This window comes from Parus major, chromosome 3 (genome assembly GCF_001522545.3).
Source record: "Parus major isolate Abel chromosome 3, Parus_major1.1, whole genome shotgun sequence".
NCBI lineage: Eukaryota > Metazoa > Chordata > Aves > Passeriformes > Paridae > Parus > Parus major.
The window spans coordinates 56297607-56369695 of NC_031770.1; the positions used below are offsets into that span (position 1 = coordinate 56297607).

Here is a 72089-nt window from a genome sequence, read left to right on the forward strand (position 1 = left end):
CCAAACAAAACCTGTTAGCTGCACCTTCAAAACAATTTTCAGTCTTATATACATTGTAAAACAATTTTAAAAATAGCTCAGTTTCTTTAAACAACTACTGTCAGTTTTTGTTGGAAAACAGAGAAGTCTGTAAACAGTGTAAGTTCATAGAATTTGGTAATTAGTTCCACCAAAAAGCCCACAAAACAAATAGAACTCCATCAGCACTAGGTTAGATTACCCTAAACAGCAATCTCAAAACTTCAGAAACACTATTTACCACTGATGACCAAATCCTCCAGTGGCAAAAATAAAATTTACGGCACTAAGCACTTTCTGGTCACGTTTTCTCTTCTTGACATCAACTTCTCTCTAGCTTTCAATAGCAACTTTAATTACATTCACAATTACTATTTGCTTACTTCCAGAAAAATTAAAAGTAGTAACATGAAAGTCAAATAGAAAGTACCAAAGTTTTATATAAAATCCGTAGCTAGTAATCTGATTTGACCACTACATGAGCATGTAGCTAAATTGCCATAATACAAAGAAATCAGTTTCCTATTAGTTTCCTCTGCTTTAACAGAAATCTAAAACCAACCAACCAAAAAATAAAACAAACAAAAAAACCCAGCCCAAAACAAAACCAAAACAATCACAGAAAAAGTAACACCAAACAAACAAAACCCGATGAAGCAGAAGTATAGAGTTTTAAGGCCTTTGATTACCTTGACTGAAACTCTATATGTGAATATATGAAATGTCCAATGACAACTTATCTAGAAAAGTATCCAATTTCAATTTGGAGATACTAATAGATGCCAATCTCACCTATTCCCACAATAGCAAGTTTAAGGGGCTCATCACCATCAGGATGCTCTATTTTCTTCAACTGTTCAAGTTCCCTTCCTTTACCTTCCAGGCATTCCTCCTTTTCATGCTTTTCTCCAATACATAAAAGCATTGACATATCTCATTTTCTTTCCATACATAAATACATGCAGTAACAAAAGACTTCTGTTTTTCTAACAGGTAATTTTCTTTGTGATGTTTTTTTCCTGGACTTCCCAACATATTTTCATATTTTTTTTTAGATTCTGTTCTGCCTTAGTGTGTGACACTGAATTTCATATAAAGTTCTAGCAAGTTCTCTTCACAGTGTGGTTACACAAAACAATCCTTTTCCAGCCCAAGAACCAAGGACACCATTGCAGCTTCAGGCCCAAAATGTACAAACAGCAAATTGAGAAGAACAATCTGGGAGGATGGGACTTCATAACTTGAAGCTGTAAGTGAACAATTAGTCCCAATGTGTAAATGGGTCAAAACTTATAAAAGTCTGAAAACTCGTGACCAATTGTCCATATTGCATCCATCCTGGGTTGAGCCATGGCTGGGCTCTTGTACTGCCCAAGGTGTATCCTTTAGAGGTCTTTTAATAAATACCTACTTTATTCCTTCAACTCTGTCTAACCTCTGTTCTAGCTCAGCCTCTCTAGGCATCATTCCCTAAATCTCAACACCTTCTAAAAAGTATTGCACACAGTTACTCAGTACCTGTACACAATCTGAGCATGAGGACGGCAGTGACAAATCTTATGCAGTCAAGATGCAATTTTTCCTTTTGCTACAGCACTTCACCAGAGTTTTCAGTTCAGCTGTTTGTTCAGAATAAGACCATAGAGTGGCTGGCAATTCTTTTACCCTGGAGCTCCATGTTTATATTAAGACTGTCCTGAATTTGAAAAAATTGTTGAGTAATTTCAATTTCACTTACACTATTATACCTATCAGCATAAAGTACTAAGAATTCTTACTAAGACTGTCAAAGAGTTTCATGTGCACAAATGGAGCAGATATTTTGCTCCTGCTTTTCATGGTCATATTCTCTGAGAATAGAGAAACTCCCACATTCCACCCTTACGTTCCCTGCATGAATAGCAACTTCATAACTAATCTCCATCCTTGGGGGGAAGGATGAGATTATTATATTAAAAATGAGGCTGGCAGACAAATGGCTCATGTCCTTTCTTCTGTGCCACAGGAGTATACCACCCTGTCACTGCAGCCTCATGAGGCACAGTAAGTATGATTACACAAGCACTTTGCTTTTCCTTCTAAGCCAACTGTAAGGTCCTGCTGTAAAACATGCAAAAGCTAATTATGTCATGAAGCAGACTCCAGAAACACATGCTCTTGCAGGCAATTTTTTTATACTGGAGAGGCACTTCAATTCCAAAACAAAAACCTCAGCTTCACTATGTATTTTAGAAGTTTCTTTCATTAACCACTTAAAAAAGCCCAGAGGAAGCTCTCATTGCAGCAACTTGGCCCTTCTCATGAAAGCTGTCCAGCCAAGACAGTGAAGAGACTGGGCTGCAAGATTTAATTTCAAGTTGTTGCAGTAATAGTGTGCTATTTATATCCCCCTTGAATATTGCCACAGAGCCAAGAACACCCACACAGTATAAAGGCATAAAGCACAATTAAATCTTTAGTGAATGGGTCAATTCTCCCCTCACTAACACCAAGGCCAAGAGTAGCTCCATTAAGTAAAAATTAGCAAGACTGAGACCCTGTAAATCCTCAGGAAAATCAGGCCAGCTGTGAAAAAAAGCTATTTAGAGCTTGGCTTTGTTCACTGACGCTTCTAAGACAGCAAAACCTGTGAAGCTGGAGAAGAAACCCTTCTCAGAAGTGACTTATTCCATTCCATAAGGCAAGAAAACACAAGGACCATCCCCATCTTCACCATTTCTAAGTGCACCACCAAGCCTACTAGCTTTAGAAGGTGTACACTGCTACCTTCCACAGCTACTTCAGTGCAAGATGAATAGGATAAAAGACACAAACATGTCATGTGTACAGTTGGGTGGGCAGCTTTTAGTCAAACAACAAAGAAAAAATATTGGTGGTTATAATTTTTTTTCTCTAAATGGTAATGAGAGAATTGGTACAGTTGCCATTAATTGACATCTGATTTGGTACACCATTATAAAGGAAAAAAAGTGGTATTTGAAATTGTCAGTGAAGTCACAAAATGCATCTGTGAATGTGAAAATTACTAGAATCCTTATTGTTGAAACTGAAAAATAAGGTGGGTTATTTCAGACTCCAGCTCGAAACTCTGAACATGAGAACTGCCAGCAAGTCAAAACCAGAGCTAAATTGCAACTTTAGCAAGACATAAGACTTAAATTTAAAATGCTGCACGTGATTCTTTTCTCAGGGGTGCTGGAATTTCTTGATGATCCAAAAAGGTGCCTAAAGGAAGAAAGGAAGAGTATCTCCTGGAAGATCCCCTTCAGCCACACCTTCACTAGGAAACAGAGACACCCAGTGTAAGCCTTCCCCTACAGTCCCTCCCTCGTGGACAAAAAACATTATCTGAATTTTCCAGTAGTTACCTGAAAGAATTTCCAAGCTTTTTTTTCCCCACCCCTTTTTAAATTCCCAGGACACAAGGAAGGAAGGCCTTATCTGGAGGAGACCTTCAAAAGTGAAGCTGTGCACCAGGTTGCAGGAGTGTGAGCGATACTGGGCAAGGGCTGAGTGATATTAAGTATGTTAAAAGCCAGTTAGGATCAATACACCTGGGTTCCCATGTACTTACCACCTCACAGGCTTCTCTTTTTGACCAGCAATTCCATTTACAAACCTACTCAGCAACAGTAGTCTTGTAAAGTGTACATGTAACAAGTCACAAGTTGTTCCATTTATTTGAGTAAATATCTGGTAAATAAAATCATCAGTAAACATTACAAAATTAAATACATTAAAAAAGCTTGCCAGTATACATAAAATTCACAAACATGTACTTCTTTTGAAAAATAAAATATGTTCAGAGCACCCTTGATATAAAATGCCTGACTAATGTCACCTACCAGTAAATGGTAGCTTATCAAACATTCTAGTTAGGACATTTTCCAGAAGGGAGCGGGCATCTCTGTTCTTGCTCTTACAAGTAAGAGAGCCCAGGTTAAGAAGTCTCCCCACTTCTCAGGGCAGAGCCATAAACAAAGGCTGTATTACTCTTTGCCTACCTTTATAGGAGAGGAATCTGCATTTGATTAAGACCACATCATTAAATGCAATACAGTACTTGCAATTCGTTTTCATATCACTGCCTTTCCTCCAGCATGAACCAACTTTTAAATGGTGATGGACATTTCTCTAGATATCACTCCAGGCCCATATTCAGTATAGGTTAGCACAGCTCCCAAGACACCATGGGTTGGAGAGGAAGTGATCTGGCAAAGCATCAAAGTCAATCAAATAACTTTTAAGTCTACAAATTAAGCCCTTAAAATTCCCAATTTTCATATGCTGCAGTCTAAACAAGGAGATATGATGAGATTCTTCACTGGGCTGCTTTAAGGGTGTTTAGAAAAATGGCAGCGTTCATTTTAGTAATCTAAATTGGTACCTTCTGGTAGCAAATTTGCAATAACCACCATTTAAATAATTTACTATAACAAACTTCTCCTTCCATCCATGTGAAACAGTATTCACAACCCACTTTAAAATTTATGTACAGACAAGCACAAGAAACTTGACATCCATGAGTTAAATGTACAACCAACTTAAGAAACGTTATCCAACTAGTTGCAAGGAGAGATCTCCTAGCTCTGTAAATTTACAAGATCTTCTGGTTCACCACATAGGCCTGCTGCCCCTCATCACTAACTCTTGGATTCTTCACTTGCTTCAGTAATCCTCAGGTGAAAGTTGAGCAGCATCCAAATTGTTGATATTTTTGATAAAAAATAATTGACACTTAAAAAAAGAACCCTTAAAACACACAAAAAAAATTCTTGAGTCAAAACTGAATAAAATCAAAAAAGTTGTGGAGAAAGACAATTATTTTAATAAAGGTCTTGTATTCAAAGTCCCATTTCCCTTGCCATGTCTTTTACAGAGTGCTATTACTTTGAGTTATTTATATACTCTTCTTTTGAGGGGGACTGAGTTTCCTCATTCCTCTTATCCGAGCTAGCAGCTCTTTGATAAATTCCTAGGAAAAAAAAAAGAAAATATGAGTCATTTTAATGATCCCATAATACCATAATCAATTTAAAAAAAAAAAAAAGTCATCGATATATTTTTATTTAAGCTTTTACTACTAAGCTGGAATTTCTCTGGCCTGATAGCTGGGAACCTTAGACACATCCTTCCCTATCCAGCAAAAGTGTGAACAGTGAGCTTTTCCTTGTGATTGTCCCGGCTCAGTTATAACCCATTTTTCAGGCTTTTACTGCACAGGACCTTATACCAGCTATTGAATAAAGCAAAACCTATGGCTGGATACAATGCAAACAGTCAAAGCAGACTTCCACAGCTTAAGACTACACAGAAATCAGCACTCTTGCCAAAAGAGGTTCTTCTCTTCCCACTCTCCATGCTGGAACTAGTATTTTGGCTGGCTATATGCTGAGCTGTACAGGAAAGCTGATCTGGCTAAAAATCTCAGCTGTTTTTTCTCTTGCCCTGCTACTTTCTAAGCTGGCTCAGCCCTCTGACCAGGCCCACCACTCAGCCTGGTCTGACTAACACTTGTGTCAGTCCAAGGCAAGGCAGGAAAAAGGAGCCAGATGTAGCGCTACTGATTTCTGATGGGTGAAACTGGTTGCAGAGCTAAGTGAATGACACTACTTTGAAAATAAATGAACAAACAAAAATCAACCCCCCTCCAAAAAAACCCACAAAAAAACCAAACCACCCCAAAAAAACCCAGCCTAGAACACAACAAAACAATTAATGGACCAGGCCTTTATTCATGGTGATATTTTCCCCAGTTTCAGCAGATTTCCTCTTTTTAAACTGTGTGAGAACAGAAGCTTACAGACATGCACCATTCCCTGAAATTCTTTTGGTATACTATTTATTGTAGGTGCATTAAAAGCTGAATGACCTCCTTAATATCACATTGGGAAAATTATGTTTATCCACAGTACTATATATACACTTACAAAAAGGTTCTTATGAAATCAGCTAGCTGTAAACATAGACTGTAATTATTCTGTTAGATGGATGTGAAAAGCCAGGCTGGACAGGGCTTTGAGCCTAGTGGATGGTATCCCAGGCCTTGGCAGTCAAACCAGATGATCTTTAAGGTCCCTTCTAACCCAAACCAATCTATGATTCTATAGAACAACTAAAAGCATGATTTCCTGGATGAATGCTTGAAGTTAAATTTCCAGTGAACAAAGTCTCCACTTAAATGACAACACAATACCTTTCAAAGAAGGTCACACTGAAACATGTATTATAAGGCGCTACACTTCACACAAGGAAGATCTGTGTAAATGTGTATTTTAACTTGAGAAATATACCAGTTTTTTTCTGGGAAACCATATTCCCAACAAACCAATTTCCTTCCCTGACAGATTATGCACATCTATAGTGAACTGCATGTACTGCTGCATCACACTTATTGTTGCATCCACACTACCTGTGGCTGCAATCAACAGCAGCAAAGGCAGAGCAGCTACACAACAGTGGGGTCTCCACTCTGAACTAAGTGAAAGCCACTTCAGGAATACATCTATGCATATCAGTATCATGTTTCCCATCTGGACAGACACCCTAATAAAATGATCAGAAAAACAGGTTTCTTAAGAAAACCCCAAATCCTCCATCCTCTTGAAGCAGTCTTATTTCACAAAGGCACAAGCCACTGCAACAATACCAGCTCTAAACTTGTGACAGTCCAGTACTCCTCCACTAAAAAAATCAGAAGAAGGAGGAAGACATGCTTACTCTAAAAATTCACAGCTTTCAACACACATTGCATTAGTTCTGTATCATATCATCACTGTAAGGACCTGTTAGATAATGCAAAACTATATGGTATGGTGCTGCTTGAAGCACATAAACACACTTCAGAATTTTTTCCTATCAAACTTATAAAGAGCCTTGCAGTACAATCATTAAAGAAATAAACTCCTAAAGTTATCTTAGAAGATTTTTACTTGGGAATAATGTCATTTATATTGCCTCTCAGTAAGTCTTTCTATTTAAAAAAAAAACAAAAAACAAAACCTATAGTTCCATCAGATTAAGACAGCTTTGGCGAAGAATGGGCTGAAGTGCAGTTCTACCCTTAGAAAAACTTTTTAAATTGTTTGTTCAAGCCACAAATACTCTACAAGAAAACACTACATCTGGAAACTCTCCAGCAGCTTCACAAGAGTAAGAGCCTTATGGGAAGGGACATCTATGGCACTCTGCAGTCATTTGGGATATCTCACCCTGCCATTCCTCTGCCCATTCCACAACTCTGCAGAGTCTGGAGCAAGTTTTGCTTAGATATGAAATGTAGCCTGGGGTCAATTGCTTTTTAATATGACATTATAGCAAGAGAGAGAAATTCTTCCCCTTATACTTTGAACAGCGTTATGACAAGTGCCTTCTTTTGGAAAACAAGATATTTGCTTGAAGTTTTCAAGCAATTTTACCACCAACTGGAAACTTCTTAATGCTGCTGAAATAAACCAAACCATAGAGTTAACCCCTTAAAGGAGATCTGAGGTAACTGCAACTATTCTTAAGGCAGAGAAAGCATTCATTTGAAGAAGTACATATAATAATTTAAAATGCTTTATGCCTCAGGAGTTACTTTTTTCCTTGAAATAAAGGTCTGAAGTACCAAAGAGTAAAACCCAGCAGGAGCATTTTGCACGTGGCAGACATTTTGCATAGTGCAGTAGCGCTGTTGTGCACTTCCCATGGACACTGAAACTGCAACACTGGTTCAGCACATTTCTGATTTAAATATCACTCTGCATCTGACACTTGCATGGGGTTGGTTGTCATTAACACAGTTGTGCTCCAGTGCTTGTGCCTTTCTTGCTTAGCAGTTCCCCAGGAAGGAAAAGAAAAAGTTCTAGAAAAGATGCACATTTTCCCTCGTGCAAGCAGAAAAGGTGACTTCATAGCATTTCAGTAAACCTTTACTTTATAACTAACCAACTCAGGTTTATGTCAGCAAAATCAATTTGGTTTTCTTAAGCCATCACTCAAAAATTGTAGTGTTGTTCCTTGTGGCCATTTGAGTCAAGACTTAATATCCACATCTGTCTCCACCTGGTACACTAAAAACATTTTACACAGAGCATTTTACTGAAATCCCCTCTAACAAGATATGCTGAAATTTAGCATCAGACAATTGAAAGCTGATCATGTACTAATCTCTGTTAAAAGCACTTCTGTAATACAGGTTGAATTATCTACCTATATATACTGATTTAATTTATGGAGTTAAAAACCAAGAATAATTCAGCTAAGGATTCAAGAACTTATTTATTATTTCTTGAAGGGCTATAACCAGGAATACACAGGCTACATGGACTTCTAATACAATAAAAATTTCATACCAACACTTTGTGCCTTAGTAAACAAAATAAATAATAAATTTCTTAAAAAGTGAAAAAATGTATGCAAACTTAGTTAAAATTCTTTTTTACAGATTTTCTGCAAGGAGGCACCTTTGTTACAAACACTGAGAATCTTGTTAATTTGTAATTCTAAATCATTGTTTCTAGAAGACACCTTTCTCATTCTAAAGGCAAATTTTAATGAGAGACCAAATCTACAGTTCATTTGTACTCATCTATATTCAGCCTTAGGCAAAAAAGTAATAAAGGCAAAAAACAAAGGTGAAATGATTATTCAGGAAAGGGGAGAAAATCACCTCTCTGCTTTGGTGGTGTGACTCATTGTTTTAATGAGGTCATTTGACAGACAGTGAATTCCAGGCTTCCTATTCAAGTCTTCCAATTAATTCTGGAGACTAATTAGACTCTGCCTCTCCAGATTTCTCTTCCTGAAACAGTACACAATGTAGTAGGACTAGTTTTTAAACTAAAATTTAGAGTTTCTAGTCCTCCTGCTTCACTAAAGCATGAAATGAGTCCTAAGTCAGCTTTCCTTCACAGCTTTACTTCCCTGTAGCCAGGTCAAAAACCAAGATTTCCTTAACTGTTTGCCCAAGGCTATTTCCTGGAGATGGCTTCAATAGTTGGATGTAAGAACTGAATTCAGCCTGAAGAACAATCCCACAGGTACTTGGGAAACAATTTAAATAACAACCTATCTTACTGCCAAACACCTTCTCTTCCACACAGGCTCAAACCCCCACAAAGCCAATTGTACAAAAAGAAGCGAACTGCTTTGGGAGAACAGGGCCAGAAGATGCCTTCTATTAGCAAGAACCAGTGCAGCATCTCTGTAGCCCCACTGAACTATGCCCTCAACATGCTCTTTCCAGTGATGACACAGCACCATCAGTGTCCAGAGCAGGAAATTTTTGCAGCAATTTCGCTTCTTGGTGAGCTCTGTATAAGGCACTACTACATACCACAAAGCTTAGTTATGGCAAAGACTTGCAGTCTAATTATTCTCCAATTCAGCAGCATTTAAACAAGCACAGCTTATTCTTGTCAAATCACCGCTTGCTCATCCATTCTGATATTGCTATGGGTATTTATAAGTTGTATTCATGAGTACTTGCAGAAATGAAAACATGCAAGCTTAATTCCCCCTCCAACACTGTAGTACAATATAGGGCAGATCTCAGCAGGCACGTAAAAAGTTTTAGTTCACTGAATTCAGTAGTCAAATGGATGAACAAGAAATCATGTTTTAGTGGAAATGCATCTGCCTGTATTGCTTTTAAACAAGCATGTTTTCCAATCTTTTTTCTCTACAGATTCTCCTATTTCACTTCACGTAATATGGACACAAAATATATTTGCTATGACTTAATAATTTACCATCCATCAGCTGCCCTGGCTTGTCCAGATGTAAGCACACAGCACTGAAGCTTTAGGACACATCTGCAGTGACTATTGCTTCTTGTGGGTATCCTATATATTGCTGCCTTGCAATTACATGGAAACAACAAATAGTAACACTAACTTGAAATAATTCATAACATATTAGGACCAAAATAAACATATGGTCCTTTAAAAGTTATGGGGTTCTGTTTCAGAAGCATAGAGCTTTCTATTCATACCTGCATAGTAAAAACATACATTGTGTCAATACATACACAAAACAGCTGTTACCTTTAAAAACCACAGCGCCTAAACCACTCTAAAAAGTTGCATCACAAGCCTTTAATTTACTCCAACTAGGAATTAAATTTAGAGATACATACAGTTAAGCAAATGCATCTTTACCTTTTTAAAAAGTGTTAAAAGCTGCTGCAATAGTCCAAGTGCTGAAGTAATTGAGTAGTCAGTAACTTAAATCTCTGCCCAAGTTCTCCAGAAAATATGCACAATTCAACATAGTTTGTTTGCAAACCACATTGACAATTATTATTAGAAGTTTCCAGAATGTAGCTTTCTTTAATGATGCAACTTCATCTCCTTTTTCTTCCATTTTGCACTAAGTGAAGAATTGTACTAACAAAATAGATTTAATCCTGCCTGAATGGGAGAGATCTCCAGCCCATTCATCTGAAGTTTTGTATATTTATATATATAAAAAAAGAAGTAAATAAACTGCAAATCTAATTTATCCAGTTCTCTTCAAACACTCATTATCCAGAGTCCTTGTGTTGCTCAGCTGCATCTTTTGGAGTCAGTAAGCATAAAAATTGCCCACTCATTGGATTTCTCTCCCAATGTAGTTTAAGAATTTCCTTGTCATTTCTCTTGCCATCATGTTCACAGTCCCACTAGTGGAAGCTCTAATTCACATCAGCCACAAATATTTCAGATTTTCTCCAATGCCAGTCTAAATGAGTGGCCTTGCTGTTAGCAACAGCAGAGGTAACAGCAATACAGATTTAGTCAGCCTTCTTCAAAATACATGCCTGAAAAAAACCTCATTGATTTCACAATCAGAACTATCTTCCTATCCTAAATAAGAGTCTATTGTGAAGTATCTAAACATCATCATCAAGATGGCAGATTATATTTAAATTTGTTATATTCATTGCTAACATTAAGATTCTCCACCATCAGATAATGGCAGAGAAGATAAGACAGAACTACAACAGCAACTCAAAGAACTTTTCCACAACTGGTGTGGGACTGTATGAAGAACTGATTGCTCTGGCACACAGATGATGCAGGAAGAGGATACTACTCCCTGCTCCTCTTCAATTATGAAATTTCAGATCCAAAATTCGATTATGGCACTGATTCAGCAGATACTAAATCATTAAGTTTGTGTACATAATGAGTCTTTACATAAAGGTCCACATTAAGCATATTTCCATACAAATTAAAACAGCCATAAATGCTACCTAAGAAAAGCTTTTAATATTTTAAAGCACATTCAACTGTCTAGCTGTATTTCCATTAGAAGAAAGGTTTTGTAACAGTTCCTCATAAGTTACTGTCAGCTATTATCTTTGGCCAAATTATTAAAGAGGTGGGGAACTCTCTCCATCTTTTAAGTGAACTGGATAGGTCAGCTTAGTCTGATGAAAAGTCAATCCAGGATACATACAAACATTCCTCAGTTTTTCCTTAACCTTTAGTCTAAATGGAAGATATTGAGAAAAAATTTAAGATACACATTTGCAGCTTTAGAGGGTTTTTATTTTTTCTTTCATAGCTGGATAAGAGCTTTGAGTTATTAAACTTTCTTCCTGCACTATTTTTCTTTCTGAATAGCAGGGACATCTAATTTTTTCCCCCAGTTAGGGATTACTACCTTTTGCAAATTGTTTAACACCTGATGATGAAACCCCCCCAGTGCACTTGACAGACTGCATTTCATTGGTCAGGAGAAATTCCATTTTCCACAAATCTTCTAAAAATCCTTTCACAAGCCAACTCACTCAATAGTTTTGAATGGTCTGCAAATATAAAAATATTGCAGATTTTCTAGACAAGGTGTTGATCCTTATATAGCAAGTTTAAGCCAACTAAAAGCATCTTCTAAGTCCACACATGGCAGGATAAAAATCACTATTTTTAAGTCACCTAAGCTAGCAGTCATGCAGTATTACTGGGCTCATCATGCCATAGATAAAGAAAAGCTGCTGTTGTAAAATAGTCCTGGGAGATGACTCATTTTTGGAAACTATCCTCACAGAACCAATTAAATTGGAAAAGGTCTCTGAGATTGAGTTCAAACCATGACCAAACACCACCTTGTCAGCTAGACCATGGCATGAAGTACCTTTCCTTGAACACCTCCACAGTGGTGAGCCCACCATCTCTTGGGCAGCCCATTCCAATATCTACCAACCCTTTTGTGAAGTAATTCTTCCTAATGTCTAACCTAAACTTCCCTGACATACCTATCACTAGGTTCCTGGGAGAAGAGGCCAACACCACCTGTCTACATCCTCCTTTCAGCTAGTTATAGAGAATGATTGGATTAAGTACCCCCTCAACTTGGCTATCTCTAGAGGTTGTCTAGGAAGATGAAAATTCTCACAGATAAGACTGAACAGATTAACTGCCTCCATCCCATCCATAAAGGACTGAAGACAGGTCACCAGTTCAGTATTAAAATCTCACCTTGATCCAGGTGCCTTAAGGGCAGACGAGGACATATGTCCAGGATTTTGTTTTCTGCAAACTGCCACACCAACTTAATTTACCAGTATGGCACAAATATTTCCTGTAGTTCTACAACCAAAGTTTCCAGCAGAACACTCATTGACATCTGTCATGTACCCTTATCAGCTCTCTGAAATTTGTCCTTGCATTATATCAAACTTCACAGCTAATAAAAATAATTTATTACATGTTTAATGAAGAAGGAAGAAGACTAATTATTTGATCTCTGCCTTCAGACAACACAGAGATAAGAGATCAGCACATGCATGACTGTTAAGCCCTTGGCAACCTGTTCCTCCCACCTAGTCATGACTCCAGCTTTCTCTTACTAGCCTGTGACAAGAGCCACATCAGGCTCCACGTGCCATATCCATCTTCACACCTATCTTAAGAAGAACCAAGGTTCAGTGGCGCTTGCTTAGAGAGGGCTGGAGAAGGCTGACAGGGTCATCTGTGGTGTAGCATTACTACAGTGAGACAGCGAAGACTTGGCATTATAGCAACTCCATAATGGGAAATGTGTGTTACCTGCTCTAGGGTAACCAATATAAAACACAAAACAAACTCTACAGATGTTATCAGATGAGTCCTTCTGGGTCAATTCTCTACTCTGTCAAAATGTTTGTACCAGCAACTGTAATAGTAATTCTGGAGAATCTTCCCAATCTACCATAGGAATCAGTAACAATGGAAAAAGCCTTGAAGAAAATCTCATGGACTGTGAAGTGCCTATTCAACTGCATCAGCAGTTCTTCCTTATAGTCTGACTATCCTTAAGCCCCACCAATTCATGTGGCTACAGCTGCAGATATTACAGAAGAATCAACCTATTTGCAGCCTTGTTTCAAAGCTAAACAGCTGGCTTCTAGTCATGCACAGCTGAAAGGTTTCTGTTGAGAGGAATCCTGTAAGCCAATCCCTCTATTAAATACTGTGCAGCAGCCACTTCTGGGAAAGAACTGACTCTATATATGGAACTAACAAACTGACCCATGACCTAGACTTTTGATTTTTACAATGAGTCCAAGGGGTTTTTTTACAATATCTACTCTTCCTAGTAAGCACACATTACTGTATGAAAAGCAGGCTATGTTGGCACTGGACACATCAACACAAGTTACACAAGTTGGAAGTTGAGTAACTAAATCCTGCCAGTACAGGTTATCCCACAATTTTGTTCAAGTCCATTCACACAACAATTGGCTGAGCTGCATATCTGCATAACAGTTCTCAGAATAAATTTTTCTGTCCTAGATACAATTAAGTTATTTCACAGTGAAGAGCACAGTCCAACATGCAAATATTTTAGCCATCTGATGAGAGTTCTATTTAGTTTTCTTATACACATGGCAGCCTTAAAAGTCAGTATAGTCAGTAAGGACACTACAGCAAACAATATTGATAGTTAAGCTGGAATGTCCAGCAGTTTCTCCACAGGGTACAATCACATTCTTACTGTAGCTAAGTGACAAACATTTTCAGGATACAAAGCTCCAAGTCTATTAGCCAGCCATTAATATTCATCTAGTTACTTTATCATAAGAATAAAAAAAGAAGTTACTTTAGCTTGAACATAACTACCATTTCCACAGGTTAATAGCGTTTAAAAAGTCTTTTACCTCTGTTGGTTTGTAGCAATCTACAAGAGTTTCCTAGAAGCAAAATATGAAAGTGTCAGTATCCATACAGAGTAATTGTGAACATAAACAAGTCATGGTATGAAACCTGGAAAGGGAGGGGAGAAAGAAAAGGAACAAGAACAGCAATCACTGAATGAAGATGTCACTGAAAACCCAGAGTTATACAAGTCACCTTTGCTCCCCAGGTTGATCAGAGTGATTTGTACCAGGAGAGAAATAACGGCTTCTTTCTCCAGGTAGGAAGTTACAAAATCCCTGTCTCTTGGAAAAACTGAGAAGAGGAGGAGAATCCAAGAACACTTCTCCCAGCAACAGACATGTCAAAGGCAGCTTTCTGTGAGGACATGAGAGTCTTTGCAATGCAGAAATAGAGATGTTAGCTATTCCTAGCAGGGCATTCCTAGCAGGGGGCTGCTGCAGCTAGTTTAGGCAGAAGCAGCAAAGCTATTTATGAATGCTGAGCAAACAGCCTGGGGCCATGCCCCACATCTCTGTGGCTGGCCAGTGGGCACCGGGAAGAGTGCTAAATAGGCACTAAAATGAGATGTGCTGCATCAAAGTACCACATTAGTCACCTCCCAGAAGCAAGCTGAGGGCAAGCCATGACTCTGGAACAGGTTTCCTTTTCTTAATGCATCTGGAAAGATTATAAATGGAGACATTTCCTATTGGTTTTATATATTGATTTAGAGAGAGATTTACATTAAAGCAATGATGTTTCTTTTCTTCTCCCTCTCATTCTTTCATTCACTAACTCCTACCTCATACAAGCTTCAAAGACTTAGAGAGCTGGTTTAAACTGTGTAATTTCAGCAGATAGCTTTTGAATTTCCCTGCTAATTCTAACCCTGTTCCTGACTATCTTACCCTTTATTTGAACTTTTTAATGGGTTCCAATTTCTATCTAGTATAGAGAGAATAGAGAGAAATAACTGCCAGTAGCCTAAGCACAAGGGAAGAATTCTGGTCTGTATACATATTTCTATTGTTGATTGAATCACAGAAACTATCTGGTCATCATAATTGACTCTCAGTCATGTAGCTTTTTACACATGCTTCATTTTCCTATGTTTTCTCTTCTTCCTTTTACATACTTGCACAAATTAGAATGAGGCTAATTTGCCTTAGCATATTTCCCTCTATTATCAAATTCTTTGAACTTTTATTTACTAGTGTTATCAGCTACCTTCCAAAAATTTTTTATCTAAAAGGATTTTGATTACCTTTGAACAGTCTAGTAGACTATGCTAGATTAGACCTAGGAATCTCTCCATTCTAATTCTACATTCACAGTGGATTCAATCAAACACAAGCTATTGATCCAGATGCATTACTTTAGCCACCTTCCTATTTAAAATTATAAAATAATATTACCTGTAATTTGAGAGCTCTTTCCTCTTCATTGGCTGCATCAAGAAGGTCATCAATGTCAATTTCTACCTCTGGCATTTCTTCTTCCTGAAATGCAAAAATACCCACTTAGTCAATAGAGCTATCCTTCAACTAACCCAAAAGCAGCCCAGTGATAGCACACAAACCCATCTTCCTGGAGCCAGACAAGGAAATCAATAGGGGACCATGGCTTGATTTCTTGCTCCAGGCCAGCATCAGGCCAAGCCCCAGCCGCACAGGAGGTGACAGCTCTTAAGCAATCCTTTGCTCACAGTCAGGACGTGTTACTAACTCATGGCCAGCAGGACAAGTCATGCTATTCTCACAGTACTGGGCAAGAGGATGAAGAAGATAAAGTAGAAGAAAGTAGATAACTGCAGCAAGCCACAAAATTGTTTTGAAAGCATTTTTGACTGCTTTGGACTGGTTTTTTTGGTAACACTGTGGAATATCTCCCTTGTGTAAAAAGTTTGCTTACAAGGATGACATACATGCTGCATCAGAAGAACTCAGATTTTCAGTACCTGCAGTGAAGCACAAAGTCTAAGGCATAGAGTATTTTAGAGAACTTTTCTGAAACCTCCTACACCCACACACTTGTCTCTTTGCATCACCAACACATCAGATGCCTTGTTCCCCGAGTCAAATCAGTGGTTCATATATTTTGAAGGACCCCTGACCTCCAGAATCTCCATGAGAATTCATCATCCACAGATACCACCATTTATTGCATTTTCACTTATGCAAAAAACATTCTGCTGGCCTTTTTATACATTTTCTCACCAAAATTAAGCAGCTCCCTGCTGCACATACAAAACTCAGGTCTCAGCCACTCTGCCACACCAAGTCCAGCCTTGACAGAGGCCTCAGCTCCTCTGTTGCCCCTCCTCCATCTAAGCCAACACATGGGCACTGCAAGACTCTCCTCTCCCACAAGTACACTGCCATCAATCAACTCACTGGTGCGGCATCACTCTGGCACCTACCTAATGAAAGCAGGGACCTGAAAGCCTCCAAAGGGGAGGGTGGATTTAAGAGTCAGGATGAAGCAAAACGATCACAGCAGCTGCTGCATTCTTGTGCCTCACCAACACTTTTCAAGAGCCTTTAAAAATGCATTTTAACAAAAATGGGGTGTTTTCTAGCAAATTGCAGAATTTTCAACAATTGTGAAATAATTTAACAGCTCCAACAGCAACTGCCTCAGGTAATACCAAAATTATTTTTCTACTGGGTAAAAGACAGTGCAAACACTAGCAATGAAAATAAGTTAGTTCAAGTCAATCTAAGCAAAGTTAAGCATCAAAGCGGCAAACAAGTAACTGTATCAAATTCAAGCAAAAATGCTAACTGTTCAACAGCTCTTAGTGTGAGGAGGAAAGACAGAATTTGGATGATTAAGTTTCTCATTCCCCATCTCTGAAGGAAAGTGTGCAGGGACACTACAGTGCAGTCATGCAGGCAGTTAGACCCAATGAACAAAAATACACAAAGCACACCCTTTTCCCAATCAGTCTGGTCGGAAAGGAAGCATGGACACTTGCTGAGATGAAGTAAACATACCAATTACTATAGCACAATCTGGCAATATGGGAGTTTCTAATCCAATGCAACAGATTCACTAGTAATTTAAACAAAAGGAAGATAAGTCTTCCATAAGCTATATATATTCAGCAAAACCCATCAGAATTGGAAAGAATAAATAATAATCCATAATAGTGGTACAGTTACTTAGTAGCTTACTATCCCAACTCTATGCTAATTCGCATATCACACCAAGAACTAGAAATTCCCCACATAGGTAGTGAACCTCCCGAATATTTTATCTAAGCAGCTCAGCCTAAATACTGTTAAGTCAGGGTGCCTGGAGTTACTGCTAATATTGTAAACTTATCAAAATACACATCCATTGAGCTGTGTAAATAGCAATTGTGCATATATCTGCATTCTGAAGTGTTGTTCAGCACACTGAATTTTTGTCAGATACACATTTTGAACTCTTCTCCCTTGGAGTGGCATTCTAGCAAACTGAAACACTGAAAAGCAGCAATGAAGGGAAATTGCCTAGAAGGTGTAAAATGCTTTTTTGTGATCACACTTCCTTGAAGTTGAATGGTCCTGTAAGGTTAGTTTTACTCTGAATGGTACCATTTGAGTGGAAGAAATCCTTGCTTCTATCCCTCTTTCCTCTTATCTTCAAATCAACTTTCTCCTACATCTTCAAGGTTCACAGTGCCATCAATTCAGAGGGCAACTGCACCAACAGTTCACTGAAACTTTGGTATAAGAGATAACACAGCTCCTGTACATCACAGAAAGTGATAGCAAAAAATAAATTACAAATATTTCTGAAACAAGGAACTATAATTGTATCTGACACAATGGCATTCAATTATGTTACATTTTCTGTAAAAGATCACATGCATCTTCTTCACTTCAAAGCAGATTTGAACTCTGATACACAACACAAATGGAGGGGGAAGCCCAAAAAGGAAACTCTCGCTCTTATTTTTGGCTGAATGAACAAACAATCAAAATACCTTTTCTCCATCTGAATTACTGTGCCTGCATGATCTAAACAGTTTTATGTTAGGCATGAAAAACATGCCCTTAGGTCAGGGGCCTGACCACTCCATAACAGCTGTAATGACAGAGGAAGAAAGACAAAGTCATGCCTTCTGTTTGACAGATTTTATTGGTGAGATTAGTCTGTCTGCTCCAATTACAATTCAACAGCTAGATACAGATTGGGCTGGGCCAAGCCTGAAAGGGTCTGAGAATAGCCAAAGGATGGCATTTTAAGGGTCTCGTTACTGTCATGAGGCTGTGCAAAAAAACAAACACTGACACCAGTTCTACTCCAGTAAGAGGGAGACAAAGTGATGCAAATAGCAGATGATGGAGGGGGCAAGAAACCACTAGCAGCATGCTGACAGGGAGCAGCCCCCAGAAAAGCTAAAATAGGGGTGTGGGGGTTCTGGATGCAAACATCTATCAACTGAAACTCTCAGGAGAGAGGAGGACGGACACTCTCCTTTTAAGCACCCTCTGCAGTCTGCATCGACAATGTAGGCAGAACATGAGCCGATTTCCTCTTAATCATTCAGAAGTCAGAAAATATCAAAGACAACTTCCATGATATTTAATGCAACTTAAATTCAACCTTGCATTGGAAAACAGCCCCATTACTCCTTAGGTTGCATGAATTCTTTACAGGCTACTGGCAAAAGACCGTGGGCACAGACACGCATTAAGCACTAAACAGCTGTAACAGTTTAAGACATTACAACCTCTCCAGCTGGGAGTGGTGAATGAAATAGAAACAGGTGAACATCTTTTAGTGAGACCAGAAAAAGGTCTTCCAAACCAGCTCCCACAGCAGCTTAAGCCAGAGCTGGATTTTGCAGTGGCATCTTGAGGAACACTTGCATACTTCAGTCTGCTGACCCTGAGGACAGCACCTCAGCAAAAGTTCAGCAAAAGCATGTCTGACATCATTCCAAGTATCTACTAATTAAACATTTATCAGAGGCTTTAAAATTTCAAGGGCAATGGTTGCTCTATGGATAACTTCCCAAGATAAATCCAACTGGCAAATTAACCTACTATCCCACACCCTCACTGTTATTCACTGTGCATCATCACATTTACAGTGCTGGGAAATAATTAAATAGGCTTGTTTAGTTTTTACTTTAGATTTTAAATCTGGAAAAGAAAGGAGAAGTTAAATGCAGCAAGAAAAGTTAAAATCATCATTTGTATAGTGAGTCTGGAAACAGCAGGAAAGGAAAACAAGAGAAAAATGCATGAAAAGGAAAGATGACCATACAATTCAGATGTATGCAAGTTTCAGATTGTATGAATCGGGGGTTTCTCTCGGAGTCCTGGAAGAGTAGCAGTGATCAAGAAGAAGATCGTAAGTGATCAACACCAAACTAGAAAATAGTCCCAGTTTTTCTGGAAATATACATTTAATATATAGAAATATTTATTTATTTTAGAACAGGCATCTGCTGGGCATCTAATAAAGGTAGCTCTAAACCAGTTCATCTGCAGAGATGGATGGCACTGCAAGACAGGGATACAAGTCTCAGGATGATAAATAAAAAACCCATAAATTACCAGGACTACAAGTCATTGCTTGCATATGTAGCCTGCTGGGATTATGAATGGATTGCACTTAGTCCAGGTAAATGAATATGACCAAATAGTAATTTTTAGGAGACACAAAAGAAAAATTTATGTGTGTCTTGTTTCAAAGCACTCAGTTGTTTTGGGGGACTTACACATGAGGGAAAAAGTGGATAAAAGTGAAAAAAAAATTAAAAAAATAGTTTAAGTGATCAAAAATTATTAATCCAGACTTAAAGAAAGCTCTTTTTTATTTAAAGCCAATCCTAGTTAAGTGCAGAGTCAAAATACACAGCTAATATAAAGCTATTTACAAGACAAAAAGACTGCTCCATCTATTGATTGGTATGAGGAAGAGAAGATTAGGAAAGGATGCTGAAGACAGCAAGATGGTAGTCCAAAGTGCCAGGGTTCATGAAATTTGCAGTAAGAACAAAAATCCTCAGTACTAAATGACAGCGTGTTTTTCTCCAGTCCTAAAATATTAAGAGCAGTAATGCCATAGCAGACATTAGGATCTAAGGGTAGACATGAAAAAAAAGCAAAACAAAATTAGCTCTCATTTCTTTTGGGCCAGGTGAAGCAGTTCATGCAACAGTGATTATCAGTTTGTACTGCTGATCACCAGTGAACACATTTAGGATGCTGCTTCCAGTATGATAAAACCTTTAGCATGCGGTTGCAAATTATTTTCTCTCCCATCAGGCACTCACCTCATTAGCAACCAGTCACTGAACGTGAAAGCTCAAAGGCAATACAGGGACTGAGGCCCCACACTCCCAAGCACATGCCATTCAGTCTTGGCTCCAACTAAGAGGCAGAAAAACCCATGTTGTACCTAATCTGTTCTAACCAGAGCAACAGCCTCTTCTACCAACAGCAAGTCCATCTTCCTCCATCACTCTTGTTTATTGAATAAAAGTGCAGAGACATTCAAGGAAAAGTTACCAGATTTCTCCACTCATTTTGAGTCAATAATCCTACTGTTTATGAATAATCATAATTTATGATGGCAGTGTGGCTCTTTAACAGAAACCTTCTCTGTGATGAGCCTGTCCTCAAGTTTGACATCACTTGGATCCAGTTAAATACACGACAAAGGAGGGACACTAAGTACACACCTATCAACAGAATGGCAAACTGCCCAGTATCTCAGTGGTGCACCAAATGCAGCTACATAACATGGTACGAAGGGCTGGACAGAAGTCAAGGACACGGTGTTTTATCTATATGGTCCAGATCTGACGTACCCTCTCCCCACAGCCAGCAGTCCACAGCCTTGTGCACACACCACTAGAGGGAGGTAACACTTTGCAAACACAAGGGCCCCTGAAGCTGCTGGTAAAGCGCGGAAAGGTCTTCTGAGCCCCGTGTACAGTTCTTGGTCTGGAGAACAAGAGTCTTTTATCCCCAAGTACACACTGCCCTCTGCTCCTGCTCTTAAAAATGTAGCCCTCCGCGTTTACTTTAATATCTTGTTTCCTGCAAAATCCTATCACTTCTGCTCCTATCTGTTTGGGTATTTGCTTCTATACCCATCCTCTTTACCCCTTCTCTGCAACCAAGGGCCAGAGAAAGGACTGCTGGAAGCAGAAAAAGGAGCAACTCAGCTCCCAGAGACCGTGATAAGGGCTCCTTGCCAAGATGAAACTGCAAGAGCCCAGCCCCTTCTAGTTCCCCACAGAGCAAGCTTGTTCACATATGACAATCTTTGAGCTTATTGCCAAACTTTAACAAGTTCAGGCACATGACAAGCACAAGTGAAAGAGGAGGGGAGTTGCTTGATTAAACTGAGAACACTTTCATAAACTGGCCACAGGCATCTCCGACACACAGCAAATCTGGTCCCTCCTAAATTTCCAAGATCACACATACCAGAGTTTCAACTCAGCTGCTGATAGTCCTTAAGCAATGTGGAAAACCACTTTTTTTCTTCCTGATTTTAGTCTCAGTATCAGAAATAACTTAAGTCTTACCTAAAAATCTTTCCAAGACATTCCAGCTCAGCTAGGCACATACTGTGAACCTCCTCAGCCTAGATTATTTCAATTTAGACAAGTCCAACATTTTAAGTGTGTTTGCTAGTTGTTAAATCAAGAGTAATGCCAAGAACAATGCTCACAGAGCTCTTCATGGAGGACTACAAACCTTGCTGTGAAGCAGAGGGGGAGCTTACCCAAGAATTTGAAAAGTCTACCAATATAGAGGACGAAACAAAGCTGCAGAAAAGGTGAGAAAGATGAACAGATGCAAACACACAGTGATGGTGTTTACATGAGCAAGCACAGCTGGACCGCAGCTTGCTCAGCCGGTGTGCACGAATTGCATGGTCCAGAAAACATAGCTGCATTAGGGCAGCTTTCAGACCAAGAGAGCAAATCCTGTTGGCAGAGCATCTATATTCAAGTGCCATAGTTTATTAACACAGCAATTAGATTTCCAGACCAAAGCTTACCCATATCCACCTGGCTCAGAGAAGAAAGAAACAGCTCTTTAAAAGCCTGTCTGCATCTGCCAATTTACCCTTTGTTGGTTAGTAGGTAAGTGGGAAAGAGCCCCAAGCTTAGACTAGGAAGTACACATAATATTACAAGGAAATGTCAACTAGGAAATTTGTTGGAGATTCATGTCTGAACCTAGGGAAGAGAGAGCACTATCAAGCTCCAAGATCTAAAGCATAACCTAACAGCATCCCAGATCCAGGCCAGTATGCAAATTCAGTGTGTTTTGCTCCCAGCTTCTTCTTTTCCCAAGAAAAAGCATAGGATTATATGTTAAAAGGATACCACCATAGTCCTTGGATAATTGAAAAAGCACGCCTATCCCACAGCCTAGTCAGCCTTCCCTGAAAGAGCACTGTTAGGAATTCTTGGCCTCCTGCATAATCATCACCATCTCCATTATCTTCTCCTGTCATACAGTTGGGAGACCAGTTTGAGCAGTATGCTCCTTACAGAAAGGGACACAAAGTTTTGATTTAATCAGTCTACATAATGACAACTTTAGAGATTTAGAGTCAAACAACAGGGATGTGCTCCCTCTGTGAGCTATGTTACCTGATATGATTTGTCAAACAGTATTTTTGCAAGTTGCCTAGAAAGAGTAAGTCAGGAGGGTCACAGATTTGTGGGGTTTGAGTCTGGGTGATGGAAAGGAGGAAGAATTCATAAAAGAATGATCTCAAGCAGGACAAACCTTATATAAGGATATCACAATAGGCAAACTGGAACACTGATCCTGTATGTTAATGTTACTTAAAAATAGAAGAAGAATAGAAGAACAGCTCCAACTTACTTAGAAATTATTACACATAAATAACATGGTGCAGAACATTTGAAAATTTCTGGGAACCCCTTAAGTATAAAGGCATCTTAATGTCCATGTACATGTCAGATACAGCTGCAACTTCAGACTTCAAGTGGAAGTGAAAAATATATTAACATGGCAATGGATATACAGTACACACAACACTTAAATTCTAGTTGTGAACCTCAATAAAGCAATTAATAACTGATATTTTTAATAACCAGGGGAAATCACCCACTCAAGCTGAGTTCTTCCATGTCATTACCCAAGCTGGCTCTTTCTTGCCTCAGTCACTGTAAACCACTGTCTTTTGTCACAAGCTGGCACTGTCATAGATCAGCTTCTCCTCTTGGCTTTCAAGCAACAGTAGAGCAGATGAAACACACAGGTGCGATTCCAATTACAAGTTCCATTCAAAGAGTCAGCCCCTCTAAAGCAGCAAATGCACCCCAAAGTTTTTACTATAAAATAGCATGCAAGTACACAAAAATGGCAACAGCACAATCCTGGCACTCAGGTGATACAAAAGGACACAAATATCTTGCACCCTTATTCCAGGTGGGATCCTTCTATGAGCAAGGAGGGATCAGGGCTTTGGGCAGAGATAAGAACATCAATCCCTCAATGCAATCCCAGTGAAAGCTCCCTTTATAGGCAAGTCTTCGTGAAAGAGGATAGGGAAAGGATATCCACATCCAGAGAGAGCACAGGTCTCCCCACCCAGCTTCCCTGAATATCTTTACCCAGCCCCTCAGAACACAAACCTTCCTTGCACTGACATTCAACAGAGTCAGCTGCTGTCATTGCAGATGCCACTGCAGTTTTGCCTTTCCTTCAATTAGAAGGTTAGAGGGCAGAAAGATGATGGCAACACACCATGATTCTCCTCAGACAAATTCCTTACAGTTGCAGGCACTAAATTTAAGTCAGCTGTTAGGTCCTATATCACAAAATGGTTAGCATAACATTTTAACCTGTATAATGAGTGACAGAAAAATAAGACACCCAACTGTGTCAAAAATTCAGCTGAAGGAGGGGAAAGGGGAAATTAAGCTAAAGCACAGTGAGACAGGTACAAGCACTGTCAAAACCCTTACTAAAGTTACTCAGAGAAGGGGAAGCAGTACCAGTTTCTCAGAACAACTCAATATATAGAAGCTGTGAAACTCTGGGTTTTCCAAATTAGAACAATGGAAAATCTGGACCACTCCCCTGCTACTGTGTTCCACTGCATGACAGACAGATGCTACCCATCACACCTAAACTGTCTTAGAGTGCCACACAGTTATGCCAACATGAAGATTCAAATAAAACATGGTACCATTTCCCAAACAACAATAGAGCAAGCAGTTGAAAAAACATTGATATATCAACTTGAAGGTAGAGTCTTATAATACTAGCAACATTCAACAGATGAAGCATCATAATTTCTGCAAGCTGTTTTAATGTAGATTTGGGCCTACCTACACCCAGGAGTGGTGGCAATGGCATTTTCAAATGAAGATCAGGGGCTCTCTTTAATCAGTAGAGCAAAGTAGTCATTAAAATTCTCATTACATTTCTGCATCAATGTGACCACTATTGTCAGAATTGCCTTTATGTTAATGTAGACGATATAAAAATGGTGACATGGTGACCTCAGTCAAATACTCTAGAGTGCCTCTGCAAAAGAAATCTTGGTTCCTTCTCTTTCCACAGTTCTCCAACCTGCTTGTTAGCAGGGCCACAAAGCTGCTATTGAAAGAATAATGAGAATTATTCTTCCAATAGCATAAGGAAAAGAGTAAGGAGAAAAACTAAGTTTTACTGAACCTTGAACTCTGCCAGCTCAGTTAAGGCCATGCTTACCTAGCAGACACACTGCCTACTGTTGGGGTCACTAGCACACTCAGCAAGTTTTCTTGCTGGAAGGAAGGCTTTCTGTGCTCTTTCAGAAGACCATGCCTCTTTATTTAGATGCCTGGGCTGGCTGCCACATTTCACTGGCTGCATTCTCCCATCAGCAGCAGGGAGGTAACTCATACAGTGTTGGATGCAGCCTGGCAACTCCATGAACAGCACTGGAGGCTTATGCAGGTGCCTTGGCCAAGAAAGATAAATAACAGATCCTTTTACTTTAAATAACAGATCCTTTTACTTTTCTTTTCCCCACTTCTGTTCAAGATTTTTTCCCTCTCAGTTTTTTTTAAATTTATTTATTCATTATTATATGGGAGCTAAGGAAGTAATTTACAAAGAATCAACAGGATTAATTTTCCCTCTAATTAACTGCTAAATGGAATTTTGTAAAGGTAAATCAAATGCACATACACACTACTTAGGGTGTTTTCTTTTTAATCAAATCAGTTTCTTGGTATCCTGTGTTTTAACAAGTTTTCAAAAGAGCCTATTATGTAGGTGACTGAAAATACTTACCCTGGGCCCTGGAGTTGCTATTTTTAGTTTGGTATTTATCTGTTGCTTGAATGGGCGACTGAAACCCTAGTCAGGGGTCACACACTTGCAGCACTGACTCTGCTCTGTCCATACACAGTAGTTCTTGTATGAGCAGCTGTTTAGGAAGCACTTGCTCAGAAACCCTGCCATAAAGCATCCAACACTGAGTAACCAAAATTGGCTCTGACTTGGAATGGAACAGCTTATAGGGATCCCTAGCTGGCCAAAAAACACAGTTTGGCATGTCTTGCTTGGTTCATGGCCCCATCATTTAAATACTTGAATCAGTTTATTTGGGAAATGGAAGCTGAAGGTCAGATACAACTTGTAATTTACTCATCTTTTACCATGTATTCCACAATTTCAGGAAAAATTGTGACAGCCCTTAAAAGTCAGATAGTTTTGACTGTGACACTGATGCAACTTCCCAGTACAACAGAAACATGGCCACTTCCCCATAATATGCAAAATACCTCTTTGCGCTTTCCTCTCCTGGCTGGGAAATTCTTACCTACTCTCCAAGGAAGAGTCATCATGATATCAATGCAGATGCTTCTGTTAAGTTAGAAAAAGCCAGCTTTACTCAACATTTCTCTGCAGACAAAATAGGCCAAGCCAGTAAGAAAAAAGCAAAGAAAGCTCCATTTCTTTACCACTTCACAATTTAATAAATGTCTCATCTGAAAATTTTGTATCACTGAAAGACAGAAAACAAGTGGAAGGTGAACATGTAAGTTCAGACTATATTCTATGTCATCGTAATGTTTTATTAATTCCTTTCAAGATGGGGATTTTCAATGGAATCATTCACATCTTTCTTGCACTGAAGTGTTATCTTCCCAGCTGGTTTGTTAACTGGGATTTCCAACATGCAGCACCACCCCTCCTTCACACATTTCTCAACCTGACATCTGTGCTCATGGGTTCTGTGTCACGTCATTTTTAACTTGTTTTAGTCAATATCTAATTGCCAGCAAGCTTTGAACCACTCTCTTTCTTTCCAAAATCCTTTTATTATATCCAAATGCAGCATGCTTGAAAGGAATTTTAGTTACCATTTTAGGATATCTCCATTTAAAAGCTCTCAGGAGTCTGTCAAAATGCCTTGCCATTCATTTGGTTTCAAGTATACACATTCACACTTTCCTGAGAGTCTCCAAAAAATGGGTTGTAAGGAGACACTATTTCCACATCAAGAGCACATCCTGGCCACCAGAGCACAAATGCAAGAGAAGAATTCACTGTGAAGAAGTCCAAAGCCCAAGTAAAACAAAAGCTTCCAGCAAATCCTTCTGACTCCCAGCTACTCCCACATTCTTGTACCCGTTTCACTATGAAGCCCCCTATGGGGACATTTACCCACACCAAGAGTAACCTCTGTTTGCTGCCAAAGAACTGCACTCCAAACAGCCAGCAAATCATATACATTATGTTATAATATATAATATAATTATAAATGCCATCTTGAAAATGCAGACTGAGCAAGTGTCCCTTGGCAGAGCCTGCCGATGATCTGCAACAACTGTTTTAAGAACAGATATCAGCCTAACTGCCTTCCAAAAAAGCCCGTAGCACCAGGAACTCCCATTTCAGCTCCCTTGGCCCCTAAAAACAATACACTTTTTTCAACTAAACTCTCACTTTGCTGTGGTCAGCCTAAAATTTATTTTCCTCTGCTGCTTCAAATTCACAATAAGATTTATCTTTCTTAAGCAGATGTCAAATATATGTGAAAATATTTGCCTCCATTTTTCAGAGAGACACAAACATGCAAAGTCAGGAGTTGTCAGCAATCTCTAATCATATGCATTGTTGGAAATTGTCACAGGCTGAAGAAACAGTGTTTTTCTTCCAAGTGGTATTCCAAAAGAAGTTATGATGACATGCATATATATATATATATATTAAGAAATAAAAACTTTTTAGTTCCATAACCATAGCCTGAGAAGTAATTTAAAGCATACAGAAGGAGAAAAGTATAATGTAAGGCAAGATATTTGTTGTTTTGGTTTTGTATGAAAGTAGAAAACTGAAGTAATCCCTGAAGCTTCTAATTTACTTTCAGCTTTACTTTTTAAATGCTAAAGAGCCTATCATCTTCCACAACATACTCTCTTGCCAGCAGCAAACATGTGACAGACCTTTTCATACTGGATAATGAAAAATTGTGGTGAGGTACATGATCATGACAGTGTAAGCAAGCCCAAAACAGAATGGGGCCAAAGCACTGAGATGTACCTCTGCTTCTCAGATACACAAACAGGCAGTATTTTCCAGTACAACCATAAAAATTCCAGATGCTCATGCAACAGCTGCTAGTCCTCACAAATAACTGTAGCAGAAAGATGATGCAGGCAAACAAAGCAAGTCCAGGACTGATGAAGGCCTTTAAAATAGATGAATTTGCAAAATGGCAAAAGCAAAACAGAGAAATTGCAATTGGACTGAACTGAAGAGAGAGAACTCCAACAAGCTGCTAAAGGGTGAGCACTTATTCCCCCCCCCCCTTGCTTCATGGGAGTACCGCTCCCATGAATGTGCTAAAGAAAACAACTGCTTAAATTGTATCCTCAGACTGAACTGCAGCTCCGGGAAAAGACTACTTTTTTTAAAGCTGTATCAAGCCTAGACCTTCATTTCCAGGTTTGGAGCCCTAGCAGAGGGACTATAACCCTCACATTATCAAGTTAAAGAAGAGTGAAAGATTAGTCTTAAGTATCTTAGTTAACACATAGGGGGGATAAGGGGAAAAAAAAAAAAAAAAAAGTGAGGAGGAGAAAAAGATTTTAAGAGGAATGTAATTTTCTCAAGTGTCCCTTAAATGCCGGAAGGCGCCACCTTCAATTATCAGGAATACCAAAGATTCCCAGAAAGGGGAGAACTCACATATATACTCAAGATCCCATTTCATAAATAGTTTCCTGGCTCTGTAGGGCAATGCACACACCAAGACTACCTGGCTGTAGTCTTGCAACTCCTGGAAGTCCCAAACATAATCAGAACAATGCTTCTGGTTAGCTCTAAGTTTCCAGAGGCCAAAACACAGGCGTGTTATCAGAGGCTTTGTCTGGAGCCAGCTAGACACAGCTTTTCAGACAGAACCCAAATGAGTACAGCAGTCTCTCAGTTTTCTCCTGAAGTTCTTTCCATACTATGCAAAGCTTTTCCAGCAGCTTAGGTATATTAAAAATAGAGCCAAATAGTAGCTTCATTGAGACTGATGTTGCACTGAATTGCAATACTATTTCATGTTACACCATCCAAGACCATACTATATATACACTGGAAGCATACATATACATTAACCCTTCAGGACCATGTTAACAGACCACAAATATACACCTACCTCCACATATGCATGAACAGTTACCCATCGTTACAGAAAATTATCAGAAGAAAGAGAATGTATACAAATTTCTGCAATGAAAGTGTAGCTAGCAATGCCTTGAAGAAGCATGGCTTGCCATAGCACAGCAGAACATATTAACAAGCCATCTGTTCATTATAACAAGCTCAACAGGATTCATCTTCTAGATGCAGAGATGCTACCTACAGCATGTCCCTTGATCAAGCAGACAGTTGTTGGATATTGCCAAAGTCTTACCACATCCCTTTCAGAGAGCATGTTACACATCTCTGCCACCAGCACAGTCTGGATTTAAAATCTGCTTTCCCAGGAGGCTATGCCTTTGAGCAGAATTAGTCACACTAACAAGCAACCCACAGTCAGGTTCCTCCAGCTAGAGGAATAAGCAGACAGAACCAGTGCTATTTGATTAAAGTTCTCAACTTCTCCTCTCACCTTGGAGAAAGATGCATTGTATTTCCAGGAACACAAACACTGAAGAACACGAAATCTGTTCTCAGAGGAGTTACTGGCTCTCTAAAAAGAGACAAGAACACTTCTGTCTAGTCTTATGCAAGTAAGATGACTGGTCTTACAGTCTCTCCCCCCACCCCCCATTGCTATCTTTCTCCCTTCAAACAGAAAAATTATGAAACAGCTGTTGCTTTGCCTGCTTTGTGAGAGGCAAAGAACAGCAGTCAGAAGTAGCAGCAGGGGAACAAGACTGTAATATACTTCGGATCCCATCTGTTGAGAGTGGGTTAACAGAACACAGAGGGTAAGGAGATAAATAGGGAACTCCAACATACACCCAAACATCTCCTTCCTCACCACCTATCCTACGGTCTTCAGCTCAATATCCAGCAATTGGAGCAAGAGAAAAGACAAAACTCTTCAAGTTAAATGTACAACATCAATCACATTAGTATCTTGATAATGTTCACAGGGAAGTTGTTTAATTAATACACTGTGCCGCCAGTATTTTGGCTTAGTTGTTACTCTGCCATGTGGCAAACTAGACAAAGCAGATGGTCAATAAGCTCTGTTAAACTGTCAGGGCCAGCTATTATGAAGAGACACAAAACAGCTCTCTGCTAGTTCCAAAATTTTTAAGCTAAATCTCAGCCACCTCAGCTCAGTTTCTCCTCCTAGAAGAGCTAGAAAGTCAAGGTTAAACTAGTAACTTTCTCAAGGCTCCAATCTTGAAATTCAGAGCATGCCAGGCACCATGCTAAGAGATGCTCAAGTTCATTAAAAGCTGCAAAAATGTGAAAACCACCAGTATCATCTGCACTACACCAAGAAACCTTGTGCTTTGCATCTTAAAAAAATAAAAAATTTAAAAATAGCAAGTAAATCAGGAGAGCTGGGATTGAAATTGAATATCAACTCCTCAGCCTTTGAATTCCAAATAGGAAAACCAACACAGCATAAGTTTTATTAAAACGAGTGCTTAACAAGTCAAATTTTAAAATACATTCTTCTCTTCACTAAACACTAAAAATGTTGTTGTCATACAAACTCTGAAACAATCTCAGACACTTTACCTCACATGTACCTCCAGATAGTACTTTGATCCTCACAACAAAGACAGATGCTCCAAACAAATAACCAAACAGGGTTGAAGTCTGGTTCAGCAAAGAGCATAAGCTTTGGCACATTAGAGGATGTGGTTAGTGGTAGTATGTACAGCTACATCTTGGTTTGTTCTGCTAAAATCCACCTCTTGGTACTACAGTAGCCTCTTTGCCTACTCATCGTGTAGGGGTCTTGCTCTGAGCCATCTCCAGAGCTAGGTGTTTTAACATTTTTCAAAAATTCCACCTTGCTTTGCTCACAGGACCACAGGGAACCCAGGCTATGCCTACACGTACTGCTCCCTGGCCAGAGAGTGGCTAAAAACAACACACATCCTGCTTAGTACTACACCTAGCTACAGGAGCTAAGATTTGCTTAGGATTAAAAAGTGTTGAGCCAAAATCTCTGAAAATCCCCATGAGGAGAGGTCAAAAGCTTAAATGTGTCTTTCAGGTCCCAGAACACATGAAATTGCAGCAGAAAAATACTGTGATCAGAAGTTAAAATGCAGTTTTTTACCTAACAGACAAACTGAGAACTTTACTATACAGTCTTGAGATGATGTCCAGGGAAGATGATTCCCATCCCTGGAAGCTCATGAAATGCAAGTTTTGAAGTGTCCTTGTAGAAGGCTACCTTTGTGATCACAAAGTATCATTAGTTAAGTCTTCTGCCATCCAGAATCTTTTCAGAGTCCAAAATGGTGCTCATCTTTAATATCCTATTTTGAGGCCAGCTACCTCAGATGAGAGCTAGAGACTACCAACAGCTTTTGGATGGATCGAACACCATCTCACTTGGGTGCATTGCAGTCACCATCACCAGACATTCTTCAGGCAGTACAAAAATCTCATTTGCAACTAAGTGTCTATCACAGTAGGGTTCTAATAATGGTGACTTTGTCTTGCAAAAGGACCTGTAACAACTGCCAAAGCCTTTTTAAAAAAAGGTTTTTGGCATCATTCAAAAGCTGCTGGCAAGAGCAGTTAAGGAGTAAAGAGACAGAGCAATTTTGTTTTCTAAATGACCTCATGATTTGTGTAATATGGGCTCAAAATTTTTAGATCTTGAACTGAGACAATACAATATATTTGCAGCAAGGAGCCAGAATAGCTTGAGCAAGCCCTCAGATGAGACTAACATGTGTTTTGTCCTTATAGACAATTCTAACTGATTTCTAGCCTCTGGCACACTCTCAAGGAACCATTAAAGGAATTGACCTGGATTCACACTTCAGCTGCTCATTCCTAGGTCTCAAAAACTAACTATCTAACTATCTGGCTTCTTGGAAATGCTTGGAGGGTAGCCTTCTCCATTCTTCACCTTCTCTGCTATCAAATACACATGACATTCATCACATGACAACTAAAGTTCATACACACAAAGCCACTTAACGTGTAGAGTCATCTAACTCAGGAGCAGACATCTTCCTGAATGAGAATTTCATCTGATCAAAATCATTTATATTGGGTAATATTTTAAAGCTAAGCTACAATTTTTTTATTTTTTTTTTTTTTTTCACAAGGTGGGATCTCTCACACCTGGCTTTCTAGGTCTACCCCAGGCTTTCTAGGTCTACCACAGAAATAGTATCATGCCCCCATCCTGGAAGTGTTATGCCCAATTCCTCAATTCAAGGCTAGGTTGGATGGCACTTTGAGCAACTCAGTCTAGTGGATGGCATCCCAGCCCACAGCAGACAGGTTAGAACTGGATGGTCTCTAAGGTCCCTTCCAACCCATTCAATGATTTTGTGATTGAGCAACCATCCATCTACAGCAAACAAGAGACTGGTAAGGGAGCACTACAGCACAAAGGACTGTCTCCCAGCAGATGAATCTTAACAATGGTATTTCTCATATAACTACATGAAGGACTTACATACTTCTGTTAAAGGAGTAGCTGAAGTTCACTGCTGCTATTTTTGATCCTGAAGGCAACATACAGCATCACTGTAGTCCAGGAAATCTGCTTTCCTTCAGACCTTGATAAAGTTAACCAGTGTACCATGATAAAAGTTGGGTCAGGACATGGGACTAACGACAGACTGTTTTAAATAAAGGCTGGCTGACTGTGTTGCTCCTAATGCTTGACCAAAAGTCACATATTACAAGTCACAACTAATGGAATTTAATTTTTCCATATGTTACGCTGTATTTTAATTATTTCACTACCACATCAAAAGTTCTGAAGATGGACACAGCCAGACGGTTTACTTTGACCACCTAAAAATGTTAATTTCAGTGACAAAAAAAACCAACCAAAAAAAACCAACCAAAAAAACCCCACAACCCTAACCTTTCTTAAGTCAAACATTCAATTTGGACAGATTTTAATTAATTATTCCATACAGTGCATTAGTATTTTTTGTAGAAAATTATTTTCTAGCACCTGGGCATCCTTTCTGTTACAGTTCTTAAACATAGTTCAACTTTTTATCACTAGTACATCTTAGACAAAGAGCTGACTATTTTGCATTCTTTTCACATTACTCCACTTTTGAAATAAAACACAGGATTGGAAACGCAGCAGAAGAAAACTTCAAGCACTTAAACACCTCAACTGAAGATAAAATGGTAGGTGTAAAGGACAGCAGTGTTCTCACTGACACTGTACTTAGCCTATACTCTGAAACCCAGAGTTTCAAGTGGCAGTGAAGTACCTGTGAAGTGAAGAAACACAGCATCATTACCCTACAGGGCATAGCTGAGGAACTAATTCCCATGAATCCAAAATACAGTCCTTCAGTAGAGCTCCTTCTTATTTGGCCCACACCTGCAAAACACCTGCATGTAAGCCTGCAGCAGCCTATTTCCATTCTAGGAACAAAATGATAGCCCATAAGCAATCGTGTGCCCTCTGCAAACATTGAGTCTGACCTTACAGTCATGGTTACAGAACTGCCACCATCAAAAGGAATCCAGAAGCGCTCCTGTACATTTTTAAAGTACCAGTTGTGTGCTAGTCCATGTTTGATACAGAATAGCCAGTTCAAAGGAAATTTTAATTTTAAGTATAATACTCTGTCAAACAAACAATAAAGTCATTTTTAACTGGCTACTTTTTTTGCAAATACACGAAGTCTTAAGGTTTGAAGCCCTTGTAGAAATCAGCCTGGACACAAACATGTTAATGAAGAAGACTCCTGTAATCTTTGCTCCTCCAGATTCTCACAGGCTTTTCCATCTCCACCTACAGATTTTCTCAAATGGGAGATATTTCAGGAACACCAGAAATGATAATCAAGTCTCCAGACATGAAACTGCATGAACACGTACATAGAATCAGGTGGAAGGAAGGTAATAAGATCAAAGTCAGGCACTCCCTTTACCTCCCTGGGAAAAAAAGATAAGAGAGGAAGCTCCATGCTGCTACTGTCTCATGTTTCTGTTGTTTTCCACTTTAAAAGATTTCAGTTGTCAAAGTAGCTTTCAGCACAAACTACATCCAATGCATCCCAAAAGGGTTGAATTCCACAAGATTTCTTGTGGACAAAAGCTGGTACTCCCAGCGTACCGTCCAGGATCACTGGGGTTTGGGGAAGTGAGGTGCTGTATCTTCAGGTGGAAAAGTTTGTTCTGTTGTTTGTTTGTGGTTTGCTTTTTCTTTACACTGTGGCACAACAAAGAGCAATGAAATGGCACATCAACAAAGTAGATCCAGGGAATGACTGGTAGCTTGACAGTGTTTCACATCAGTGTAGGACTTGTTACTAGCAGGTAATTTTCTTTAACAAAACATCCACTTTAAAGTGAATAGTCTTCCATAAACAAAACAAAAAACCAACCAAACAAAAAAAACAAACACACACCCCCCAAAACAAAACTATAAATCTGCCATGATTAGTCTGTCAGTATCCAACAAAGGAGCTATTCAAAAGAAGGCTGCATATCACACCTGTTTTGTGTTTAAATTCCTCATGTCTGTTCTTACATGGAGCAGAAACAGTAACATGGATTGGGAAGCACCAGTGCTAAGGAAGTGTGGGTTTCCTGTAATTCATGTCTTGATTTTCAGGTGCCCAAATAAAGCCTTTTTCTTTTCAAGAATACAACAGAAGCTGTAACAACTTAACTGTGTGGATCCACTGCCAACTAAAAGAAGATTAAGTTCTCCCCATTAGTGAAGATACTCAGAGGGTGTGTAGTTTTGTGAAAATAAACAGCGTAATTCTACAATTATCATTGTGTTATGATATCATTGTCTCTGACCATCAAGCTCAGGTGCTAAGAGTATAGCAAAAGACACACACAGATAAATTTTTCTGCTAAACATTTCTAATGTGTCATTTTAGCTTAATAATGGAAATAAATAAACTTAATGACTTTAAAATGCACCCAAGTCTAGTTACAACCTAGTTACAATCCAGATTCATATAGGCCAGAGAAGCAGCTTCCAGGATTTGTATTTAAATGAGTTCAGCAAGCTGTCCTGAGCTTGAAAAAGTGTTTATGCCCATTTAAAAAAAAAACAAAAAAACAAAAAAAGGTGCTCCTGATCAGCTTTTAAGTACCCTGTAGCACCAGCTCAGAAGACTTTCTGCAATGGAAGAGGACCTGTTTAAAACTGGTAGTGGTAAATCAATGTTCAGGTAGCTGGAAATCTTTTTTTTCCCCTTCTCTCAAATCAAAAGCCTGAGCTGTAGAGGACTGCCCAAGCATAGTCATGGTTGCATGCAATCACTCTGTCCAACCTACATTACCAGATTCCTTTAAAACTCTTTACAGACATTCTAAAATATGCTAGCATACCACATTAGCCACAGGCTGCAAGGGATGAACATTTCTTTACTATTTCCTCATATCAATGAACAGGGAAACAAAACAAATAAAGAGTAAGCATAATCGAAATGACAGGTGGAGACTGAAAATCACTTCAGGCTACAGCTAATAATAGAATACCCAGTCTCAAATTATAAGTTTGGATGAGTTGACTGACACCCTCAAATTCTAAAGAAACACCAGTTCTTTTCCAAGAGCTGGTCAGGCTGAGTGAGCATATGAAAATACAGGAGGAGAATGGAATTTCTCTCATGCAGTAATTGGCCTGAATCCAAACTCCTGGATAGACTTTTTGCTCCAGCTAAGCAGAGCTGAGCTGCACACATATGCAACCTCCACAGGCAAGCTTTGCTTCAGCAAACCAAATGAAAGCATTTGAAACCTAGCTCAGAGAAGGCAGTGGCTGGCACAAGCACCTGTCAGCACAAAGTGGTATCATCAGCTCCTTCCCACTGACCTGCATTTGGTGCCAGTCTTCTTAATCATTCAAATGGCCAATGCAAGCAGCGTTTCAAGTTCACCTCACCACTTTGAGGATGTCCCCACAACGAGCACATCTAAACATGAGAAATTCCTCCAGTGCAGCAAACACTTTCCATCCCTGCATATCCCTGTTTATTGAACTTCACTGTAGAAGATACAGCTTAGGAAACATCTGACTCCTCTGGTGGAAGCCATAGAAAGGTTGGGCCATTTACGAGGTTTCTATCTGCTGGCTCAAAGACAACATACAGGACTGGAGGAGTGAGAACTTTTCTCAACATAAAGAAGAAAAAAAAGGTTGAGATGTTTCTAAAGAAGCTACATTTGGACACTGAGGACCCCACTTTCTTATTACTGCCCAAAGCTGCCAAATATCTACTTTTAATCCTTCTCAAATTCTTCCAAACCCAGATGGTTTGGGAGACAGAAGATGGAGCAACCCCCTCACATGCATCTTCACAGCTTGTAGAAGATATGTGTAAAAGACACTGTACCCATATTCCTCCCACAGGCAGGTAGCTTAGATAAGCCACAAATGGTTCAGCTCTGCACATACAGTGCCAAGCACAGAAGTCAGGACACTAATAAATTCTACATTCATAATAAACAGTGCTGCCTTCCATAACAACAGTTCACAGGATAAAATCCACTCAATATGGAATGGGTGTAGCAGTCCTTGCCTGTTCATTTCAGCACAGCAAAATACAGGCAACCAGGAAGCATTATGTGACCAGAAAAGAGGCTAACACGAGCTTTCTAGCTGGCCTGTCTTTTAACTTCAGAGTTAAAAGAAGGTAGCAGAATCCATTGCCAATCACTGAAATCAAATATACCGAACACCCTTTGTTTAAAATCCCCATTACCTTCAGCTGCAAGATGGAGATAGCTGTGCCAAGAGTACTTCTATATTTATTCCACTTTAAAAATGCTGAAGATGCTTCATATAATGCCTTTGGCATCTACCACTGAATAAAGACAAGCCAAGTCATAAGATACTTTGTAAAACAAAAATATTCAAAACCAAAGTACACAAATTTACACCACCATTTTCCAAAGGGATTAAACAATTATGTAGTTAATTAGAAAAATTAGAACATCAGTTTCACCTTGTTTCTACACAGACCAGAACTCATTTCCTACTGTGGTTTCTGCTGTAGATCTGGGTAACTACTTATGAAAAAACACTAAGGAATGCAGGTTAATTTTTCAGTTCACTCATGCCGTTGTTCTTAACAAACAAACAGAAGGTATGCACAAAGAAAAAATAACCACCTTTTATAACTGAAACTCCATGTATGCACTCAAGTAGGGAATACTCATATGAAGTCCTGAAACACTTCAGATAGAGCCAAAGGAGAAATAATAGCTGGTTGAGCTTCCAATCTACAAGATTCCAAATGTACAGGGAAACAAGCTGCAGTTAAAAATTACCAATCTCTCAGTAAGAGCAGCTTGGTGGCTTATGTTATCTATACATTCAATCTGTTTTAGGTGAGAAGAGTGATTGCTCTGGGCCAAAGTTTTACAGCAAAACATCTTCACATTGCCCAAGAAGCCAAGGCAACAGTAACTGTCTCATTTGTCTTTTATTCATGGGAAACTGTTCTGGCCTTCTTGTAACATTTTGTTCCATACCAAGTCAGCTTTGGCCTTTACTCAGGCATTGCTCCAAAGGAGCTCCCACTCACTCACTTAAGCAGTCAGTCCACCTTGCATTCAGGGCTCCGTTCCCAGCCACCCTGGCCTTTTTGGAGTTACAGGCAAAACCCTCACTGCTGCTTTCTTGTGGGCTAGCTCTCTTCCACCTTTTGATGATTATAGCCCTTTGATTTCAGCCCTAAAGCAAATTCAGTTATTTGATGCTTTCCCACAATATCTTCCTCCCTTTCCCCTCAAAACAAGAACAAGAACAGACAAGTTCCCACAATTCCCTGGGAAATAAAAAGCAGCTCAGTTTAATGCAGGAAAAAACCCACTGGAATAAGACACCTGTGGTCCTAGCAACAGGCATATGGGACTGAAGTGCCCAAGTACACAGCGATCCATGCAGTTTAAGAGTGCACCGGATCCAGGAGCCCAGGCCAGTGCACCTGCTCTGCATCTGGCTGTGTTTTACATGCAAGGCTGTCTTGCACACAAAAGAGACATGCCAGCTGAACACCAAATAAATTTGTGTATTACAAGCCTGCTATCCTGCAGAAGTTTGCAATTCACAAGGAAGTTTGTTTCTGAAGAGTGAGGAACTTCATTCTTAGGAAACGAATTACAAACAGTAAATGGGGGTGGTCCTACAATTAGACACAACTTAAAACAGGTGAATCATTCCAACAACCTGCCAGTAGGATCTTACCATCAAGCATGTGTGTCACAAAGTGATTGTTTCCATCTCTGACACAGAGGAAATACTTAGCTAGCCCTTAGTACTGAAGCTTTGTTCATTAACCTTTGAGCACTTCAGATTGTGCTTCAGAATTAAAGCAATGTAAATATTTATCTGGGAAACAGGAAGAATAAAATTCTCTGAGAGTCAAATGAAAACCAACCTCAGTTCTAAAGACCTGTCTTCCAGTTGCTTGACTGTCCCCAGTCACACAGCTTCAGTGTTACATTAACAGGCTTCTTCTAGTTTAACTGCATATAATTTTTCTTGAGATGTGTTTAATCCTGGCAGTCAAATGGATCATTAGGATTGGAAATGTTCATCTCTTTGGACATGAATAGGATGAAGCAGGCTAAATTTTTGTTTTCAAAGCTGCCATTAGCCTGCTGATAGTTTTCTTTAAGGCACCAATAACACAGCAGCAGTCAAGATCAGTTTACACTGCTGCAAAGAAACTATTATCCAGCAAATTTAATATTTTTTTCTTACCTACAGGAATCTTTGCAGGTCAAGTAGTACTCCAAATATTATGAAGACACAACTAGAAAAGCAATCAGCTCCTGTACTTCCTCTAATCCTGCATTACCTACCACTCCACTTGCATGCCAGTGATGGGAGGAGACTGCATGGCCAGCTTCTGGAGGAATAGTGGATCAGTTATAGTACTCATGAAGAAACTTCTTTTCTCCTTTTAACACCTCCAGCCAGTCCCCAACAAGACTGCAGGGCCTCCAAGCAGCATTGATGGACTCTGGGCTTGCCTGCCCCGCTTCTCTTTTCCTGTCTCCTGCTCTGCCTTTTACAGCTATTTCAGCCTCAGCAACAAAGACTCTGTAGCAAGCAAAATCTTTCAGTATATCAAACTGTTATGATTTGAGGAAATTAAAATAAGAAACACGGCTTCAGAAGTTGACGTTTAAATGGGATTCATGGCTGAACAAAGGCACTTCAAAAAACAAGTCTTTACATGAAAACTAAATTAATGGTGCAACACACACCTTCTCATCAGGGTCCATATGGCCACTTTGGTTATGACAACAAAGCTGGGTCTGCACCGACCTCTTCAAATGCTCAGTCATGACACAGATGTTAACATACCCCACAGCCCTGCACTAGAGTCTGCAATCCAGACCTGGAGCTTTCCCTTCAAGGACAAACTTCCTCTATTTGCACCCAACAGCCTTCATAAACACCCAGGCCCAAAGCATCCCATAAAAATGTATCCTAAAACAGGCTGCACCCACAGGAAAGCCGGACCGGGAAGCCAAACTGGAGAGCCTGGGCCGCAGGGCTGTGGCCACAGCCCCCATGTCAGCCATGAGCCACAGCCCCCATGTCAGCCATGAGCCCCTGCCCAGCCTCGCCAGCTCCCCACAGCCCTGCCCAGCCACAGGCCTTGCTGAGCCGGACCCACATGCCAGCCTGCCCTTGGCTCAGCCACAGGGAGACGCCCAGGGCTGGGGCTGCCCCAGTGCTCCTGGCCGGGGGTGGGACAGGCCCTGGCTGCCATTTCCTGCTCCAGGCAACTCCCACAGAACAGGCGTGGCGTGAGCGTGCTGGGGAACCTGCAGCAAGGCCCAGGGCTGCACGCTGGGGTGAGCCCCGCGCAGCACTGCCAGATCGCTGCATGAACCAACACTGAAGAGCAGACCTGCCACCAAATACCATTTTTTGCAGACATTTTTGGTAGAGGCATCCCCAGCTGAGCTCATGCAAGGAACACCTCCTGCCCAGCACCGGGGAGCCACACACAGGGCTGCTGACCACTGGCCGGTCACAAGTAGTGTCCCCTCAGAGCTCAGTACTGGGATCAGTCTTGTTTCATGTCTTTACCGATAATCTGGATGGGGGATTGAGCGCACCTTCAGGCAGTTTGCAGATGACATTAAGTTGGGAGGGAATGTTGAACTGCTGGAGGGTAGGAAGCTCTGCAGAGGGATCTGGGCAGGCAGGATTGTTGGGCTGAAGCTCAACAAGGCCAAGAACTGGGTCCCACACTTGGGTCACAACAGTCCCATGCAGCACTACAGGCTTGGGGAAGAGTGGCTGGAAAGCTGCTCATTAAAAAAGGACCTGGCAGTGCTGGTCAACAGCAGCTGAACCCAAGCCAGTGTGTCCTCATGTGGCCAAGAAGGCCAATGGCATCCTGGCCTGTAGCAGAAATACTCCAGCCAGCAGGGCAAGAGAAGTGATCATTGACTTGTACTGAGTCCTGGAGAGGCTACACTTCAAATCCTATGTTCAGTTTTGGGCCTCTCACTGCAAGACAGCGAGGTGCTGCAAGTATTTCCAGGGAAGGGCAATAGAACTGGTGAAGGGTCTGGAGCAGAAGTCTTAAAAGGAGCAGCTGAGGGAACTGGGGTTGTTTAGCCTGGAGAAAAGGAGACTCAAGGAGACCTTTTGCTCCTTACAGGTATCTGAAAGGAAGTGTTGGCCTCTTTTCCTAAGTAACAACTGAGTGGGCAAGAGCAAACAGCCTCAAGCCATGCCAGGGGAGTTTAGATTGGATATTAGGAAAAACTTCTTAATGGAAATGCGCTGCCCAAGGAATTGTTTGGGTCACTATACCTGGAGGTATTTAAAAGACATGTAGATGTGGCACTGGGATATGGCTTAGTGGCAGACTTGGCAGTGGTAGGTTAATGTTAGGACTTACTCATCTTAAAGGTCTTTTCCAACCTAAACAATTCTATGATTCCACAACCATCCTCCTTTCCCAAGGGTGCCCAGGTTTAATTTCCCTCACTGCCAGACAGCCTCACCAGCAATACTACTGTTCTGTAGCTGCATTTTTATCAGAAGTCAGCTCCAGCATCACTACTGCTCTACACTGAGCATTATAAGATTTGAGTGGGGAGAATTTGAATATCAGAAGAGAGGAGACAAGAAGTCACACTCCTTTTCTTTCAACTTCCACTCCATGTCTCATTTCCTGCAATATCTCCAACACAATGTCAAAGTCATGCCAAACGAGAATATTTTTGCATATATTAATTCCTCTCCAGTAACACACAACCTCCACTTGCTATTATTCTTCCCTTTCTCCTTAGACTGCAGCAGGCAAAGACTCTACAGCACCAGACTCTCATCTACAGCAGCAGAGCTGAAAGCCAACTGCTCTGTGCACAGCTACCCAGCAAGGCAGTCTTCGCTAACGCACAGATGGCTTTCCTTGTTTTGCCTTGTCTATATATGTCGATGTATTTTGTCTTCCAGGGCAAGAAACTCCCAGGCTAGGCTTTCATGCAACTTTCTTAATGTTGATTGCTAACTGACCATTTGAAAATCAAAGCCAAAAACAAAACCCACATAAACATGGATGACTCCTAAAACAATCGTATGACATGAAAAACAAGCCAGTGTGGGAGGACAGAGTCAGACATACTCTAACTTCACTGCTTTTATGCTTAACACTGCAGTTGTGAAAATGAAAAGGGAAGAAATATGCTTTTTCAAGGCATAGCCAGCCAGTCTGTTACAGTGCTTCCAAAATACATCCCTAATTCTCCAGTTCAGTGCTATGAAATAACTGCATATATTGTTCAGGTTTTGCCTTTTCATAATTTATCTTTTTAAAGTCAAAAGGATGAGAAAATTGTGGCATTCCATAATAAAAGCAGATGCCATAATGTGACAGGGTGAACAGGTCACTTCAACAATAAATGTGGAAGACTGCAATTTTCTAACACTTACCATCTGTATCAGAGGTGGAGTACTAAAATTAAATAAGTGTTTAGCTGAGTTTCGTGAGTGGAAAATCTCCTCTATTAAAAATTTTCCTCATAACATGCCTTTAAGAGGTACAGAGTGCAGAACATCAATTCAAACCTGTCATTTCATTTTTGCTGTAGCCAGCACCTCAGATCTTGGGACCTGGCTCCTGTTCCATAAGGAAGTCCATATGGCCATCAACAACTTACCTTACTGAACACCTATCATCCCAGAACTGTCTGAGGAAAAGCCATCTACAAAGACCATATCATTTACTGGGAATAGACTGTACAAGTCTACCTGAAGACACTTGCCCAGATCTGATGTACAAATTACAAAAAACACTGGGCAAATGCTTTAGAAGCATTTCAGTATGTCATGTATCTTTAGATTCAGAAGTACAGACATCACTAATTGTAGAAATACCAGCAGTTGTTGATTGCAACCATATTACTTCTCCCTCTAATCTACCTCCGTCTTCCTAAAATACAAAATTCCAGAGCAAGAGAAGCAAACTTATAGCAAACTACTGTCAATCTCATTTGTCCCTACAATCCCTGACTTATGAAATTCTCTCTTTCACTACTGTGAATATTTCTGTGAGTCTTTAGTAGAGAAAGACAGAGGGGACAAATTCAATCAGGGACTTGAGGGCACAGGAAGAAAGCAAGCCAGAAGAAAAATTACTCATATTTATCAAACTGGCACAAGCAAGCCAGCAGAATTTGGCCAGAGAGACATTCACCTACACACCTGGATCCAAAGTACACACTACTGAAATAAATAACCTGGAAAAATATGGATACAAGGCAGGCAGTCTAGTATACACTTTATATGTGCATACTGCCATCTCTACCTTAGTTCTACCTCTCCAGGTCCTCATAACTTTTCACTTTCTTTTCCAATCTCTTTCCACGTGGCCCTGATAACCCAGCACTTTCCATTGGTTCAGAGGCAGTGGAAAACTGTCTGCTGCCTACTGCAGAGACAGACAGAGCAAGCTCTAGAGGACAGAGGTGTATTTATTCTTCACTATAAAAGGCATGGTGTTTATGACAGCTAGGACAGTTATGACTTGCTAGAACAATAGTTTTTAAAAAAGTTACCAACGGCTCCAACTTCTCAGGCACTTACACTTCAGAGCAGTTCTCAAGGCAGGAGATGTGTCCTTGTGGTAAGCATTCTAAGAGGATAAATTACCCTAGAGCCACAGGCAGTGAACATGGGGATACAGCCAGCAGGTGGGGATGTGGGCAAGACACAAGGCAGAGCACCTCTCTGGGATCCATGCCATTGCTACTAAGTGGTGAAAAACAAGCATCACATGAAATACAAGGGCAAATGCCACAAGATTCTGAATCTTCCACTTCATGGTGTCCATAACTTCAATAAGTAAAGTCAATCACCTGCTCAATGGCTGCAGTTCTATCACCTTTAGCACAACACAGAAAAAAAGTTCATTGGCAAGATGATGTGATTAGAGGAAAAAAAATTTTACTCTACCAAAATACCCATTTCTCCAAGAAGAAACTGCCAGTCATAGTGGAGCATACCAGGCATTCCATTTGTCCATAACGTTAATTTTAAAAAAAAAATTAAATCTCTCTGCTCATTATGCAAAGAACCTTGCACTCTGCAACTTCAGTGTCACTAGTAAGCATAGAGAAGGAACTGATACCCAGTCAGACTTCATTTAATCTTCTTCAGTACTAGCACTGCTATTCTGCTTATTTTTCATAACTGAACTGTCAAAACGACTTCAACTTTTCCAAATATATCCAGATCATGCTGGTTAAGGAATTGTTGTCTAATTTGTGCATCTCTACAGAAGTCTAAAGGAATCACTGGAGTGTGAAATTGCTAAATCAAGACGAAGCATTGATCACAGACTTTACTGAGCATTCAACGCTTCCTAACCATATCCGTAACATGGATCCAATCTCAACAAGACTTTGTTGAAAATCAAGTGCTGTCTCCAAAACAAATGCCTTGTATTCTCAAAACAAAAATAGGATGTGCTAATTCTATGCCTGGATGTCACTTCTGTTAAAACACTCCAAAGCAGATAGGAAGGACACATGTTTTTTGTGATCATCCACTTCCATGTCAAGCAGAAAGTAGTAGCAAATACATGCTGTACACCAAATCACTGCTACCTAGTCACTCTTGAAAGGCACAGAGCTTAAGCCACCAGCCATAAATGTTGCTGCCTTGATGACTATGGAAGTGGAATGACTTTTCACATAGTAGTCACAGGACATACCTACCTTCTGCAATTCACAACAGTAGGTCACTCTCCATCTCCAAGCAACACAAGTGCAGCTGAGTGCTTCCCTGCAATTTGTACATAATTCTGCCTACAGCAAGAATGCAATAATGACTAGGACCATGCCACACTAGGTCAAATTTGACTGATTGCTTTTGTTTAAGAGAGGAGATGAAAACAACCTAAGGAATATATATACATACACTCCATGAAAAAAATTTGATCAAAAAGGATTAACACCAGGTCCTTTGCAGTCTGGGAATTTAAGCTAAACAGCAGTGCAATTAAGTAGGTTTGCCTCTTGGGGCACTTCAAGGATTAATTACTCCATCAGATTGTTTGAAAGAACACAAGGAACGAGCACGTGATATAATGAGGCCTCTAAATGGCTCTCCTCATCTCAGTTTCAGCAGCCCTGTAAAAACAATCTGTTAGTCTCCAGCATTGATTTTCTTTACACTGAGAAGCTGCGTGTAAATTGACTACTGCAATAAAAGTCATACAGTTTGGGTACATCGTGCATCTGACACACTCAATAGTCTTCTCACCACATTTTTGTCTTACCAGCCAATTAAAGTGTTACTGGTTGGAACAGGAGACAGTTTTCAACCACCATTATTTATTTAGCCAGAAGTATAAGGTCCTGTAAGATTTAACACAAGAGACAAGAAGTCTGTTTCTGGGGCTGGGGAGGTGGGGGGGATGTTTTATTCAGTGGTATAGAAACAAGTGCACTCACATCCTGCAGAATCTAGAAGCAATGCAGTATTTTTGAAGAAATTTAGTGCACAAGAGATACAGAGAGTTTCTCATGGTTTGTAAGAAGTCATTCCTCCAAGTGGTGCCTGGGCATAGCAGTATGCTCTACGGAGTGACGACTCTCCCTCCCCCCCAGATACTCATTTGGAGCAGCAGGCAGGCCAGGGACTGGCAGTCAATGCATTTTGGCTCTGGTCCAGTGGTGTCAAGAAATATCAGCAGGAGTTCTAACATGCTTTAAAGCAGACACTCCTCTTCCCCGGGGGCCAGAGACACCACTTGGCTACACAGGCAAGTCCCTGAACTGCAAAACATGGAAAAGTGCCTGAGGGATCTTTAAAATGAATTCACAAACAACTCCAGATCCAGGAGGTGGCATAACCTGCTGTGACTATCCCACAGAGGATGACAAAAAGAGAAGGGAGCTAAAGACTATATAGGACCCCTGTTTGATTCCAGTGCTTCTTATCACTGTCAGATTCCCAGAAAAGTATTTTGGCACATAGTCCTGCCTGCCTCCCTCCACTTGCTACATTAAATGCACTGCAAACTACTAACCAAGAGTATGAGCTAAAAATTCTAATACTAAATGTATTCATTACATATGTTAAGGTGAAATTTGATAAATTGAAAAAAAAGGGAAAAAAAGAAAAAAAGAAAAAAAAAGAAAAAAATTTAAAAAAATGAAAATGTTCAGAGATATACTGGGGGGGGAAAAAAGGCAGAAATGTTGTTTAGCTGTTGATTTTTACAGAACTAGTCCTGGAAGCCTCTGTTGCCCCCAACCTGAGACAAGACAGTCTCAACATTATACAGTGAAAGACTGATGCCTTGATTCCTCGTATAAATGAATGCACTAGTTATTGCTATTACTTCAAGACACTAAAGCAAATCTCCTGCCTAAGAGTTTGGGTTTAATAAACAAAAAGTAGTTGGTTATCTGTAAGCAAATTGATTAAATCTTTAGCTAAGCAGACTAGACAGTACTGCAGCAACAGCTGAAGTAAGAGCTGGAATGTTTCTGGCTGCCTGTGAACTAGTTACCAACAGCACTCCTTCCCCTCACCAGTTTCTGCACTCAGAAAGGATTCAATTTTCAGTATCAACATAATCCACATTCTAGGGAGCTTCGTTAATGTTTTAAGAAAGAATACTAAGCAGTTTTACCTCAACACACCTAAAACAGGAATACAAAATTTAACTATAAACCTAAAGTGACATGATTACTACCAGCATAACAAACACAAAAAGACACAACAGTTTATTCCAGAACATCTGGAATTTTTTTCTGACAAAAAAAAAAAAAAAGCACTATGTACTTGAGGTACTATCTTTTAAAATGTAAAGCAACTAACTGTAAAGGTTCAGGGCATTCTCTGTGTTTAAAGTAAGTGTGTCAAAATGTTATATACTAGTCATCTAAAGCAGAAATAATCACTTGTATCATGCTAGAGTTAATTTAGATATCAACTCAAAAAAATTATCATTCAAGTGCTAAAATAAGTTAGGATCTTAAGCCACTAACATATTTTCTAAGAAATGCTAAATTAATTCCATGAAATATTAGTAAGCATATTTCTCCCTGAGTCTGCAAACATACTCAAAAGATGGATTTTGTTATAAGGTAGTAAGTGACCTACAGGAGAATCTCTGTCTTAATACTTCTGCCCTCAGCTGTGGTCATCACTTAAGTATGATGATGCCCACAGTAAGAAAAGGCAGTAAAGCACATTTACAATCTGTTTAAATTTCACCTCAGAGTGAAAGTCCAAGCAAGCTCATTCCAACCAAGTATTGGTCTTTTGGTTATGTCTTTCTATATTTTATGGAAGGGATGGGAAAGATCCTAGTGCCTAAAGGGTTTAAAAGTCATATTTAAATACATGAAATTATGTGGAAAGAAGCACCATATAACTGAGTTACTCCATTAAAAAATTATATCAAATGCAAAGAGCTTATCTGCAAGTAACAATGCAGACCATGTGACCTAGGAGATCCTTCCCAGTTCTGTGTTCTGGAAAGTAATCCTATTAAGACAGTCTGGTAAGAGGATTTTCATTAGGCATTGATTGGGCCATCATTTGCACTTATGAAGTCCAACACAGAGGACTGAAGTGTGTGATTCTCTCATTGGCAGCATATTTAGAATGGCAAACTCTTGTGAGTCACCACTAGAAGTGTCACCTCTAGACTAGCACCACTATCCACACTAGCTATTCACTTACTTATCATTAGGCCTCTTAATTAATGCTATCTTTTATACTATCTTTGCTTTACAAGCTGAACAGTATTACACTGAATAAATCATCTACAAGCATTCTAATAATTAAAGACCTATAGTAACATGTTACAGTTTTTCTCTATATTTAGATCCACTACTCTATGCTGCTGATAAATATCACATGGATTGAAAATATACAAGATGCCTTCTGGGGCTGTGATCTGTGTGTTCCTTGAAAATAGTTTAAGATGCCGTGCTGAACTGGTTCCTAGGACAGATATCATGCTTCCAGGGTGGGAGGGAGTGGTGGAGCAGCAAGGGGAGGTAACAGTTCTGCTAATGAAATGTGATCCTCAATTAAATACTTATCACTTCAAAGAAGATTTTATATGTTTTAGTGTGTACCTCTGCCCAAACAATTTCTTGTTCGAAGAAGATCTTTAACAGGTTAAATTTATTCTATCCTTTGAAACGCAGTCCTATTACTGCTGTATGGACTGCATACAATTAAGAATTTACACCCCTTCTCCAGCATTAATAAGTTCTAGGAATCTTGACTTCCATAATTCCATGTGTCACATGGGAGAACAGCAAAAGAAGCTTCTAACATTTTGAAACAGGCAGCGAAAATTTGCACTGACAAAGATGGATGGCCACGTATAACCTGCTCAATTTATGCTGTCAAATAGAAGTTTCTGGAGTTAGATGTGAGGCAGGGAAAAATGACAACTTTGCTTTTGAATACTGCAGGCAAGACACAAGATTGGAGGAATGGATTGATATTGCTACTGCTGCTTTATCACCTGTAGTGACAAGAGACAAGGGGTCCATAACTGAGATGGAATCAGGTTAGAGATGGGATAGCTTTTTTTTTTCCCCCCATTGGTATCTCCCACAACGTCAGAATATTATGTAACATACACAATATATACAGCAGTATGCTCTATAAACCACATAGGGTTTTTTGGTTGGGTTTTAAGTCCCTTTACAATGTTTTTAAAGTGGCTGATAACCTGTTCTAAAGGGAGAATTATGAGAATGCAACCAGGACCTTAGCCAGTCTTTGCAAGGTATGACTCAAAAGAGAGTGAGTTTAGAGTGGTCGCAAGAGTAAACTATGACATTACTTGTTCTAGTTGAAGTAAGACTTAATTTCACATCTTTTTATTTAGATAAAAGACCTATTTAGAAATATTTCCTACGCCTTTTAAGAGGAGTCAAACATTCCATGAAATAGGTATTTTCCTCATTTAAACACGGTTATTTTTGTTTCAGGCATTTGTTTCAACAACACAGGTTACATCATCTAAAGCAAAGCACAGAGAAAAAAGGAGAGAGACTCCACTCTGTCATAACACAGGGTTACAAGGCTGTTATGCTTCATTCTGCTCTCCATTCATCTCCCAGCTCACAGGGCCGCGTATCCAGAGAACAATGGCCTTACTATTGAAGATGGAGGAAAAAAAGACATCATGTACTCAGCCTTTTTCTTGGCTTTTGCCACTTGTTTCCCCCCACATGCAAATTTTTCTTACTTTCCCTTTTTTTACTCAAGGTAATGTGAAGTTATATTTATACTTGCTGCTAAAGAACTCTGGGATCCTCCAATGGGGAATGCTGTAAAAAGCTCAAGGCACCAACAGCGCCCAAATCAGCCCAGCATCCTCAGCAAAGCGCAATGTAACCTGCTCTCAGCTATCTGTGGATGGATCATCCATGTTGTAGTTAAATTGTGCTACAAGTACAGACACATCCAAGCTACACTCAAGTCCAAAAGCAATATAATGAATTTTTGTGGTAAACCTGGGTAAAAAAGGGTAGACTAATGACCAGTTCCCCCTCTTCCCTTTCAGCTGCACATTCACTGCATGATTCATAGCATGCAGAGTTTTTCCATTGTATCCACATTCTCCCACCCAACCCCTTTTCTCCTTTGTTATCCTGGATAATCAAGTACTGGCTCTATGTAAAACAATTTGCCTAAAGGCACAAGAGTCTCTGTAGCCACAAAGATTGGAAGCTACTGTTAATAAGACGTACAATTATAAAATCTTAAGTGATGTAAGCAATCAATTATTTATTCACCTTGTTATAAAACAACCACACCTACTGCTTCAGCAAAGAGACCAGTTGAATCTTGAACAGAGAGAAAAAGGACAAAAAAAAATGCTATGGAATAGCTGCTGAAAGATAATCTGTGTTGCAAAGCTTTAAACTGGAAGTCAAGAATAGTGATGCTGATTCAGATAAAACAATGAACCTTGACCAGTGCAGAAATGACATCTAGACTAAACAAAGATCAAATAGTAGAAAAATTATTTTCTTGGAATCATAGAAAGGTTTGGGTTGGAAGGGATCTTAAAACTCATCTAGTTCAAATCCCCCTGCCATGGGCAGGGACATCTTCCACTAAGCCTGCCACATCCAAGTTCAACTTAAACACTTCAAGGGATGGGAAGTTCACAACTTCTCTAGGCAACCTGTTCTAGTGCCTGACCACCATCACAGTGAAGAATTTCTTCCCAATACCTCATCTAAGCCTGTCCTCTGTCAGTTTAAGGCCATTCCTCCTTGGCCTCTCACTGCATGCACCTCTCAAGCGTCTTTGCAGGCCCCCTCTAAGTCTCCCTGAAGCCTTCTCTTCTCCAGGCTGATCAATCCCAACTCTTGGCCTTCACAGGAGGGGTGCTTCAGCCCCCAATCATCTTTGTGGCCCTCCTCTGGACTCACTCCAACAGGTCCATGTCTTTCTTATGCTAGAGGCTCCAGAGCTGGATGCAGTACTCCAGGTGGGGTCTCACAAGAGTAAAGTAAATGCTGAAGAACTGCCTCCCTTGACCTGCTGGCCATGCTGCTTTTAATATGGCCCAGGATGCAACTGGCTTTCAGGGCTGCAAGTGCACATCACCAGCTCATGCTGAGGCTCTTGTCAACCAACACCCCCGAGTTTTCTGCTTAGGGTTGCTTTCAGTCCATTCTCCACCCCACTAGTATTTGTGGTTAGGACTGCCTCGACCCATGTGCAGAACCTTGCACTTGACTGTGATGAACTTCTGTCCTTACATTCCTTTGCACTGTTTTACACATTTTGCATGCAAAAAGAAGGCAAGTTCAGTAGCTGAATAGTGGTATATTTCCTGCTAGAGAAGTGTCTTTAGAACTTGAGTCGAGATGTTAAGAAGTTCATTTAGAAACAAAAGGTTCTGGCTTTATCACTATCAGGTGCTTTCGACCCTCACAGATCCTTAAGCCTATTCCTCTAACAAGAACTGCATGCATTTCACAAGGTTTGTTTTAAAACAACATGTGTTTCTTAGGCTTCCCATTTTCTGCTCTTGGGATTCAAATACATTTCTGTGGTTGATACATGACAGAATAAGCCTTTGCTACACCTGTGTTTCCTGTGTCCTTTACAGGTCTCATCACAGCAACCCTTCAGCTGACACAAGTATGTTGTACAGTTATCCCTGCTCTCAAGAGAGGGAGATAACCAAAGTTTGTGCTGTACTACATGGAGATCTCTAAGAGCCATCCAAAATTAATAATCCAAATAAATTTCTAAGCAATTTGGTGGACCTACAAGTACGTTACTCCAATGCATCTAAACTTTAACATTCAATCTGACAAAGAAAGAAATCCTGTATTACACCTCCTACTAACTTGCATCTTTTTAGAGTGACACTCTCTCTAGTTCTCAGGTCCTTCTCAGCCTCTTTCCGCTTCTAACCCACTTCGAAAGGAATCCACATGCAATTTCCATTTCTGAGATCTTAGTCCAAGTTAGAAGAAATCTATTCAAAGAGTGAGACTGTAGGCAAAAGTTCATTTCTGTAGTGTTTTATTCAGTGGATTTACTTAACAAATGCCTTTCTGAGAGATGAATGAAGAATTCCAAACATTATCTCACTAGAGCCTGAGGCGTAAGTAGTACCTGATCATACCATCAGGTCCACATCACCATATGGCAGCCTCAGCAGCATGCTGACCAGGCTGTTTTGGAAAAGACAGTGTGTGGAGGGAAATGCTAGCATATCCCAGCAGTTTCAGGAAGACAAAGAGGGTGTTCTCCAGCTCTGCAGTCACTGAGCAACCAGGCGAAGGAAGCTTCTGATCCATGCAGGACTGAGTTAAATTGCTCCCTTCACTCCCACCATCCACTGCCAACAGGAAATCTCTTACCCATTTCAGTGCTTCATACCACTCTTGTCATTACAGTATTTGTACCAGAAGACAGAAGAAAATCTTACACATAGCAATTCTCAGTCTGACATGGATTTGTACTCTTAAAGGAAATGCCTGAAGGGCCTTTATGCATGGGCCCTTCCAACTGTATTTTATTTTACAGTGACTTTTTAAACACAATCTCAGGGAATTTCCATTCCTGGAATGGAAAAATAAGCCTGGACACAACACTCTGGTACTTCCAGACCAACATCATATCCCCTGCCAAGCACTGACTTCCATACATCATTAGACATACTCTAATAAAATAGTTGATTACTCAGCTAAACTCAGCAACATCTCAGAAGGCAAAGTATTCAGCTTTTAGAGTGCAAAGTCTAGGGGCTCACTTGATTTGCACATGCAAATCTCTACATTAAAAAACATTCAGCAACAAACCCGTAGCACAAGCAAAATCTTTCTTCAGTATTGTGCAAAAATCTGTGTGCTATTTGTAGCAAATGCTGTAATTCCAGATAGACAAGACCCTAGAGCACAGAAATTGACCTGCAAAATTGAACGGTTTCTGGGGAGAAGTCCAGTGGTCTCTTTTTTCCATATACAAAGTCATACAAGTTTGGCAGGTGCACACAACATAGATTATACATCAGAAAAACTGGTCTGTCACCATTTTCATGCTGAACTACAAGTTGCAAACCATCAGAGAATGAACAGTGATGATGTAAGTTGTTCTGTGCAGCCTTATTCTGCAATTCCTAACCAATAATGGATTTAGCCCAAAACAAAAGCATCTGTGAAGAAATTATATTTAGTACCAAGATCCCTAATAAAGGTCAACACTGAAGCCAGTTCAAGTCCTGCAATTAAGGGATTGCATTTTCAATATACTAACCTGCAACTATAACCTCAGTTTCAGCATTCACAGAAACCAGAACAAACACGTTATAAAACTTTTTTTTTTTTTTTTTTTTTTTTTAATGAAGCAGTCCCAGAAGCAAACAGACAGATCCATAGTCACCTGAAGCACCAGACCTGAGTACATTAGCCTGGCAGGTTCTGGTGCCAAACAAATCCTGCTTAAGTCTCTCTGGTCCTATTAAAGTTTTCTACCTTGATAACCTTTACTATTCAGGTAAAGGGTCTTTTACCCCTAAAGTCTGCATGATGTGGAAGTAACCTTTCTAAAGCTAATCTCTGTGCCATATAACTGAGGTCTGCATTAAAAATAGTCTCAAATATCTCCTTCTGTCACATCCCCAACATCATTATATCACTTGGCATCCAATTTTTAAAACTAAAAATGTACCAGTAAAGACAAGATCCACTAGAAAAAGAACACAAACAAACCTGTCTCATTATTTCCTAACCTCATCTCCTAAATGTTGTCACCACGCCAAGACAGGCTTATAGCTGACTTAACTTGCAAGTACTTGAGAGACTGAGTACATGTTTAGTTTTGAATAAAGGGAGTCTTTCTGCAAGTATCCACTTACTGATGAATTTCAGCATAATAGCAAACATTATTTAAATGGAAAACAGTGAGCAGGCACTACATTTATGCAGTCCCACAAAGAGACATGCAAGTCTTACATTCAGTGCACCAAACTGCAAGCACCCTCGACTTATTTCTGCTCTTCCCAGAAATGAAGTGCATGGCTCCTTAGAAATAGAGCTCTGAATCAGAATAGCAGTGAAACATTGACACTGGTTAGCTCTTCCAGGATTAAAAATTCAATGGCTATTTCTGACAACCTGGAAGATTTTCGATTGTTACAGAAATTAAATGTCATTGCATTGGGAAGTTACTGTAGATCTTCCACAGAAGTTGAAGTGAGCAATTCCCAACCCCCTCCCAACCTGCCCTCAGACAGGGTTATTAACTGTCTGCATAGGTGATTAAATTTCAGCCTGAGAGCTACATCTCTAAGCCTAGAAGTAATGCAAGCAGATTCAAGCAAAGCATCTTGCATTAAATTGCTATTGTCTTTAATCACTACACTCATCATACATCTTCAATTTTATTCTGATAGCATATTAATAGCTTGACCTTTTCACTACCATCATCTGTGCTGACTCTGGATAGAGTTCATGCATAACAGCAAAGAAGAGCAGAAGAGGACTTGAACATTTTGCCCTTGGCCTTCAAATCTAAAAACATTTTTTTAGATTTGTTATGCTAAACCACTTTTACCCCTAAAAGTCACTTCAGAAATTAAATCATCAAACAAGTTGTTTTTATGCAGCTATATATGGTCTCCACCTTAATAGAGACCTTCTAAAGCAGACCTCCTTCTACTTTAGTTGGAAGCAACAACTATAATAAGTGCAAGAATCAAGGGTTTTCCTCCAACAAGCCTGTGATTTGAATATTGTGAAGAGCAGCAACAATTCTATTGGGCTTTGCTTTGGTCCTATATACCACATCCTTCCCTATGATCAGAACAAGTTCACCTGTAAAAGCACACAGCCCAAGCAGGCCTGGTGTTTTTGAACAGTGAGAGTCAAACTAGAGGACACATCCAGCAGGCCAGACACTAACTACGTTATCAGCCTGCACAGGCACAGAATCATCAGTTCACACAAACAACTGCAAACACTTCCGGCCTCAGAAAAATCCTCACAGCCTCCGGGCCATGCGGCCAAACGAGTCATGAGACTGGAGAGGCAAGTCACACCAAGACAAAGTATAAGAACCTTATTTTTATCATTTTTAACTGGAGTTTCCGTTTGTATCTTTCCTTCCCACAGCTCATGGATGTGAATAGTTAGGAAGGAGGTTTAACCTGACACATGAACATTTTTTATGTGTCATTCTAACATATTTGACAATAAATCACTTTTGAGATTAAAGGAGTTCATTTAAACATTTGTATTATGTGTGTGCTAGATATTCCATTCAGTTTATTTATATTTTCACATCCACTCAAGACATCCACACCTCAAGGACCGTCAAGCTCTTTTCTTCCCAGCTCCAGCATGCTCAGGAGTGAGATGTTGGCTCCTGGACATGCTAGTTGCAAAATTCACATCTGGCTTCAACAAATCTCACTTCAGAATTCTCTAACAAAAGTGAATTGGACTACTAATGGGAAAAGTACGTGTGAACCTCACTTTAGCCCTAAGGTTTTGATCCTTTATAAGAGTAAATACCCGAGGTGGGAGACACTATCCACTGGGCATAACAAAGTCTACATTTTTAATGAAGCTTTGACAAAACAAAGTACTGGTACTTCCTTTACTTACAACATCGTTATCTCCACAAGGAAGACAACAGTTGCCATTCCTTTCAACAATCTTGAAACATCCTCCTGCTCATCTGTCCTCTACGAAAGAGAATTCATTCTGGCAACACTCCCTCTTGCCCAGAGTAACAGAAAAACAGATTTGATACGTACAAATCAGGTACGAACAAGCCCCCAGTGTTTTCGATTCTCGTCCTAATGATCTCTGAATTGCTCACTGCGATTTCCCGGCCAGTATCTACCCCGCTCCTGTAGGTCGGAGTAACGCAGAACCACGATCCAGAGGGGACCGTACCCGCACCGGAGTCTTTCCTCTACAACAGCCTCCTCCGCACAGCTCCCGCGTATGTCCCGCTCCCTCCCTGCTCGCCCTGTGCCCAGCACACACTCTGCACCCGCCGAGCTCCCCGGCGCTGGGCCAGCTCGTCTAACGGAGACTGACACCCGCCCAGCCCGTGGAAGGCGCCTCGGAGCCCCGGTCCGCCCTGCCCTGGAAGGCTGCGGGGACAGCGGCTCCCGGCCATCACCACCGCGGGCGAACCTCTTGGTATTCCCGGACCTGCCGCAGCCGCCGGGTACCCCCGGAGGAGAAGGACCCTTCCATGCCCGGCCGTGCGGCAGCCACCGCCCGTCCCCAAAGGGCGGTCCCCTCCCGTTGACCTCGGGAGGGCACGGGGGACACCCTTTCTATAGGACACAGGGCACCTTTCACCATTCCCTGAGCCGGGGCACCACAGAGGCGCGGGGCAGCGGCAGGGTGGGGGCGGCGGACCGGGAATGTCATTTGGAGGTGGCTATGACAGCGCTCCTCTGCCCACCGCCAAAATGCGACTCGGGGCAGGAGGGGGATGTCGGGGGCGAGGGAGGCAACGGCGGGCGAGGGGACTGCGGCGACAGCAACCGCGCCGGGGACCCCGCAACCCCGGCCCCGCACCTCGCAGCCGTAGAGCTGCCCCAGCTGCTCCACGATCCACTCCTCCAGCACCAGCCGCTTCCGCAGCTCCTTCCGATCGTATTTCACCGTCACTTTCCCCTGCTGGTGGCGCCGCTGTTGGACCTGCACCACGGCCGCCGCTGCCGACACCGAGTCCTCCCGGGAAGAGCTGCCGGAGGAGCCGCCGCTCCCGCCGCCGCCGCGGGGGCTCTGGAAGAAAACGCGGTTCCCGCCGCCTCCGCCCGCTGCTGCCGCCGCCGCCTCGCTGCCCCCGGTCGCCACCGACATGCTCCGCTCCGCCGCGGCTCCCGCCGAGCCGAAAGGCGCCCGCCGCCGCTACCGCCGGGCCGCAGCAGCCGCCGCTTTCGCGTGTGCTCCGCTCCCCCGCACCTGCCGCTTAAAGCCTCGCATGGCTCGGCGGCGCAGCGGCCCCGCCGCCGGGGGGTGGGCCCGGACCGGCTGGGGCGGGGACAGAGGAGGGGCTGTGTGGCGCGGCTCGGCTCGGCAGGGCTCGGCACGGCGCAACACAACACGGAGGATTGTAGCGGAGTGTCGAGAGTGCCGCGGTGCCGCGGCGGAGCCTCGGGGCTGCCGCTCCTCGGCGGAGGCGGAGCGGCTGTGCCCGCGGCAGGGCGCTCCCCGGGAGCATACGCCCGCTGGGGGGGTTTATGACTTTTCTTTTTCTATAAGGAAATGCAGTATCGCCCCGTCACGCGCACTACGTTCATATACGTTGCATACCTGCAGCACTGATACGCAGAACGCGATCGTTTTCTTCTCTTCGTGATGCGTGTGGGCGTGAATGATTTCAGGATAGTGAACTCCAACAGCAAATATTTCAAACTATCACCAATCAGTGTGACGATTAGCCACGTGGAGATGGCTTTCTAGAACACCCAGGTTAGCATCAGTGCTTTCAGCAGCTTCATGTCTCTCAGGAGAGACTGAGTGAAATCACTGATGGCCCATCCTACACACCAAAATGTGCCTATGACTGCAAGAAGCAGGCAACATAGCACAGCGCTGGTTAGGGACGCCAGACCATCCCCATTTGCAAAGAGGTTCACCTGTGGCAAGGGCAGAAGTCAAGCTCTTGCATGTGCGGACCTGGGACTGGAAGTGCCTGGTGTCCCAAGTTTGGCTTTGGATATGAATGTGGGAACCACCTCCTGTCCACACTGCCCTAGGGGTGAATGTCTTAAGTCAGCAAGGAGCAGGGAGGAAGGAGGCATGGATAACTAGCCACATCTGCCTGGGTAGATCTGCTTCAGTCAGATCGTTGCTGCTGTTTGGCATGGTGGCCGTGTGGTAGCAGTGACATGTCAGCTTCTGCTCTCAGCATGTGACACACCACTCAAGAAACAGTCTAGCATGAGGCGTTTGAGCCTCATCAGGAAATAGCTTGATGTTAAAACACAGATTGTGCTAGTAAAGGGATCATACCTGATAAAATCTTATTACTGATCTGAAATGCTATGATAGCTTTTAGATTTTCATCTGAAAAAAGCCCTAGTTTTTCAAAGCAAAGCATATGGAATTAAGCTCCTTATCGGCGTGTAGGGACCACATGATTTTCAGAGATACTGAACAACTGCAACTAGGTACCAGTGTAGATCACACTTGAAGCTTGGGCTGCAAGCAGAGCTTGAGAAAAAGTCATATCCCACAAATCTGAGTTTATGCAAGAAGTCTGCCCTATTCACGGGGCAGCCATTATGCAAGTCAATATCAACTTCCAGCTGGGTAGTGCTGCCTGCCTGGCTTTTATAACTCTAGGCTTGTGTAAATGCAGTAGGAAAATACCATCATCAACAACTTGCTCTTAGAGAAACCAGAAAGAATACAAAAGAGTTTTTGAAAGAGGGGAGTGGCTGTTTTTAGAACTTTTGTGTTTGGAGTGGCCTATAATTTGGGTCTTCAGCTCTGCATGTCATGTTGGAAGTCTGGTGCTGACGTAGTCAGCCACAGAACTTAAAACTTTCCTATTCAGAGAAGGAACATTTTAATCTTTGTAGACTGGTTGATGTTTACAGTTGCTGAGAAAAAAAAATATTAACGTGAAAGAATGTCAATATTGCTTAAGAGGCTTTTTTAAGTCATATTGAGCATCATAATTGGGATATATTCTGTGAGATATAAAGTAGGAATACCCAAACTTTCACCATAATAGGATGTTTTCTGTAGCCAAAAGAACACTGGACCTAAGCTGACTAGAAAATACTGAGCTTTTTCTTTTCTACTGTAGCACAAATCAGGTGAACAGATGGCTAAAATATTTTCTTTGAGTGTGAGAATCTGGAAAGGTCTCAGCTGAAGGACTTTTCTGATACTATCACTACCAGGATATTGTAATCACTGCAGACATTTAAAATCTGGTACCCGCTATTCAAATAACACTTCCACAACACTCTGAAAGTGGAAAATGAGGTACTAGTGATTAAAAAGCATGTCCTCAGAGGTTATCATTTCAAAGTCACAATTCTAACATAATGCATAGTCCTTGGTAAATGTGGGTGGATGAGAAACTGGTAGAACTGCCAGCATTGTCATGAGGCAGTTTTATGTGCCATTGGTTTTTCATTCAGTTTTTAAAGCGAGCACATTCCTCAGGAAGCCAGAGCAAAAACTGCTGCCAAGAATCTTTTCTGCAATGATTTTTGCTTCATTTAAAAGAAAGAACTAGTTGTTTAAAAGTCAAAGTTGAGCAAAAACGTTTAGATCTGCTAATGTCCTGGCAACGAGCAATGCAGTCCAATGTGGGCACAGTCTCTACTTTACTCCTGAGTGGCTGGAGGCATATGAGAGCAGTTCTTGGAGAGAGAAGTTTCCTCACAAATACTTCTCCATACCACAATGGAACCATTAATGGTTACACCCATAACAAAGGCAAGAGTTAATGTGGCAGGGGAAAGACAATCCTTCCCAAAACTTCAGGCTTAGTTTTAGACCTACCTTAAGGAATGGATTCAAGGCATAAGAGACTAGGCTTCATAGACAAGGTTCTTTCAGCAGCTGAATAAAAATCACAGTGCAGCATTTAATCTAAAGCTAATGGTTGATCAATAAAGCCAAAGGGGAGATAAAATACTACACCTCTGAAATACTGCACTCTTTCAATGTGATCATGTCTAAATCTCTCTCACAAGAGCATTGTATCAAGGAACAGGATAAGTAAAGAGCAGACAGCATGAAATAGGAAACACCAAAGGCAGAGGAACACTTGCATAACCTGCACTTCCTTAGGTTACTTCCCAAAGAGTGGATGTGGGAATCTCTTGTGAATGTAAGTAACATGAAGCTGTATCCATTTCCCATGTATATATCATACAGTCCTAATCTGTCTTTCAAAGAAAATAATACAGAACATAAGGACTAATTTTTCCGGAGGCTTAGGCAGTGACCCTTAGGGATTCAAGGCCCTGAGTGTTAATTGCCTTTTCATCTTTAGTAACCCTGTATGACAGCACATGTATTTTCTTCCTAAACAATTGATACTTCCCACCAGTGCTGGCCACGAATGTCAGCATAAACTCATTTCTGTGGCTAAGAGGTTCTTCTCCAGGCACCCTTGATATTTAGGAAATGAACTTTAGATTTGTTATCTCCAGCGATAGTCTGAATACCCATTTTCCTATGCTGTCAAATACTACAACGGCCAAAACCAAGATCTCTTTTGTAATGCTGCTCTCCAAAGGTTTTCCTTCCCCAGAGGATGCTAGAAGGAAGGATCCCTGCAGCTTGAGTCTTCTCCATGGCTTTCCATTGCTTCACAGCAACTTCTCTTATGTTTTTCCAAGCTTTTTTCTGAACAACTTTGGAAATAATAGTTGCTGGGCTCTGAAATAAACCAGTATGTGTCATGAAATTTCATACTCTTCAGCATTTCTTATTTTCCTGAGGCATTTGTCTTTCAGGAATTCATGTGAGTTAAGTTCTGGTGGTTTCTATCTCACATGATGTGTTCATGAAGAAATGAAGAGCTGAGTGGAAGACTCATGGCTGGAGATTTTCAGCAACACAGAATTGTTTAAAACTGCAAACTTCACACCAGTTGGTGATTTTATTTCCTTATTGAAATGCACATTTGCTTTTACATGTTCTCAGAATCACAGGAGTAATTTCATGCTTGTATTCCTTGTCTGGTTAACTAAATACTCAAGAGTTGCCAAGGAATCTCCTAGGTGTGCAATGATAGACTCCATTATTTTTGCAAGGCCAGACAGTCTTTGACTACTGGCTAACCCTGCCTTTCAAAAGCTCTGTGTGGCATCTTTTTGGTGAGCTGTGAGGCTTTGCTCCAGGCTCACCAGTGAGATTCACTATTGCAGGGCTTCTCTTTTGCATTATTGGAAACTTCATCAACCAGATAGTCTGTCTTGTGCCTGGTGACAGCCTCTGAGGAGTCTAAAGATACCATCCTGAGCTAAATTATGTTATTTTTGTGTAAGAAAAGTGGTTCATCTGTGAAGAGCCTTAACATGCCATTCAGCTCAGAGGAGTTCTTACCTCTGTGGTGTGGGTGCTGGGGTCATGGTTGAGCATTGCCTTGTCTGGATCAGTGTTGCCATCTTCCTCATCATTAAGCCAAAGCACTTCAGGGGGATACTGCCATACTTCATAAACCACTGCAGAACTAAGTTTTGCTTTCATCACAGCAGTACCCCATGTGTGTCAGACCATGTATAAGTGTCATTTTTGAGTCTCCTATTTGAATTTAGCTTGGGGCTATGAGCTGTTAATGGGCTCTGTGTCTCTAAGTGATTACTTACTTTGCATGTCCTAATTAATGCCCCTCCCTCTGACTAATAACTTTCTTGTCTTTCCAGATAAATTACGATTTTGTTTTCATTTATGATTGCTTTTCATCTGTTTGTAATATTGATATTCCATACTCCAAAGACACAGTGTTTGTGTCAATCTATCACTCAGCACTGGTGACTTTTTGTTCTTGCAGTCATCCTTTTGATACTCCAAATCCCTACATTTTTAGTTTGTTTTGCCTTTACTGCATCACAGTCTGGCTCATACAAATGTTTGTTACCAGGGGCTACTTTGTCCTTTTTTCTTCCTTGTGAAGAACAGTGGATCATTGCTCAACCTGCTGCTGTTTTACCTGTGGTCAAAACAGTAACTCTAATAATATGAGTCAGATAAAACAATGGCACAAAGCAAATATTTGTTATATTGAAGTGTTTGCTCTGGTCCCTTTGCTTAGAATATGATCTGTTTATAGCTTGAAATTGTGATAATGAAACTTTGGAAGATTTGGATTTCAGGAGGAGAGTGTTTGATATGCTTAAGTTACACTGACCAAGATATACTCAGGTACAAGTGCTACATGAGAGATAAAAAATAGAGGGAAAAATAAATTTCTACACGTGTATTCATTATTTGCCACAAAATGTTCAAAATGACAATTTCTTCCTGTCTCAGAGCAGAGATCCAAGTATGGAATGTGTCTGTAGCCTCACTTCTTCCCTACGCCAGTAGTGGCTAGACACCACAATGCCCTGAATCTGCCAGTGGTGGCCATATCTCTGTGGTGGAATTCCTCCAAACTCTCACCTTACCCACATAGTCTAGGACCACATGATACACCTCTGTAGCTGCTCCCAGACAAGAAGGCTCATTAGGACCCCTCTATAGCAGCTGTCCAAAGGAGCAGTCTCTCCTTCCCCCAGATGCAGCAGCAGTGGTGGGAAAGGATGCAGGGTCCTTTAGAGCAGGAGGTCTCTGTGGAAGGGCTGCAGTGTACAACGGCAGGCAGTCTGGGTGCCCACTGTTGTGTCTCAGAAAGCAGTCAGAAATTCAGAGAGCTCTCAAGTGTCAGATACAACACCTCTAAGCATCTCTGGTGCCTGCTGTTCAGATGTGTTAGGATGCACAGACTGTGCTGTTGAGGCACTTTGTGTGGAGGATAGGTAGCAACTAAGGAAGTGGGTAACCTCTGTTTACTTGCACTTGCCCTCAATAACATCAGCAATTCCAGGTACAAATAGCCTATGATTGTTCACCTGAGCACTACCATCCGAGCTGTCACTTTCATTTAGAAAGATGTGACAGCCATCCTTTTTTCTGGAAGGGATTAGTGGGGAGGTAGGAAATCAATAAAGGCAAAGATTTGAAAAAAAAGCCAACAGCAAAACAAACCAGGAAGCAGGGCTGGACAATTAACATCCCACAGCCTCTAGTAATATTGATTGTTGTTTTGCCCTTGAATCCCACTCTGCTTTACACAGAAGTATTAACCCTTTGGTAAAATGCAAAGGGAGAAAATGAGTGAAAGTATTTGTATTAGTTCATAAAAAGAGATAAACAAAAATATTAAAAGATAGTATGGGTTAGAGAGCAAGACATTAATATCAAGATTGATAATTGTCAGGATCAGTCATCTCCCAGACTAGTACCTGTCACCTTTGCTTCACACTCCATTTCACTTGCACTCAAGAAATAATGAAGAATGATAATATGTTATTCTGCATAACTTGGCCAGTCTGTACAGGAGGGACATAATGTGGTTTACCCGTTTTGCTTGGCAGTTAGTGGTGACTGATGGAATTTAGGTGCTTGAATCTGGGAAGCAACAAAAGAAAAAGCTGTACTGAAAGTAATGACTTAGAAATTTTGATGCCAATAGTCCTGCTTTCCTTCAGGTTCTCTCACCCCTGCTTCTTAATGCATTCTGCAGAAGAATGTATGCAGAGTGAGCCCAAGATTGTCTGAAAACTGGCAGCTAAAACTTGGTTGTTCTTGGTTGCTGTACCAGGTAGATATGCTTGATTTCTAAGTCCTTAGTTATCTCCTTTGGGAAAGCAGGAACCCTACTGGGCTGTTTAGCGTAGAAAGAACCTGTGCCCTCTCAGGCTATAACAAGAGATGCCAAGAGCACGTTAAAAACATGAAGTAATGGATGCCATCCCAGTGCATGCTCTTTCAAGCTAAATGCCATTTTGAAGGAGGAGCCATGAACAATCAAGAAGGCTTGCTGGTGGAAGCTATTAGCTAGGGTTTGAATAGAGAACAAAACAAGGAGCAGAAATAGAACAATATGACGTAGGTGCCTTTCTGAAAGATTTTTAGAAGAGTACTGAATACACTTTTCAAGTTGTTGGATATTCTAAGATGTCCCTCAGGATCTACTAAATAAAAACATGGAGGGCACAGGATTGAAGACAGGTGATCAGCAATATGTAGAACTGCAGTAAAACCAGTTCATCAGTTTTATATGTATATCACAGGATGAAATTCAATAAAAGAAATGCAAACACTCCATATTCATCTGGACTAGTCAGCTACACAAATACACAACTGGAAAATGTGAATTTGACGGCAGTTCTACCAACAAGGATCAACAAGGGATCTGCAGACTGAACATGAGGCAAAAACATGCTGTGCTGAAAAAAGCTACATTGCAGTGGAGTGTATAAAGAGGTATGTCATGCATATGAGACACGAGGTAACTTTAAATGTGCAAGATTCTGCAGGTAAGGGCTTTTAATTCTCACTTGCTAAGACTGTGATACTCCAGAAGAGATTGGACAAATTTGGTAGAAATTGAAGAGAAGTAACTGGAATGACTGGACATCTAAAAGACACACAGGGAAAGACTAAAGGAAACAGAAGTATTCTGTTTATAAAATGCAGATGTGTTGATAAAGCTGGGGGAAATAATGTGCTCTGGATCTCATGTGGTGGGTGCAGGCAATAATGAGCCTAAACTGAAGTGATTAAAAGATTTTGATTAAACATGCTGAAAACATTTCAAACAGTAGGGATAGAGAAACAACAAAATATGCTGCCTAGGGAGACAGTGTAATCCACATCTTCAAAGGTTTTTCAGAAAGAAAAAGGAAAATATTTATTATTTACTTATTTCTCCACAGAGAGCAGCCTGAAGGTAACAAATTGAACCAGGAGTCTCTCAAGCTACACCTATCACCCTAAGCTCTCAAGGGCCAGGAGAAGGCTCAAGCACTGATAGTGCTACTCACTAAGCTACCAGGGCTGTACCCATTAGAGCTCAGCCCTGCCCTGGTCCCTGACCTGAGGACATAATCTCCAAAGACTGTCCCCAACAACCACTATGGACAAGGGTTTCATACATGGGGGAAAAGTATTCATCTGCACCATGGTACTTACCCTCAGGGAGAAAGAAGAGGTCATGACCCCATTTCTTGTACAGACAACCCTAAAAGTGCCCTCCAGTCCTAATTTCTCTGGGTATTTCTGTACCAAGCTATTTTTAACAAGGAGAATCCAAAAGCCCTCTCTAAAGATGTGCAATTTAAATGAATAAGCTTTTATGTGTACAACAACAAGCTCTGGGGCATTCATGCAATTTTGCTGCACTTAGTAGCTCTGTATAAATAACATAGGAAAAGAAACATTCTATGAGTATGCATAAGATGTTCATAAATACAAAATAGTTATAATAATTCATTGCAGTATTACCAAGGTGCAATCCCATTATCCTAAATACTTGCTCAAATCTGTAGCAAGAGACACTCCCTGTCCCAAATGGTTATGTAAGAACATTTTCTTAAGTGAAAAAATGAGATTATCTGAAGTAATTTTTAGTATAAGGCACAATCTAGCATTTCCTCCCCCCACTTAGGCTTAAGCCGTTTTCCAGGAAGTTCAGCTAGTAAGCTTTATACAATGACATGACTGCTCCAAAACTTCCTCTTCTTGTACAAATATACATATTGGTTAATCTCTTAGATGCTGTCCAGATTGTCTCCATTTAACAAACTTCAAAGAATTGGGTAGCTCAGAGATGATTTTGGGGCATTTACCTATTTTGTCCCATATTTAACTTTCTAATTGTAACAGGAGGAGGGTGAAATGCTGTCAGGTTCTGTAAAAACTAGTTACTCTCTTTCCATTGTAGTCAACTTTAAAGCTATTTTATCATTCTAGCTTTGCATGTTTCTAGGCACCACTGAAAGTCTGGGTATCAGCACTTCATAAAACTGTTTCCTAAACTGAAATTCAGAGAAGTGTTGCAAAATGAACCCATATATTTCTCACAGTAGTGAAAAAAGTCAGGGTTATTTTCTTTTCTTTTTAAACCCCTGTAAGAAAAACACCACAGGCATCAGCTAGTTAGTAACCTCTTAGTGCACTGACCTGTTTGATGTTCACAGGAGGGTTAATCAATATATTAGACTTGGATAGGGTACCATTAGTAATTTATGCATGAATTTTATTACATAGTTCAATCTTCTTCTGCACCACAGCCTGCAAATGCCCCTCCATCACACACTGGTACAAAAAATGTGAGTTATGAGAAAAATAAGTTATTAATTCTACTTAAATTTTGGTCCTGTGCAATGCAAAAGGCATGGTATTGAGGTATGTTTGTAGTATTTTGCACTAAAAAATGGTAGTATGTTTCTACTTTTAAATATGGCATCTTAGTTAATGTTAAATTAATCATTAATCATGTAGGACATTTCTAATGATTTCTAATGATTATTATTCCAATGCCTCTCTATTGAAGCTGAAAAACTCACTAGATTGACCTCCAAAAAAACCCTTGGCATTTGAAGAAATGACATGTAGATGCATGCTAGCGTCTGTGGCTGAGCACGTTAGCGATTCATCTCTACAGAACAGACAATTAAATGTCCCTGGTATGTTGTAAATGGGAAAAGATTGCAATCTGCCATGGATCATCCTGAGAATGGAAGCTTAATGAATCAGAGGAAAAAACAGTCAGAAATTGAATTTGATGAGATACACCTGCTAAGTTATGTGCTTTATGATGATGAGGCTCTATCTAAAGCAGCTGTTATAGAAAATAGAAGGTGAGTCTGAAAAAACTAGAGAGGCAGAGTGTATGAAGAAGATTGAACCAATGTTTGTTGCTGTGTGAAATGATCCTTCAATTCAGACACCTTGTTGTTGAATTATCTACCTGTGGCTATTTTTTGCCATGTAAGTGCACTTCACACTGATATTTTTTCTAGGAACAGTACATTTATATTCATCCATCTAAATTATCCCTGCTATGATATATAGTCCAGCTCTGTAGCAATGTAGATGAGGCAGTTATAGGTAAAGTTAATAAAATCCCCTTTGACTGCCTTCCCTTTTCAGAGCTGAATCCCAAGCCCATGGTTAGGCAGCTACATTTTCTATACAGTACAGGAGGCATCTCAGAAAGGAAGGCAAACAAGCTCTTGCTTCTGCAGAGTTTTGCCCAAATTGAGTCTGAAGCAGTGAGCCTTGTTCAGAATTGCTTCCACTGATTGTGAATGAGAGCTAAAAGCAGCTTATCAATGTGCTTGCAGCATTTTATTCGGGTTTATTTAGCCTACTGCTCACAGTCTGACTTTAGCAGAGGCTGTGGGGGATGCCCTGACAGGCACCAGTGGAGCCTTCTGAGAAAAGACTTTTTTTTTGATGCAATTCTGTTGTCACCTTCTCCATCTTTGTATGAGAGAGTCTTTTGACTATGGAGTTGCTCTTTAGGCAGTTGAAAACAGTTGAAACAAATACCTCTCCTTAGCCATTAGTAAGCCTGTCACACCCTAAAAAACTTCTGCCAGCAATTATAATGGAAAATACTATTAAACAGCCTTTCTGTGAGTTTTTAAGTGAAGCACTGCACTCTTTCACGGATGGAGCCAGTGTCTCCTGCCAGGCTTTTTCAGTTCTCTTCCCTGATTTGGGGCCATAGGGTTTTGGCCTACTGTCTCTTAGTGCAAAAGAAAAAAAAAAACCCAGAAAACAAAAAAACACAAAAAAACCATAATTAAAAAATGGAAGGGATACTTCAATGAAAAGACACATTGGCTTAATCTCTAGTGTGATATACCTGATAGCAGATGCTGCACATCCCTGCATTCTTCAAAAGAAGGTGGCATAATGCTTGTGTAAGTTATATTTTTAGAAATCTCTTTCTAAAAAAAGATTAAAATGAAAAAACAGGTGTTCCTTGTTTGCTGAAGGGAAATGGAGGAATTACTTCTGAATTTACACTGAATTGATAGTCCTCTCTATTGCACCAGCCCTGGATGGATATATTATATTGTACAATATTGTTCTTTTTATAGGAGATAGGGTATTAATGGCAGTAATGATTTTTTCCATTAAGCAATTCAAAAAATATCATATGTTTGTTTAGGATTTTTTTTTTTACCCGGCTTATCTCCATTTTTCCTGTATTAGCTATGGGATTTGTTAGTCCTGAATCCTCAGTTCGTAGATTAACATGACATGACATGTTTCTTTTTATGTCAAAACATTTACAGTGTACTTATAAAAATTAATAGAAGGCTTAAAATAAGCCTCTCTCGTAGCATGTTGAGGTTTATTTCTAATTTTGTTATGAGTACTGTCAATAAGTTTAGTTCCTCTTAGCAGAGCCCTCTACATTTTTGATAAAGTCAGATGAAGTTTTTTCTTCCTTACTGTTCCCATTAGCCACAACAAATCTTTCTCTTGCTGCCTGTGCATGTTCTGACTGTCATTTCAACACTGACTCATCGCTGAGAAAAGATTAAGACTTTGACTCGACAGGTTATAATCCTCCGCCTGCGCCAGGAATGCAGTGCTCTGCTATCTTACAACTGCCAGCCCGTGCCTAAAGAGGCATGATGGCCCTGTCTGATGTAATTCAGCTTGTCCTGATTAGATAGAGGGAAAAATACACACATATCTAATTGAAGCATGGGAATTATTTTATTGGATTACTAATGCACTTAGAAAATCTATGGCAACATTTATTAAATAAGTGTTCATTCCCATGTGTAACCTGGCTCACTTCATTACACAGGATGAAGGTTGGAAACTGCATCCTGTGAAGTAGTTGGAGTTTTTCCCCCTTGCTGAACAGGCAGCATTTTTCATGTTCTTTCCAAATCATCCCTATGGTTCACTGTGATCTTCTCTCTCTGCTGCTTTATTTTATTGCACAAACACTAAGAATGACACTTGTTCCAGAGAGCATTACCAGAGCTTTAATGTCTATTTCATTATATTGCACACATTGAAGAAAACTTACCTTTAATAAAATGTAGCAACGCAGTTACATGCAACACAGCTCATGAATTTTCTTATGTGCTCAGTTTCCTACCATCTGCTTTGCACACAGTACTCAGGCTTGTGGAGCAGCTTCCAGGATTTTGGCATTTCTATTGCAGATGCCATGCTTCTTCCCTGTTACAATGCCAAGCTTTTCCTTAATCTGAAAAGCAACACACAAAGGTTGTACACTAGCTGACAAAGATGGAACAGTGTAATTGAAGAAGAATGATTTCCTTAGGAAACAGCCTGAAATGCCTGGTAGGACTACATCATAAGAAGTTGGCAGATACTCTCAATTTATATTTAATTGTCATTAATTGCCATACTGAGGTAATGTAGCCATCCAATTTAGTAAAATGACAGAAAAGTCCTGAGGACCATTATAAAAGCATAGTTTTCATTAATACATTTTGGAGTTTGGAACTGCGTTTTGCTTCCTAGAGGGCATAGCAGGGGGAAAGACAAACGTAGATTTATGATTCTCACATAAGAGGAGAACCAGCTGTCAGGGAAAGGCTGCATCATCACCTCTCTGACCTGGAGGTTGCCTCAAGCTGGTTGTGGGGAGAGCAGGGCAAAAAGTCTGAGCTAAAAACAAATGAAAGCAAACAAAACAATCCAGAAGTATAAATAGGCCCTGAAGTTCATTAATTAATCCAAAAGCAGTACTGTCTATGACTAATTCCTGACTTGTTTCTGGCAACATCCGACAGGTCCTGGTCTCCCAGCACAGATGGAGGAAGGTTCACAGCAGAGCTGTGCTGGGGCAGGTTTAGGGCAGGTCATGCCAGTTCCCTCTGTAGAGCCATGTGGCAACTTTGGATGTGCAAACCACTGCTACTTCCCTGTGATGCTAGACCCATGCCCACTGCACTCTGGCATGCCTGGAGGATGCAGGGACTCAGGCAGGTCACAGCATGGCTGGCAGAACTCTTCCCACTGCCCATTCTTCAGCTATCCATTCTAACCCTGTTCCTCTTTTCCATGCCCAGTGTGAAGCCTCAGGACAAAAGGCAGCCCCACCAAAGTCAAAAGCAAAACTCCACCCGTGCAGAAAATTCAGCTGCTGCCTGGAGCTACAAAGCAGCTCTCCTCATTCAGCCTTAGTATCTGCAGGAAAAAAACTGAGCAAATATGCAATTTTTGAGATGTGTGAACCCAAACACAACATCAAGGTGTTCTGAGACAATTTCAAAAGCCAAATGCATTCAAATATAGGAGTTTGTGTCCCAGCCAAAGATAGCATTTAAAGCCAGCGACACGTACTCCAATAGCTGCAGTTTTGTCCCATGCTTCACTGGGGACATCCTGCATGTTCCAGGCCTGGCCAGGAGCTTGCACTGTGTACAAACACAGCACCTACCTAGACCAAGCACCAGTAAAACCCTTGAAATCATCATTCTTTCCTGAACACTAAAGACTTACTGAAATCTGTAGCTGAAGCCCCAGTTCAAAGGCAGCTTTAGGGGAAGTTCATCAGAACTGCTCTACTGTGGCAGTACTGTCTCTCAGCGAGTTAGTCACTCATGCCTTCCCTTGCCACAATCTCTGATGACCACGCGAAGCAGATGTTTTGATTTCCATAATACTTTTTCATTTCTCAGATGCACTTCATTTGCTCTTATTAATAATGGAACAGGTTTGATTTGGAGCAAATTTGGCTTCTATAGCCAGCTAGGTAGAAGAAGTATCAGATCTTGATTGTTGTGAGATTTTTTTTCCCATTATTTTAGCTGGGAACCATTTCACATGTGTAGGGCTTTTCTTATATTTACTGGACACCAGAAATCAATCAGAGTGCAGGAAACAAAAATCTTGAAGGTTCATCAATATTTCAGGCCCCATCCAATTCAATTGTATTTGGAAAAGGATTGGAAATTTTGCTCAGTTTGCAGCTTTGAAACAGAATAAGCCCAGCTCAGTGGAATTGAAACCTTGAGCAGGTGACCGTGCCAGATGCTCCACCTGTCCCTTGCTGCCACCCAGTCCAGCAGACCCACATGGAATGCCATCCATGTGACCACTGAGCATTGCAGAGCAACAGAGATTTCACGTGATTTATTTGTTTCTCCCACACTTAATGTTGCAAAGGGCCCTGACATGGAAGGAGGAGACAATTTTTAGCCTCTCTCTTAGACTTTGGATCAAAACTCTTGCCCTTCTGCCATCACTCTGCTTACAGATGGCACTGACCATTGGGGGAGCAAAAATTCAGTCTTAACTGGGCGTCCCTCCTTTCCTCAGGGCTGGTTTTAGGTTGATGATCTATTTTTTACCTCAAGGACAACAAAACGTTATCCAGAAAAATTAACCTGATTTCCAGAAAACACAAAGGCAGCAGTAAGTCAGGCATAACAGACCTGAAAGAATTTGGAAATATATGAAAATTTATTTCCTTGCATAAGTGCTACAGCTTTCAGTTCCTTCTTTATTCTTTTTGGGTAATTTATTTGCAAGATTGCTGCAGCTTTATCTTTGCTTGATAAATAGTGTGAATTTCTGTGGCTTGGACTACAGCAAAATTTTGAGGGCCTTTAACAGGACCTCACCTCAGCAGGATCACAGCTTGTCCTCATACTTTCTTTTCTGCAGGAATATAGGATATAAATAAGGATCTTTTCTGCAGAAGTTTAATTTTCTGAAACTTAGCTCCTGGCTTCTCTATTTTCTGTGTGACTGTTTCCTTTAAGGCTCAACAGTTTTCTACCCTTTGAAAGTGTACCAGATTGACTAATGGAACAAGTGTCATGATTCTGGAAAAGTATTTCCAAAGCATGTATATTCTTGTTTGACTCACAGTGTTTCTCTCAGTGGGGGAGTTACTGTGCTCAGAAGATCATGTTATGTACCAGTTAGTCAGGTGTCCTGGTGATTACATGTAACTTTTTAAAGGAACATCATGCCTTTTTGTGCAGTTTTGATTTGCTTTTATGGTTTTGGTTTGGTTTTGGTTTTTTTTTGCTTTTATGCCTTTTTTTTTGGTAGTTTGCTCCTTCTACTTTTTTTTTTTTAATCCCCCAAACCGCACCATTGTTTTCAAGAGTCTTAGAAAATTAGATATGAATGTTTTGATTTTATTCTTTCTGCTCAATAATTATGCACTTCTCTCTCTGTTTTTGCTTTCCTCATATTTCAATGTGATTAATGTACAGAAGCACAAAAAAAATATATTGCAATTACTGAAAATAGAGTTCAAGGGTACGGTTTCCAGAGATCAAAAAAAGAACAACCCACAAAGAAATGGAGGTTTGATTTTTACTTCTTGGCAGTCAAGGCAACATGTGGAATTAAACATATAGTTAGGATCTAGCTGAAATAGTAAGCCACAAGATTGTGCTGTGCTGTTAAAGGCAGGACACAACTTTTTTTTTTTAGTTTTTGCCATTTTCCATGAGTGGGCAGGGATGCACACTGCTCCCTCACCTTCTCCATGTCCGGTGTGATTTTCTCTGCCTGCGGCTGCCCCGGGGACCCGTCCTGGCAGCTGTGCGAGGTGGGCTCACCGAGGCACTGCCTGGCCTCTGACACCCAGCAAGCTGCGGGTGCTGGAAAAGGCTCCTCTCTTTGCTCTGTTTTGCCCTCCTTGGGATAAACAAGGATCCTGTACTGTGGGCAGGCTGCCCAGAAAGGCAGGCAGCCTTGGAAAAGGAGACTGAGGTTTTGTCTTTAACACTTCCTAAGGAAAAAGAAAAGATGTTTTCGGTACTTTGGAGCAAATAATGGGCATGTGATAAATCAACATGAGAGAATGGGTATGGCAGTTTTACTGCAAGAAAAACTCAATGGGGAAAAGCACTAAACTCTGCCTCTTCTTCTTGTCTCCAAACACCCTTTCAGGTTAAACTCACTTATTCTGTGCTAAATTTGCAAGATATTGTCTACACAGTCGTTCTGGGTTTTTTAATCTCTGAAGATGTAATTCATGTGAGATACTCCAAAGTGTAAAATACACCATTTTTAACCAAAAAACAAAACACCGCAAACAAACACACAAAAACCCAAACAAACAAACAAACAAACAAGAGCAAAAATAATCCCCCCCCCCCAAAAAAAAACCAAAGAAAAAACCCAAAACCAACAAAAAAAACCCACCTAAACCCTGTATTGGACTAGATGTTGCTCATTTTAATCTCTTCCATCCCAGATTACTCTTGTTTTCTATAACAGCTGCATACCCAAAAGCACTTCCCTCCTTTAACTAATGAAACAATGAGATGTTAGCGGTATGCAGCTTTTATGCAAGTCAGGGTGAGGAAAAAACTAAAGTTAGACACAGGACAAGAGCAGAAAGAAGTTGCTTCTTGGGTGACAGATAATAGTGTGTGGGTGTGGAGGAGGCGTAAACTTCTCCATTTGCATTAGCACTGGGGAGAATACCAGTGGATAAAGGCAGAGAACAAAGTGCAAGACTCACCAGGGACCTCGGAGTGTATTTTACCTGTCACAGATTAAGTGACATGTGCGGGTAGTTACACAGACTTCTGAGGGTTAACTCCACACCCTGAAATTTCCTTTTAATAACCGTAAGTATCACACGCAGATAAAATCGGCTCTGCTCCATCATTCTTTCCATCCCCCCTGGGAAGAGAGTATGAAATCTGTCCAGGCTGGTATCCATGCAGCCAAAGGCTCATTCTCCCTTCCACATCCCCAGGCTCATCATGCACACACCTCCCTAATGCGCTAGAATTGGCTTAATTTGATCTTGACAAAATAAAATTAAGTAAGCGCAAAACCACTAAAGTTATTACAGAGAGTGACT

General features: G+C 40.6%; 2 protein-coding genes across 3 annotated transcripts in view; one reads left to right on the top strand and one right to left on the bottom strand.

The window, feature by feature from the left end:
• Positions 1-3666: 3666 nt before the first annotated feature.
• Positions 3667-55736, bottom strand: PPP1R14C (protein phosphatase 1 regulatory inhibitor subunit 14C). 2 transcript variants are annotated; one of them, XM_033512765.1, is made up of 4 exons: positions 55295-55723; positions 15521-15604; positions 14126-14158; positions 3667-4993 (listed from the first exon to the last, which is right to left on the bottom strand). In XM_033512765.1, exons 1-4 carry the CDS (start codon positions 55580-55582, stop codon positions 4919-4921), a joined length of 480 nt encoding a protein of 159 aa, XP_033368656.1. In that variant the 5' UTR covers positions 55583-55723; the 3' UTR covers positions 3667-4918. The 2 variants fall into 2 exon arrangements, with proteins under 2 accessions (XP_033368656.1, XP_033368657.1); XM_033512766.1 differs by lacking the exon at positions 14126-14158 and having other exon boundaries at positions 55295-55736.
• Positions 55737-64963: 9227 nt separating this feature from the next.
• The window catches only part of LRP11 (LDL receptor related protein 11), a 59187-nt gene continuing 52061 nt past the window's right edge, over positions 64964-72089 (top strand). Inside the window, exon 1 of the mRNA XM_015620455.2 lies at positions 64964-65103. Coding sequence (XP_015475941.1) covers positions 64964-65103 — 140 coding nt within the window. The remainder of the gene's footprint in view (positions 65104-72089) is intronic.

Coding starts and splice junctions, on each gene's coding strand:
- PPP1R14C (XM_033512765.1), bottom strand. CDS start 55,582: ATGTCGGTGGCGACCGGGGGCAGCGAGGCGGCGGCGGCAGCAGCGGGC. Junction 14,159..15,520: donor AAAGAGCTCTCAAATTACAG/GTAATATTATTT, acceptor TTTTGCTTCTAG/GAAACTCTTGTAGATTGCTA. Junction 4,994..14,125: donor ATTGCTACAAACCAACAGAG/GTAAAAGACTTT, acceptor TTTTTTTCCTAG/GAATTTATCAAAGAGCTGCT.